At 37.6% G+C, this 60948-nt stretch overlaps 1 protein-coding gene across 12 annotated transcripts; it reads left to right on the forward strand.

Annotated features, from left to right (window-relative positions):
* The first annotated feature begins 13251 nt into the window (after window positions 1-13251).
* On the forward strand, window positions 13252-58448 carry HNRNPC (heterogeneous nuclear ribonucleoprotein C). 12 transcript variants are annotated; one of them, XM_079911921.1, is made up of 11 exons: window positions 13255-13404; window positions 14025-14069; window positions 17900-18063; window positions 18393-18418; window positions 37383-37660; window positions 40851-40965; window positions 41556-41603; window positions 56783-56940; window positions 57460-57576; window positions 57819-57979; window positions 58079-58448. In XM_079911921.1, exons 5-11 carry the CDS (start codon window positions 37420-37422, stop codon window positions 58160-58162), a joined length of 924 nt encoding a protein of 307 aa, XP_079768047.1. In that variant the 5' UTR covers window positions 13255-13404; window positions 14025-14069; window positions 17900-18063; window positions 18393-18418; window positions 37383-37419; the 3' UTR covers window positions 58163-58448. The 12 variants fall into 12 exon arrangements, with proteins under 12 accessions (XP_079768043.1, XP_079768041.1, XP_079768042.1 ...); XM_079911917.1 differs by having other exon boundaries at window positions 13252-13404; window positions 17900-18418; window positions 40851-40926; window positions 57822-57979; XM_079911915.1 differs by having other exon boundaries at window positions 13253-13404; window positions 17900-18418; window positions 57822-57979.
* Window positions 58449-60948: the final 2500 nt, after the last annotated feature.

Below are 60948 nucleotides of genomic sequence, written 5' to 3' on the forward strand. Positions count from 1 at the left end.
CTGAGTACCCATTTTGTGCAGCTGCTACAAGGAGAAGAAAAATAAAGCCCTCAGATTTGTGGTTACCAGAGTTGGGGGTAAGGGGGAATGGGAATTGGATGAAGACAGTCAAAAGGTACAAACTTCCAGTTATAATTTTCAGGGTTGTAATATACTATGTGAGAAATATAATTAACACTGCTGTATGTTAGATATGAAAGTTGCTAAGAGAGTAAATTTTAAGAGTTCTCATCACAAGGAAAAATGTATTTATATTTCTTTAATTCTGTATCTATATGAGATGATGGATGTTTACTAAATGTATTGTGGTCATCATTTCACAATATATGTAAGTCAAATCATTAGGCTGTACACTTTAAACTTATACACTGCTGTATGTCAATCATAACAATAAAAAACATAGTTTCCCACAAAAACAGAAAGAAAAATAAGTGAACAATTAATGAGGAGAGGAGAAATGAGAAAAGCACATACTTAACTGTAAGGTAAAATATAAAAAGTCAATCTGAGGGCTTCCCTGGTGGCGCAGTGGTTGAGAGTCCGCCTGCCGATGCAGGGGACACGGGTTTCTGCCCCGGTCCAGAAAGATCCCACATGCCGTGGAGTGGCTAGGCCGGTGAGCCATGGCCACTGAGCCTGTGCGTCCGGAGCCCGTGCTCCGCAACGGGAGAGGCCACAACAGTGAGAGGCCCGTGTACCGCAAAAAAAAAAAAAAAAAAAAAAAAAGTCAATCTGAGAAGAACAAAGCAAAATGAAAGTGTAAAGGAAGATTGAAATTCACATTTACTTGAAGGATCAGATAAAGCTTTATGGAGGGAGGGTTGTTGGAGTCTGGGAGGGATTTTGGCAGGTGGAGATACAGAGTGTTCTATACAGACAGAGGAGAGTTTCAATAGAATCAGGGACGGGCAAAGAGCAGGGTGGTCTTCGACAGTAGCAGGTAGGCATGACAACTTTGAGAAAGAAGAGTTGTGGGAATTTAAGTGAAAGGAAGCATATTTTGGAAGATCTTGCATATAAATTAGAGGCATCGTATTCATTCTGCCAATGGGTGAGAATTACACATTTTGAGCACAAGAGCAATAGAGTTAGAGCTGTGGAAGGGCTTTAGGAAGATTCATCTGGCATAAGTGAGTTAGAGAGACTGGCAGAGAAGAGCATTAGGATATTGCTGTGGTTCAGGCAAGTGGCCTTGAATTAAGAAGGATGGTGGCAGGGGGATGGAAGAGTGGGATAGATCACGAAGACACTGAGGAAGGAGAATCAAAATACTTGCCAACTAGTTGGACGTGGTATGAAGTTAAGAAGGTGACAGGATTAAAGATGACCTAGTGATACTGTGTCTGGATGCCTGGGAGACAGGCACAATACAAAATGAATAAACATTTCACTCTTTTCAAAAACACCCTAAGGAAAGAAATGAAAGACTATAAATATGTATTAGATATAAACTTACAGTTCTTGCTTCCTCCAGAGAGCTCTCTCTAATTCTTTTCTCTGTTTTGATGTCCTTCAGTCCTATAGAATCCTCTTGTCCTCCTGGCTTGTTAAGAGAGGAGTTAATACAGTTCTGTTTAGCTCTTAAGATGTTAACTCTTTGCACATCAGAGCTTGAAGGCTGTGCTTTTTCCTCTATGTGTGTTGCGGTTGGAGCTAAAACATTCTTTAACATACCAACTTCTCAACTAAAACTAAAGCTGAAAACGTATTTATTTGATTTGAGATTAACAGAAATTTACTGGTGTTGGAGAATGATCTTTAAATCTCTTCCTGAAGGGCAACAACAGTGGGAGATTTTCTGGAGCCCTGAGGATCTCTTTGAAGGGAAAAAACTCTGCTCCATTGGTGGGATCAGTGTGCCTGCTCAATCCATGTGTGCCAGGACCCTCTCAAGTAAAAGAATGTATATAATCCATTTCATTGTGACCATAGTTTCCAAACCAAATATTGGGATGTAATTATGCAACAACAGAACTTGACATTTGAAAATTAGATGTTCTTAAAAATTCTGCATGCTGGTCACTGCATTCATACTATATATTGAGTGAAATATAGTCTAAATCAGTACATGAAATTCTCTTTGTTATGCACACTCAGTGTGTACATTGAAAAGGAATTTCCAGGAGGGTGAGCACATGTTTAATGGGCCCTGTGTGACTTCCCTATGTCCTATAAATAAAATGAAATAAAATGAGAGAGACAATTAGGATGTATACAAATTATCCAGAACACATAAATCTCCCAGTGAAAACAGGAAAATCCAACAAAATATTTTCCCAGGTCTAAATGACAGAATTATAAAAACTGGCCTTTTCTGCACCCAAGATTGCTTCTTGCCCAAGCAATTTCTCAAGGATCTTGGGTCTTCTCTACTTTTTCATATGATCTAACCAGAATTAGTGCTGGACAAAACTTTGAAGTAGGCCAAGTTTGTGTTGGTAATTTTGCTGTCTTTTTTCTGAATCTCTAATTTTTTAAACATTTCCTCCTACCCCTTTCAGGCAACCAGTTACCTCCTGTTTTTTCCCCTGACAGCCTCATTACACTTTAGAGTGAATTTATACCATTTGATATTTTTTCACTAGGCTTAATGTACTTCTAAATGTAGACTATAGGCTTTGTTCCATGTGGAAGGAATTTCAGTCATCAAGGAGTTGGAGGACTTCCCTGGTGGCACAGTGGTTAAGAATCCGCCTGCCAATGCAGGGGACATGGGTTGGATCCCTGGTCTGGGAAGATCACACATGCCGTGGAGCAACTAAGCCCGTGTGCCACAACTACTGAGCCTGCGCTCTAGAGCCTGCGAGCCTCAACTACTGAGCCCGAGTGCCACAACTACTGAAGCCCGCGTGCCTAGAGCTCATGCTCCACAACAAGAGACGCCACTGCAATGAGAAGCCTGCACACCACAACGAAGAGTAGCCCCCCACTCGCTGCAACTAGAGAAAGCCCGCGTGCAGCAACGAAGACTCAATGCAGCCAAAAATAAATAAATAACTTGAAAAAAAAGGAGTCGGAGATATAATAACATTCTTTTGATTACAAAAGTAACACACATTCATGGTAGACATGAACAGAAAAATAAAAAGAAAATCAAATGTATTAGTAATCCTAACACCCAGAGATAACTACGATTATCATTTTGATTTACGTATGCATAAAGGCATACATAATACTTAAAATAAAAAATAGAATCATTTATTTTCTTTTTTAAGTTTATTTTTAAAAATTTAGTAAAATACTCATAAAATTTACTATCTTAACCATTTTTAAGTGTATTTTCAATAGTGTTAAGTATTGTTAAAAAACAAAATTCAGGGCTTCCCTGGTGGCGCAGTGGTTGAGAGTCCGCCTGCCAATGCAGGGGACACGGGTTCGTGCCCCGGTCTGGGAAGATTCCACATGCCGCAGAGTGGCTAGGCCCGTGAGCCATGGCCGCTGAGCCTGTGCTCCGCAACGGGAGAGGCCACAACAGTGAGAGCCCTGTGCACCGCAAAAAAAAAAAATTCAACTTGAGTAAATTTTATACATCTTATTGGTTTTAATTCAACAATTCATGAATCAGGCAGAATTCTATCTAGCTGACAGAAAGGAGCTCTGAGGAGCTGTACAAAAAGAAAGACTTTTATAGGCAGAAGGGAGTGGGAGCAAGGGAGTTGTACTGGACAAAAGAGTGGTTGGTTATTGCATCCTTTAGGGGACGGCAGGGGTCTATCAGGTAGATTACCTAACGAGTGTGGATTAGGCAATTCTGACTGGCTGGTTTAAGATTCCATTTTGGTGACAGCTGAAACTGTAATTAAGTCAAGTCTTGGTTTGGTAACATGGGGCTTAGGATAAACAACTCCATTGTGGGCCTGTTGTCTTATTTTTAACAGTATATTCACATTGTTGTACAATCAATCTCCAGAACCTTTTTGTTTTACAAAACTGAAACTCTATGCCCATTAAACAACTCCCCATTTCCCCCTCCCCCCAGCCCTTGGCAACCACCATTCTACTTTGCTGTTTCTATGGCTTTGAGTACTCTAGGTCATTTAGTTTTAAAAAGTTTTTATTTTTCATTAACCAATATATAATTCACAATGAACATTTTAAAATATTATTAAATATTCTATTATATAATTTTAAATGGCTGCTTAATAGTCTATTCTATAAATGTATCATCAATTTAATCAATGCCCTATTGATGGGCATTTAGACGGTTTTTTATTTTTTGCCATTCTAACCATATCGCATTAAAAACCCTCATAGATAAATCCTTGCTTCCATCCACATTTATTTTTCTAAGATGAATTACTAAAAGTAGAATTGCTGAGTCAAAGAGAATGCCTACTTTTAAGGTCTTTGATACTTATTTCCAAACTGTCCAACCAACTTTCAGAAAAGTTGTACTAGTTTACACTTTTGTCAGCAGTATCCATTTCTTCTCATCTTAACATTAGGAGCATCTTTTTTTTTTAATACCTATTTCATAGACAAAAATACTAATTCACTGTCCTTTTAATATGCGTTTCTTTGCTTGCTAGCTGCCTTGAACTTTTAAAATATTTATTATCATTGTATATTTCTTTTAAGAGTCACTGATGTGTTAAGGATACTCGATTTTTTCATGTTTTCTATTTTGGTTATATGTCTGTTGTAAGTGTAAGTATTTTACACTCACACTTAAGAAATCTTAAAACAGATTTAAGAAAGTATTTTTTAACACCATGGAAAAGTTTTATATACTAGACCTATGCTGTCCAAAATGGTAGCCACTAGCCACATGCGGTTATTAGGTATTTGAAATGTAGTTAGTGTGACTAAGGGATTGAGTTTTTAGTGTTATTTCATTTTTTTTCCTTGTAGCTTTAAAAAAACAACTTTATTGAGGTATATTTTACACATGCCCATTTCAGGTGTAAAACACAATGAATTTTTAGAGTAACTTCACTGACTAATGCAACCATCACCATAAATCACTTTTAGTACATTTTCATTCCCCAATTTTATTTACTTTAAATTTAAAATTGAAAAAGGATACTTGATTTAGTTACTAGAAACCATACTCACACAAGCTTAATAAGGCTTTTGTTTACTTTTCAGGACTCAGATAAAAGGGAAGGGACTTTAATGATCTCTTCTCCATTGCTCAAATCTGCCATTTCAAATGCATGCCACCTTTCTTTGTGATAAATTATCCCTAATTCAGCATTTCTTCACATTCCCCAAATTTACCATTTTTTGACTCCTACTATTCTGTTTTTACCACTCCCCAGAAGGGAATGGTAGTCAGGGTTCTTTGAACAATGAGAAAGTGAGCAAGGGAGTATGTTCTAGGTTTTAGGTATCTGAATATAAATTGAGATGACCAAAAGGCAGTATTCTGAGGGTGGAGTTGTGGCATAGGTAGTAATAAAAGATAAGAATCATTCTATTGTAAGAGTTGCCATATGATCCAGCAATCCCACTCCTGGGCATATATATGGACAAAACTATAATTCAAAAAGAAACATGCACCCCTATGTTCATAGCAGCACTATTTACAATAGTCAAGATATGGAAGCAACCTAAATGTCCACCAAAGAAGATGTGGTACATATATACAATGGAATATTACTCAGCCATAAAAAAGAATGCAATAACGCCATCTGCCGCAACATTGATGGACCTAGAGATTATCATACAAAGTGAAGTAAGTCAGAAAGAGAAACACAAATACCATATGTTATCACTTACATGTGGAATCTACAATATGACACAAATGAACTTACCTACAAAACAGAAACAGACTCACGGACGTAGAGAACAGACTTGTGGTTGCCAAGGGGGAGGGGGTGAGGGAGGGATGGACTAGGAGTTTGGGATTAGCAGATGCAAACTATTATATATAAAATGTATAAACAATAAGGTCCTAGTGCACAGCACAGGGAGCTATATTCAATATCCTGTCATAAACCATAATGGAAAAGAATATGAAAAAGAATATATATGTATGTATAACTGAATCACTTTGCTGTACAGCAGAAATTAACACATTATAAATCAACTATACTTCAATAAAATAAAGTACAGAAAAAAAAAGAATCACTCTATTGCAATGTTCCTCAGACATTAAGAAAGTTCTCCAAAATTATGTTTAAAAGCTCCCTGAGTAAATTTTATAATGGTCGGTCATATGAAAGATAATTACTATGTGAAATAAAATTTCATATTTGAAAGGATTTGGGCCAGTTCACATAGTATTTTTATAACATTTAGATGTTTGCTCAAAAGGTCAATTTCTACCATCATAGTATAATAAAATAAGCACTGATTATGAAATGTAAGACTTGTCAGCTGAAAAGCACTTTGTAAGCTGTACAAAGATTAGCTTAATGAAAAATTACCAGAGGGTAAAATCTTGTGCTTCAGAGCCAGAAGGAGAACAGATGGCAAGAGTGTTAAAGAAGGCTTAACCTGCAAGAAACCAGATTTAGGTCATTGCTGGGATGAAAATTAGAAGAGACGCAAAGAAGACAAAGGAAAAAAAAATGGAGAAAAACATTTAGTAGGAAGGAGAAAAAAGAAACTGAGGAAATAACAAAGAAATAGAAAGTCTTCTTCAGTCATTTATTTTCACAACATTTCCTTGAAGGGGCTGGGGCCTATATTATATAGATTCCATAGTACCCTGTACTTATATTTAGTAGCACTTGATACAATTTATTATAAGCAATTGACTAATTATTCATTTAATACTTGACTCTGTTCTGAAGATCAGGGACAATCTCTATTTTGTTTACTTCTATGTTCTTGTGACCTGGCATAGTACTTGACACAATGCCTATTAAAGAGCATGTACTTTATAAATATTTGTTCTATAAATGAGTAAAATTTTTTCACCTTGGCAAATCTTACATTATTAATAACTATGTAATGGTTATATGCACACATTCTAGAATCAGACTTCCTAGAGTCAGAATCTTAGCTCCATCAAAAACTAGCTGTGCCAAAGACCTAAACGTAAGGCCAGACACTATCAAACTCTTAGAGGAAAACATAAGCAGAACACTCTATGACATAAATCACAGCAAGATCCTTTTTGACCCATCTCCTAGAGAAATGGAAATAAAAACAAAAATAAACAAATGGGACCTAATGAAACCTAAACGCTTTTGCACAGCAAAGGAAACCATAAACAAGACCAAAAGACAACCCTCAGAATGGGAGAAAATATTTGCAAATGAAGCAACTGACAAATGATTAATCTCCAAAATTTACAAGCAGCTCATGCCGCTCAGTAACAAAAAAACAACCCGGGCTTCCCTGGTGGCGCAGTGGTTGAGAGTCCGCCTGCCAATGCAGGGGACACGGGTTCGTGCCCCAGTCCGGGAAGATCCCACATACCGCGGAGCGGCTAGGCCTGTAAGCCATGGCCGCTGAGCCTGCACGTCCGCAGCCTGTGCTCCGCAACGGGAGAGGCCACAGCAGTGAGAGGCCCGCGTACCGCAAAACAAAACAAAACAAACAACCCAATCCAAAAATGCACAGAAGGCCTAAATAGACATTTCTCCAAAGAAGATATACAGATTGCCAACAGACACATGAAAGAATGCTCAACATCGTTAATCATTAGAGAAATGCAAATCAAAACTACGATGAGATCTCATCTCACACTGGTCAGAATGGCCATCATCAAAAAATCTAGAAACAAGAAATGCTGGAGAGGGTGTGGAGAACAGGGAACACTCTTGCACTGTTGGTGGGAATGTAAATTGATACAGCCACTATGGAGAACAGTATGGAGGTTCCTTAAAAAACTAAAAATAGAATTACCATATGACCCAGCAATCCCACTACTGGGCATATACCCTGAGAAAACCATAATTCAAAAAGAGTCATGTACCAAAATGTGCATTGCAGCTCTATTTACAATAGCCAGGACATGGAAGCAACCTAAGTGTCCATCAGCAGATGAATGGATAAAGAAGATGTGGCACATATATACAGTGGAATATCACTAAGCAATAAAAAGAAACGAAATTGAGTTATTTGTAGTGAGGTGGATGGACCTATAGTCTGTCATACAGAGTGAAGTAAGTCAGAAAGAGAAAAACAAATACCGTATGCTAACACAAATGGAATCTAAGAAAAAAAAAAAAGGTCGTGAAGAACCTAGGGGTAAGACGGGAATAAAGACACAGACCTACTAGAGAATGGACTTGAAGATATGGGGAGGGGGAAGGGTAAGCTGGGACAAAGTGAGAGAGTGGCATGGACATATATACACTACCAAACGTAAAATAGATAGCAGTGGGAAGCAGCCTCATAGCACAGGGAGATCAGCTCAGTGCTTTGTGACCACCTGGAGGGGTGGGATAGGGAGGGTGGGAGGGAGGGAGACGCAAGAGGGAGGAGATATGGGAACATATGTATATGTATAGCTGATTCACTTTGTTATAAAGCAGAAACTAACACACCATTGTAAAGCAATTATACTCCAATAAAGATGTTAAAAAACAAAAGGCAAAAAAAACCCCAAAACTAGCTGTGCCACCTTAGGCAAATGACTTAACTTCTCTGTGACTTAGTTTCCTCATCTTTAAAATGGGGATAATAAAATGCCAGATGAAAAGTGCTTCACACAGTTATATAAAAGTTATCTATTACTATTATTAACATAATGATGGCCAATAATACTTAAAATCAAATACTACCCAACCTCAAAACCACTAGATGTCATGATTCTGAATTGCTTTAATCTTTCTAATTTTTCCAAACTTTGTAGATAAAGATTTTTTGCTTACTTATTTTTTAATTTTTTAAGCTCAGCGTTTTGGTTATTAAGAAAAAGAGATGAAAGAAGTCCCTGATTACAGATTAATGATGATAATATTCCGGTAAAAATAAGTCCATGTATACATTTTTTAAAAATCTGTAAAAATCTACATCAAATAGTTAAGAATGCATATTTTTGGAGGACAGATCACATAGAAGCTTTCACTCTTTCTGTATTTCAGTTTTTTACAATAACCACAAATTATCAGAAAAAAGCAAATGCGGGACTTCCCTGGTGGTCCAGTGGGTAAGACTCCAGGCTCCCAATGCAGGGAGCCCGGGGTTCGATCCCTGGTTGGGGAACTAGATCCCACATGTGTGCTGCAACTAAGGAAGTCCACATTCTGCAACTAAGGGGTCCGCATGCTGCAACTAAAAGATCCCGCACGCTGCAATGAAGATCCCACGTGCCACAACTAAGACCCAGTGCAGCCAAAATAAATAAATAAATATTTTTTAAAAAAGAAAGAAAAATAAGTACATAGGATATTTCCATTTGGAAAGCTTTAAAATAAAAAGAGAAAAAAACAAAACACTAGAAGCCTTGAGAAGGTGTATATCCAAAGTGACTGATAATTTTATTATCAGTGTTTAAAACCTTTTTTGCAGAATCTATGCCTGTTGGAGGACAGCAGGGGCTGCCTAGGCATAGGGTCTTGTGGAAGGGATAACACTGACAGGTAATGAGGGGCCAGTCAGGGAAGAGCTGTGAATGAAACAGTGAAAATGGAGGACTGGAATAGAGTGCTATTATAGGATTTTAGTGTGGGAGTCACACAATAAAACTGAACGCTTTCAAATGATTACCATGACAGCAGTTTGCAGGATCAGCTTGGGGGAGAGACTCAATGTGGGAGAAACAGGATGCAGTCAAAGAGTAAGGCTCTTGAAAGTGGTGTGTAATATATTTATCATGTCATTTTTCAGGTAGAATATGGTTGCCTATAGCAGATAGGTTGCCAACAGTCAGAAAGGTCTCCAAATTAGTGTAAAGAAGGATGAAGTAGCGTTGGGTATTAGAAAGCTCTGTGAAGTTTTAATCAAGTGCTTTGTCTGGATCCATCAGAGACCACCCCTCACTCTCCAGTGAAGTTGCTTATGATATCCTTGGACGATAAAGGATGTAGAGGAAGAGAAGCAATGATGATTGTACTAGTAAAGACCATTTGACTTGTTGAATGGAATAGGTAGATAATTAGGTATGCTGAGGGTGTGTAGGATGATAAATATTGAGGAAAATATTCAGCTAATAAGTTAGGTAAAAAGCAAATTAGGCATTTCATAGCTGTTGCTGCTTTTCCTTTTGTCTCCTTCCTCTTGACAGGTGGCTTAGAACTTTGAGGAGGGAAAGTTGCAGGGGATACACTATTCTGGCAATACCTCTAAGCTACATAAAGCCTTGTTCAAAGAGAATTACTTCTTGAATTAAAGACAAAAGTACAGTTTTGTTTTTTCTCTTTAGCCCAAGGTAAGGAGTTACTGTTTCTGTTTCCTTATCTCTTCCCCTACTTCCCCTCCATTACTGGAGTCTGGCTCATGGCTTTCTTTCTACATACACAGCCACCTAATAAAAGCATTCAGTTTTAGAAGTTTAAGGGTGTTTAGAGTAAGCAGAAGAGATAAAGGGACCTTCCTCCACTCCATTTCACCCACCTAAGTTTACAGAGCCTTAAAACCAGAAAGTCCTGAATGTTTATCGTCAACATGGTGCTTTGCATTCTGCCTTGTATTATGCTATTTTTGCACTTGTTTTCTCATCCTTAGTAAATTCAAGCTACCTGATGGAGGGACTGGATGTTAATTCTTCTTGTATCCTCCACTTCCACCCCATCTAGCATAGGGGTGAACTCCCTGAAAACATAAATGCTGTCTCTGAAGTACTTCCCTTGCACCAAATACAGTGTTGGTTAATAAGTAGGTCATGATAAAGATCATGCAGTAAAACTGATTTCTGGTAAAATGAATTTAAGTACTTTTTATTAACATTTTATAGACATTTTTACTCTATGAGAACAGTGAGTAATAAAACATGCTAGTGTTTATTTTTGTTTACTTATGTCAGGAATTACACGAATTACATGTCAATCAAGCCTCACAGCATCTGGGTCCCTCTGAATAAGTGCTATATAAAATATTTAATAAAGAAAGGATAGTCTAACTGTCCTGGGAAAAGAACAATTTCCCCTGATAAATAAAAGCTAATGATTAATTACTTTAACATGAATTTCAGACACTCTGTTTAAGGTCCTAGGACATGTAATAGGAGAGAAAATAAGAATGTACATGTACAGAGAGAAATAAGAATTAAACTCTGCAATCGAAAGACATACTGGGACTTCCCTGTTGGTCCAGCGGTTAAGAATCCGCCTTTCAATGCAGGGGACGTGGGTTCGATCCCTGGTCAGGGAACTAAGATCCCACATGTCGCGGGGCAACTAAGCCCATGTGCCACAGCTACTGAGCCCGTGTGCCACAACTAGAGAGCTCGCACGGCACAATGAAGAGCCCTCATGCCACAAGGAAGCCCTGATGAAGCCAAATAAATAAATAACTTAAAATAAAAAAAGACGTACTATCTAGAAGGGGAGAAGAGACGAGTGTAAAATTAACCACAGTGCTATGAGGTCGTTTTAAATAAACTGCAATGTGGCAATTGAGCTGAGGCTTTAAGTACTTGGAGATGTTTTCCCTCTGATTACTTGTTCTAAGTTGACAATTTGGAAAATATAGAAAAGCACAAGGAAGTGAAAAAAAAAACAGCACACGTAGTTCTCCCACCAAGAGAGAACCACTATTAACATTTTAGTATATTTTTTCTTACATGCTTTTTGGTTTTGCTTTTTAAATCTGCTTAAAGCAATATATGCATATGGCAAATAAAACAGTACAGAAAGGCATACCAACGAAAAAGGCAAAAGGTTCGCTCTCCAAACGTATGTCAAAATAAATTTCTAGGCCCAAGATGGAGTCGCTCCTGCTGGGGGCGTCACATCAGCAAACCGAAACTTCATGTTCCTGTAAAGGCTCAGTTTGACCAGAAACGCAGTACATCCAGTCAGCCAATCCTCAAACGCCATATTTCTGGGCTCTATACTTATTTCCTTATTCCTTAATCTTTCTAAATAAGGTCATATTCCTAACCCCAGCCAATCCCGCCCTGATTGCCTTGCAGCTTCTAATGCTGCATAAAACTCTCTCTTGCTCAAACTCCCTGGGGGAGTGCTCCATGGCTTGTGAGTCACTGTACTCTTCCAACCATGGATTGTTTTCCTTTGAGTAAAGGACATTAAACTCGTTACTAAATTGTCTTAATTTTCTCCTTTGACAGGTAAGTTTCCTCGTGAACCTCTATGAAATTCAGAATTAATTCAAAACTAATGCATACAACTGTATTCACATATGCATATATTCCTTAAAATGTATACAGATGGCATGACATTCTCTAGATAGTGTTCTGCATCTTGCGTTCCCTAACTACACAAAGAAATACCTTTCATTCCTAGCACAGCTGGTCCTATTCCATTGCGTGCACGGCTGCTATAATACAACCAGAGGGACTGCAGTGCAGACGATGCCAGTAGGTGGGGGACGGGCCATTTCAGGGTGAGGGGAATTAAGGGACCAGATTTCGGGGACGGGCAGGGGAGAGCTAGCCGGATAAGCCAATTTGGTTGACATGTAGGGTATTAGTGAGATGATTTGGGGCCAGAGGATGGGGGCTGTAGTATATTCCAGGCCAGCATTTTGGACTTTCTTTACCTTTTGTGGTGGAGAGGTAAGGAAGTCAGTTGTTTTGACCGAGATATGGGTTGTCTGAAGAAGGGCTTGACAGGCTGAGAAGTCTCCAGGAAGGAGCTCTAGGGTTGGAAAAACTGCAGGGCTGGTTAGTTTTCTGGTCTTTAGTGCCCCCTCCCCACTCTAAGAAAAGTGTTTTCTTTATCCACACCGCAGGACAGAGAACTAACTTAGAGAGCTTCTCCTTTTACCTATGCCCAGGGCAAGGGCGGATCCTTCCAACCGCTAGCAAACAAAACCCAGCAAACCTTCCCCGCCCTTCCCCCCATCCGCCGCGGGAATTCCGAGATGTGGGCGGGTCTTCTACTAGGCGCTCTGAGGAGCACAGATAGGATCCCGCGGCCGCCAATCAGACCTTCCGGATACCCGGATGTGAAGCGGTGCGCGGTACAAAGGCAAGTTTCCACCCAGCTCTCCGTCAGGTACAGTGGCCAATAAGCATTTCTCAGGCGATAAATGACAGGAAAAATGACCAGTTACAAACTAGTTTCTGTCACGCATGTGGAAATTCGCTAGGTTAGTCTAACCCACTCCTAATTATGATTGGATAGAATTGTGAGGAGCTGTAAAACTGTCTAATTAGAAGCGGGAGCTAGAAAAGTCGCAGCCAATAGGAGGATTCCCAGGAGTGGGGCGGGGATTAGGCCTTCGCCTCGGCGGCAGAGGAGACGCGGGGGCCATTTTGTGAAGAGGCGAAGGCTGAGCTGTTGCGGCAGCGTTGCGGACCTCGAGCAGCAGTTGGCTTCTCGGCGTAGAACTCGGGAGTGGGAGATTCAGAATCGAATCTCTTCTCCCTTCCCCCTCCTGGTGAGTGGAGGGGGCGGAAGCTGGGGAGGCGCTGGGTTTCTCGGGGAACGCGAGGGGGTGTGGGAGAGAAGACGAGGGAACCCTTCCCTCGGTAGAGTACGTAGGCCCCCGTTTATTTTATTTGCTTTGGGGGATTAGGTCTTACGCGCGCGAGAGTTTTTTAGGCCTCAGCCCTTGCGTAGATTTTTAACCTAGTGTCCTCTAGGCCACAATCGGCAGGGAAAATGTCCGTTTTCTTTTTCGGTCTCCTGCGTTAACGGATGCTGTCCTTTCATTTTCTATGAGAGGACGAAAGGGACGATCGAGATGCTCATTAATGTAGTTCAAGTTAATGTAGTGTCGGTGCCTCCTGTTAAATTTAAATATTGAGCGGGGGGTGGGGAAGCGTTATCAAGCAGATATTTATTGTACCGCAAGCTTCTAAATTCTGGAGGGCACCTCACGGTTTAAGAATAGTAAATATTATAACAATAGATTTAATATTTTACTGATTTATTTTATTTTACTCCTTTCTGAAGAAATGATGGACCTCGAAATAGTTATTTTCAATTTTATTTTTTTAAATTGTAATCTCATTTACGTATTAACATTAATAATTAAAGGTGGCTTTTTATCTGCAGGTTACAAATCACTTGAAATATATAAGTTAGTGGAACTTGCTTGAGGTGGGTATTACTATCTTTCTCAGACAGGAACCGAGGCGTGAGTGTTGATTGCCAGGGTCATATTAAATCAGTAGCAGAACTAGTAAGGAATTTGGCCACCAGCTTAAGTCAAGTGGCTTTACCTATTGGAATAGTAGGTATTAAAATTACTATATTTGAATCTTTACAATAACCTAATTACAACAACACTAGCGGTAACTGGAAATTCCTAAATTATCTTGGGAAAATGTTAAATTACGAGAATTGCGTTTATTATTAATGTAACGTCCTAAGATGATAAAGTTTGACTTTCAGGATATTTTGGCATTAATTTTCCAGACCATCCCAACTTAGGCAAAAATGCATAACTATATGCTTTTTTTAAGCAAGTATTACAGTGCTTACTACTTACTAGGTCCTGAAACTTTACCAAAGTTTTTTGCCAAGTTTGTAGAAATTACGTAGGTTTATAAGTGGTATCACAATCACTTCTCCAAGAAATCGCTTTTTTTAATCCTTGTCTAAGATTTAGTTGGTTTTATTTTTCATAATGTGTTACTGTCACAAAAAGTAATATTATTAAGTACAGTTTAAACCAATACTGTGGGGTAAATTCACGCCGTAGGGAACGTTTTTGATAGAAACTAAAAGTACTCTTATTCTACATAGCTATGCATTTGTTGACCCCTCACCATGTAGATATTGTAATAGGGATCAAAAGCATTGCCTTTAAAAAAAAAAAAAAGCCTAAGTATATTATTACATGGACTTAAAACTAAAGTTAAGTGCAGAACTGTTAGAAGTGAGATAAGGGCAGTGACTGGTTAATTTAGGAAACCATACACCTAATAGATATATTGTTGGCAAATAACGAGAAATGTAAGAAATTAGTATTTAAGAACAACTATTGATGGGAATTGAAATTAACTGAAGGGCACTTCTCTTGCCTTGAGATGTTAGAAATATGGATTCCTTAGGATCAGCATGTACCAAGGTAACACTTCCTTTGATTTAATATTCCTCTGGAATGATTTGGCCGCAAAATTAATACCTGAAACAATTCTAGATTTGATTTCAAATAGATAGGCATTAGTAACATTTACATGTTCGTTGGAGAGAGGAAGGATTTAAGAAGGTTGAGTAAGTTACAGATCTTCTGACCTTTTTGTGTTTCCCATGCTTATGCCTCGGGAGTGCCTGGTGGTGTTTTGCTGTTCCTTTGTAAACACACCTTATTATTTGTGATTAGGTCTCTAGAGTGTTTCACATAGCGTTGGACCTTGTTTTGGATGGAATTGCTGTTAGAAACAAGCAAGGAATAAACTCCAAAACAGCTAGTAATTCTAATCTTAAAGATTGATTATATTAACTGGTGGATGTGTGAGATTTAAGTGGTGAATGTGACGGTTGAAAGAACCTTGGCCTAGGAGTTAAGAGAACTGGATTTTTCCCACCCTGTTCATTATTACCTGACAGGCAAATCAGTTAAACTTTCTGGAATGCAGTTTTATACTTATAAGGGGGCTTATGCATCTTACCTGTTTTAATTTCTACTTTCTGTAACTCAAAAGTCATTTGTTGCCAGAAGGCTAAAAAGTGTACAGAAACAGTTTTATTATTGACAGTAGTTTTTGTATATTAGTTATTACTGGTAACTGCCTTAACAGTATCTGTCTTCAAGTAATTTTATTAGTTATCTTTGAGGAGCATTATGTGGTCATACTTAATATGTACTGATTCGTTCTCATTGGGATTAGGGAAGTTTAAGGTTTTGTACATAATAGATTTACTAGAGAACTGACTTTGGTGTGACAACTGCATGTGTTCTCTTAGATATTGGAAATCTGGGGTTTATAAAGGGGAAAAGGATTACTATAGGGTTTTATAGTATAATATAGCATTTACTAATGATATGTTATAATGTTCTCGTATTTATTTTATATCGATCTTAACTAGAGGATAGAGATTCCTTATTAAACTCTACACAGTAGTTCTTAAACATGAGCAGACATTAGAATCAACCAGGGGGCTGGTTAAAACAGATTGCTGGGCTCTCCACCACCACTTTCTAATTAAGTAAGCCTGGGGTAGGCCCTGCTAATTTGCATTTCTAATAAGTGCCACGTGATGCTGGTTGGCAGCCCTTACTTTGAGAATACCCCTTTAGAAGAAGGATCCAAATCTCCCAGGGATTTGACAAAGTATAAACTAGGTATACTGCTAATTGCAAAGATTACAGTTAGGTGCTAAAGTTAGTTGGTCATTTTTATGAGTGGTAGCTCATCAACTTAACATCTTGGGAGGCAGCTTCTTGATTTTGAAAGATGTAAATGTTTTCACATTAGCTGCTGCTTTTTTTTTTTTTTTTCCTTTCTTTTGCGGTACGCGGGCCTCTCACTGTTGTGGCCTCTCCCGTTGCGGAGCACAGGCTCCGGACGCGCAGGCTCAGCAGCCATGGCTCACGGGCCCAGCCGCTCTGCGTCATGTGGGATCCTCCCGGACCGGGGCTCAAACCCGTGTCCCCTGCATTGGCAGGCGGACTCTCAACCACTGCGCCACCAGGGAAGCCCAGTTGCTGCTTTTTAAGCTTATGTCTTGTAACACTGTTGCAAAGGATTTGTTTGTAGATGAGCCACGGTTACATAACATATCCTGAAATTTTTGAGTACCAGGTTCAGGCTGTGACTCCAAAGACGAAAATTGAATGTTTCACTATAACTGAACATCCCTAACAGTTACTCAGAGGAGGTAACATTCAAATAGTGTACGTTTTCTATGTACATTTAGTTTAACATTTTGTACAATTTAACACATCAGTCTAAGCATAAAAGTAACTTACATGTCGTACCTAAACTGGTCTGCTACTACTTAAAAATTTACAGTTATAATTTTAGAGTTACAGTACCTGTTGCTGTCATCATTCATACGTAATTGACTCAAGCAACACTTTCTAAAAGCGCAGCTTAAAATTTTTTAGTTTACTGACATTTGAAAAGGAGAATAAAATCTCATGATTGGATATTGAAACGCAAGTATGATCATTCTTACCTGCTCAAAGACCTGCAATCTAATTGCAAATCTTGTTGTAGCTGATGAAACACCCAGTCTGTCGTGGTATTACGTATCAGATTCGTAGAATTCCTATCTTGGAATTAGCTGTATGTTCTAGTTTATAAACAGTGGGACCACAGAAATAAATTCTTTAAGGACCATAATTTACTTTTCATCTGTTTTATGACATTAAATATTCAGTAGCCATAATAATCTTCTTTCCTTCATTTGATTTTTTTTTCATTCTGTTATTGAGAGTGTTAATGTGCTCCTTATTTAAATCATCTTTCCCCCGATAGGTTCTGTCAGGTCTTTTGGTTTGACCACTCACTGGTTCTGAAACTAGATGTCATTTCTAGTATGTATCTTCAGGGTAGACCATTCCCCTTCAATTTGTATCATAGTAAAAGCTACATGGACTTAAAACCCACTAATCTGCTTCATAATCTTGATGTTTGACATTTGCTCACTTCTTCATCTCTGCTGACATGGTTTTTCTATATTTTCTTTGCCCAAACTGCTGATTATCAAATTGAATGTTGGAATGTGGACCTTTTTTTGAGACCCTTAAGGGAATACAGGTGCATATTTAGTCAACTTTAGGCACCTGCTGACATTGAAGAATTGTGAGGACAGTCACTGGTAGAGGCGATGATTCTATAGAAGCTGTCCCCATCCCAGTGGGATGTACGCTTTACCAAAATGTGTTAGATGCAATGGACAGATGTTTCTGTCTTGGGGGTTTAGGGCACAACATTTCTGAGGAACTCTGACTCAATCTGTCCCTTCTCCTTTCACAGGGCAGCAAGGCGAACCCCATCCCTACTCACTGGAGCTCAGCTTTGATTTTTAACCTCCCTTCCCCACCCTTCCAGAACACACACATTCCCATTCCAAAACTGATTTTATAAAGACATTTTAAACATAATGATGCAACTTGGTGTGCACTACAGCAGATTTACAGGTGTTTTTTTTTTAATTGTTTCCAAAAACGGGACTTGGATTTAAGATGTAATTTTTAAATTTCTATTTCTATTTTTTCTGCAGCAGTTGGGTAGGAGGAGGAGGAGCCTTTTAGCCTCTCATAAACTGACCTCTCAACTTCCTCGTGTATTTTTAAGTTTGATTGATGATGTGGAAAGGGCTTTGCTTGTCTGCTACTGAGAACTTTACCCTTGCGGTTTTTGTGGAAACTGCTTTTGGAAAGAGAAAAGAAATGAACTTTATTGACTTGACATTTTTGCACCTCCCGTTTTTCTAATCTGGGCTATTTTTATTTTTGTTTTTTTACAGTGAGATTTTTTTGATCTTCAGCTACAGTAAGTTATTCCATTTTTGTTTTTACATTTTTCCTGACTTTCCGCTGATTTCCTTTTTATTGTTGTTACTAGTTACTATTATTATTTATTATTATACTTAATGATGGTGATGATGATGATGATAATGACACTGATGATTTTTAACCGGATTAAAATCGAGTTTTTCTGAATGTTCATAAGAATTTCTCCGGCCTCCTGATTGACTTTGGAGTTTTGCATCTTGGGAGAGAAAGTGAAGGCATTAGCATTTTTAAGTGGATTGATCACATAAACCTTTTCTCTCCCAACCCCCCCCTCCCCCCCTCCCCACCCTCATCCCCTTCCCCACGCTCGAAAGAATTTTACTGGCTGTTAAGTCTGTGACCTTATTTTTCCTGATCTTTAACTTAACTGTTTTAGAGCATCTCTGGACGTCGTCTGTATTTTTAATTTTTTTATTTTTGTTTTTTTTATTTTTAATCTTTCATTTGTTAAATTTTTAAACTGTGCTGCAATAAAATGTGTGTGGTACTACTTAACACCTAAGTTGGTGATGGCATTTTCCCAGAAAGCCATCTCCCTCCTGTTTCCCTTGAAATCCCATCCTGCTTTTCCTGTACACTACCCCTCACAAACCACAAGCTGCAGCAACATGGATGCCCAGCCTGGAGCAGCAGCAGCCAGGATGACCTGGAGCCAGGGGGGCCTTCGGAACAGATGCACACCCTTCCTGGGTGATGGTAAGAGGTGTGAGGTCCACTTGGTTTCCTTGGAAAGACTAGGAAATACACTGGTTTAAGTTTAGTTGATGTGGTGTAGGTGATAACTTCTACCTGGAAATGTTTGGGTTAAGGCTTTTGTGCGTATCTCAAGAGATGTTCCTAAGGGAGACCACTTCAGGGTTTTGTAAACTAATGGAATTATGAGTGTCAAACTGGGGCTTGCTGAGAGTATTTCATATATGGAAAGAGCAGCTGAAGTTCGCATATACTTTAGAATGAAGACGATTTGTTTTAATGATTAGCAACAAGACAGACATATTAGGTGGTACTTTTTCTTAGATGATTGCAAATCAGAAAAATTTTCTGTCATTTAGAGTAATCTTCCTTGGGTCTGTGACAACAATTTTGGATTGTATTCTGTTTAGACTGTTTTTTATCATTAAAAGTTAACATGAATCAGACCACAAGAAGCATGCTGTGATACTGAAATGCTATCTCACTGGAAGGTTTTTTTAAAAATAAAAAGATAGACTTTTTAACCTCAGAAAGCAGGAAAATCTGTATAATCTCTGTGTCCAAATCTGGAAAGATCTGGGAGTGACCTCTTTTTCAGTGATGACTTGTGGCCCAGCTAGGTATTGGGGAATCCACTGTGTTCCCAAGGGTAATAAGAAAGAATGAATCTGGTCTATTCACAAGAAAAATGCAGAGGTTAATAAGGATGTGGATAGCCAAGGAGTTGAGAATATTAGTAACCTGTAGTATTTTACTGACAACAGTGGAGTATTTTGATAACTCACTTTAGAGTTGCTTTAATAGATTTTGAGCTGGGATGGGGCAGGGAGGAAAAGTAGAGTGATTTTTAAAGGTATATTTAGTTCTGTGGGTACTAGGGTAAATCACATTCTTGACTCCTTCCCTTGCTCATTCTGAGAGAGTAAAATCTAAAGTGAACACTGAAGGCAACCTCAAAGGAAAACAATGGGAAAAAGTTAAGTAAAATGTCCTGAGGTTATCTGGAAGAGGAATGGAAAATTTTCTTTTATAGGTCCAAGTTTTACTGATACGCTCTTTGGTATGAAAGCTGTTTCTACCTCTGTGTTTCTGTTATGTCGTTGTGTGGCTGTTGTTCACTATAGGTTCAGCTTAATTTATTTCTTAATTTTACAAATCCATTATTTTATGGGTCATGTTCTTCTGGTTTTGGGGATGCAAAAAGGTATAATAGTTCTTCAGGGACTCATAGCCTTGTGAGGGAGACAGATGGATGAGATAATGTCACCATGTGATAGAGGTGGGCACAGGCTAGAGCCATGCAAAGGTTGGTACCTAATTGACTTTTTTAAGAGGTCAGGAAATGCTTTTAAGAGAAAGGGAGCTGAACTGAATCTTAGAGAGGTAAGGCCAGATTATAAAAGTTTTAATACCATGCTAAGAAGTTTGTATTTTATCCAGAAACCAGTGGTGAACTATTGAAAGATTCTAAACTGGGGAGTGACATCAGATTTTCATTTTTAGAAATGTCATCTGATAGCAGTGTGGAAATGGCATAGAGGAGAATAAGATTGGAGTAGGTGATAAATAAGGAAGATACTAAAATAGGAAGAATAATGACCTGGCCTGGCCAAAAGCAATGGTATTGGGATTAGAAGGGGGTAAATTTAGGAGGATTTGGTGGTGGCTGTGTTAGGAAGAGTGAGGGATTTGGCATGACTCCCAGGTTTCAAGTTAGAGATGTTTGTTCATTAAACATTTGAGTGCTTATTCTGAAAATCACCATTAGACTTGGGCACATACAGATGAGTAAAACATACTGTCTCCTGCCCTCTTGAATATTATTATAGACCATTGAGGGAAGAAATAAAGTGAATAGCACTTTCACAGTTTAGATCCTTGAAGGAAAAGAACAGAGTGAGATGATATTTAAGGGAACCAAATTTAGAATATGGAGGTGGGAGGGTGCTGCTAGCGAAGAGACCTTAAAGGAACTGATGTTGAAATTGAGGTCTGGAAGTAGATTATCTTACCTGAAAGCACAGGTATTGGGGGGGAAATCTTGGCCTCAGAGCAAGAAATACTGAGAATAGTCACCAAGAATGCATAGAGTAGCAGATGAAGTTGGAAAAGTAGGCAAGTATCAAGCATAATGTACAGGTCCTTAAAAGGTCCATGTTTAAGATCTAGATTGTCTTGGGCACAATAGGAATCTGTTGAAGGACTTTGGAGAGATCTGATTACTTTCTTGGAATTTCCTTCAGGCTGTTGTGTGGGGAATGTTAGTAATGAGGACTAAGTGCTAATAGGACTAAATAGGTTAGAAGACCTGTTATAGTAGGCCACTATCTGTTCACCTCTTGAAGAAAGTAGTAATCGCAGGCCTGAGGGCACTTGCCCTGGTTTTTCCCAGATGCGTGTATTAATGAGCAAATGTAATGAGTTTGAAGAGGATAGGTTAGTTAGGCTTTAGGAAGTTACTAGTTATTTCTGCAACACCCCTGTTGGGTCAGACTTGACATAATAGCTTTCCTGTTTGAAAGGAAAAATGAAGTAGAAAAACTTGAATTTCTTCCTTTTGGAAGTAATAATCTGGACACTTTACCATGTGTCCACCACTGTAAAAGTTCTTGTGTTAACTTAATCATCATTGTAACCTTATGTAAATATTATTGTCTTTCACGTTTTGGAGATGAGACTGTTGAAGCACAGAATTTAAATAATTTGCCCAAAGTTAGACACACTTAATAGATGGTTAGGCATGGATTCAACCCAGGCAGTTAAGCCTGCAGATTTCAACTCTTAGTCATACTAGACGGACTGTGCTTTACTTGACATGTGAAGTATTCTAGGAAAACAAATCTTTAATTTGGTTAAAGTGCCAAAAAAGAAAAAATAAACTGCTCTGGATTTCTATTTTTGGCAAGTTTTAAGCTAAATGTCATTGTTAAATATTTTGTTGTTCAATTCACAACAGTTTAAATAGCATGAAATATCCAAGGTAATTGTTTAGGTAGATATAGCTTTGTAGTATAATTTTATGGACTCTTTGGATGTGACAGCATTCTTTAGGGAAGTAAACATGTTTAAAAGTGAGTTTCAGTTGGGAGAAAAAATAAATAATTGTATTATTTATGGTTTTAAAAAATATGTAACCCAGAGGGATGTTACTAAATCCAGTGGTTCTTTTTCAGTCCTTATCAATTACATTTGACCTGTTGGTGTGATTTAACCAGTCGAGCCACTTTCTTCCTTAAAACATTTTTTAACTTAACTTCCAGGTTTTTATTTTCTTTCTGGCTATTCCTTCTCCCACTCAGCTGGAGTGCTCTGTGGTTCAGCTCTTCCACTTTTCTATTCACACTTCCTGGGTCATTTAATCAGTTCCATGATTTTATATACCATCTGTAAACTGATGATTCCCATGCATATATCACCATCCCGGACTTCTCTTTTGAATGACATACTGTCATCTGTCCAGTTACCTACCTGACAACTCCCTTGAATGTTAAGTATATCAATTTAAAAGTATGAAACTGGGCTCCTGCTGTTCTTCCCTCAAACCAGTTTCTTCTGCAGTGTTGCCCATTTCAGTTAATGAAACTCCAGTTTTCATGTCAGTTAGGATGGTTAGCCATCCTTGACTTTTTTTCCCTCTCATACCTCACCTTTGGCATTGTAGAAAATGCTGTCATCTCTGCCTTTAAAATATAACAGGAATTCTCCACCCATTCTGCTATGGCCTGATCCAATTTCAAGCCATCATTTGTCTTGCGCATTATTGCAATAGGTTTATGTTTCTTTTGCCCCTCTACACCAATGTGTAACTAGATTGATCCCATTGAAATGTAATGCTTGAAAAATGTATTGCTTGAGTAGTTTCCTTCTTGAAATTCACTTAATAGCTGGCTATTTCAGTGTTGAAGTCAAAATTTCACTGTGATTTACAAGGTGCCCTACCTGATCTGTTGTGCCCCTCCTCCCTTGTTAATGGTATACTACTCTGCTGCAGCCACACTGGCCTCCTTACTGAGACTTGAACATAATAGATGTTCCTACCTCAAAGCCTTTCCTTGGAATTTTCTTCCCCTAGACATTGAGACGGTTGGGTTCCTCAGTTCGTTTAGGTTCTTACTCAAAAGCAACTGCCTCAGTGCTGTTTTCTCTCACTTAGCCTTCTAAATACTCTTTAGCTCTTTTCATCAACTCTCATGTTGTAGAAGTTTATTTTCTACTACGTAAAGATACAGAGAAATATTTGGAAAGTTAGATGCAAAACAACATTGATCGATTACTTCTGGACAAGGGAGAGGGATTTAGGAGGGTTAGAAAACTTTTGCTTTGTGTGCTCAAAGGCTTAATGAGCAACACAGCATTATTTTGCTTCTAATTAAACTTAAAACTTGTTGTAGGGATACATCAACTCTTCGGATTTTGTGTCTGGGTATAAATAGCATAACTATGGCCTGTGTAGTAGTTTAGTAAGCAGTTTTTATAGTTAAGTTGTAAAAACAGCCTTAAAATAGGTTTGGCTGTGATGGAATGAATGAGTCATGTTAGCATTTGAGGGCATAGGCTGCTGTGTTGTCTGTGATGGAGCTGTAATCAAAATTTGGAAGAACTTTATCACTTTTTAAAAATTTATTCTCCAGTGGGAATGCATCGCTATCTTTAAGAGGTAGCCATAGCAGATTAAAGGACATCTGAGTTTTTCTTCCTACCTAATCTGATTCCAATTTCACCAGTCTGAAATATTCTTCCTGCTTCTTATTTAGATTAACCTACAGCTTTTGAGTTGATTTCAGAACTAATATAACTCCCTGAAGTTCATTGAACCAGTCTTAGGCTTTTCTAACTAGTCTGGAATGACATTTAGGAATAGTTTAGTAGAATACATGTTAAATGAATATCTTCCCTTAGCCTTCTAATTAAGATTCTGTATTCTGAAAATGATGTAACCATTCGTAGTGTGCTATAATTCCTTATGTTAATCCTTTATATAGTCATCTTCACCTAAGTGGTTTTGTGATAACTTTAAAAAACTTTATGGCTAAAATTGAGGTAGCGAAGTGCTTTCTAAAGAAAAATTTTCCCTTGTCCTTGAAATTTTGTTGGCTTCTTATGTTGGAATTACAGTTATTTGTGCTGTTTAAGATATAGTTTTACTGAAATTAAAGAGGAAGACTAATCAAATGACTTAAGATTGATGTGGATTTTTAAGAGAAGATACCCCCATCTTTATTTTAGGTTTAATCCGAATTAAGCAGTACATGTTCACATAACCTTTAGAAAATGTAATGCAGACCCCTCAAAAAAGACATACTTAACCATCCAAAATAAAAGGTTTTGATGTCTCCTTTTAGACTTTTTTTGCATATGTAGGCGTCTGAAAAAGTAATGTCCTACATATGGCACGTACATTTAAGTAATAATTTTTTTCTTCAACACAAACATAACATAAAATGTTATTAGATAACAGCTCTCCTAAAAATTTTCATGACTACGTAGTATTACATTGCATACTTGTACAATATTTTACTTAACCAGTACTCTATTGTTGGGCCCTTAGGTTTTCCCCCAATTTTCCCTTTTACAAACAATTTTTATAAACAGTTGAACAGTCTTACAACTAAGATTTTGTTAATACTCTTAGTTATTTTCTTAGAATTATGCCCAGAAGTACAATTATTCAAGAGCATGAATGTTTTAAAAACTTTCAATCTAGGTTGCTCTCCAGGAAGGTGAAAACAGTTTATCTACTTATTGGCAATGTAAGTGACCACTAATAATTAACTTCTAGTTTTGTGAATTACTTGAATCTTTTGCTTGTGTTTCAGGGTTTGACCCTGAAATTTAAGTGTTCTTGGTGTTTGATAAGTATAAATTGAAGAGTAAGAATATTTATCGAGGTGCTACCAGGTTGATTATATTTCTGTGTATACTTTGAGATTCACGTGTAATTCTTTTTCTCAGATATGTATATATGTGTATATATGCATATATTCAGTGCTATCTTAATTTTATTGTGAAAAAAATTCAAACATGCAAAAAAGAATAGTATAATCAGTCTCCATGAACTTGTCCAGCTTTAGCAATTCTTGGGTGATGTTGTTTCATCTATACCTGCATCCAGTCCCTTCCCCTCCTGTGGTTTTGAAGTAAATAAATATTTGATATATTTCATCTTAGCTATTTCAGTGTCTCTTTAAAGATAAGGGCTTTAAAAATAACCAGTCATTATCACACAAAAACATGTAATAGATATTTTAAGAAGGCATTCTCCAGTTGTGTTTTATTTCTGTGGGAATGGTAATGTGGATGATTGTTTTTTGCTTACATGTTATGTTTTGCTTAGTTCTTCCTAGAATTTGGGAAGTTCTGTTTATTAGAGATAAGTGTAAAAAAATTTTTTGAATGAGAATCTTGGTATGATTATCCTCGTGTGATAAAATTGAGTTTTCAGGATAGCAAAAGATGGGATTCCACTATATTTCATATACATTTTACTATTAAATTCTGAAACTAGGAATAATTCTAAATTTTAGCTGCTTGGATCTGAGTGATGGAGAATGATATAGTAACTTTAAGTCGGGTTTCCTTATTAAAATTTATTTTCTTATAAAAAATTATTTTGCTGTACTCGTGAAGTCTTTTGTTTGCAATTCGGAAATCTATGACAACAAAGATTTTTCATCAGTTTGACAGACTCATTTGATGACAAAACCTGATTTCAATTGACATGAGATTATAATCTGTTACATTGAGTGACTATGCATATGTATTAATGCAGAAATATTAATGTATTTTATTTGATAGCTGAATGCTTGCCCAGATCCCACTGGGTGTTACATAGCAAAACCACGGTATTATCTTTGTAAAACCTGAAAAATCTTGATTTTTTTCCGAACGTGTTTCCTGGGGAGACTTTTAAAAGTGTATTTGTTATAACTCAATGCTCAGTTTGAGTCTACTGATAAAACTGAAGCTTTCTACAAGATAATAAAGAAATGAAGTCTTATGAATAAATATTGTTGACCCTTGCTATTCAGAATATGGTCTGTGCTACAGCAACAGCATATCATCATCATCATCATCATCATCATCATCATCATCGTCTGGAAGCTTCTTAGAAATACAGAATTTCATGCCCTATCCTTTCACTCCTTTTTATTGCTTGCTTGGGAGTTGGAAATTTCGGTAAAGTTTCTGGCAAGAGTGTTTATGATGTTTGGGGAGCAGAGTTGAGGGTCATAGAGTAGCCATGTTTTACATAAATTTGAAATAATGCAGTATTTAAAATGACCATTATATATACAAAATTTGAATAATGACTCTTCCTAAATTACAAATAGAATAAAAAATCAAGTAATTTCCAACAGGCAGGCTGGATAAATGGCAATGCCACTTAAGCAAGTAGAACAGAATAATGAATTTCTATTTTTCACTTAGATTGCCATGTTTGCTTTTTCTTTCAGTGTTTTTTGCTGAAAACAGTCAAGATTTATTGACCTTATTGAAGTAATTTTGAAATGTTAATCTTAATTCTTTTCCTATGAAAAGCATTCTCTTACATATTCCTAATGCTTGTTTGATACTCGTAGATTCAGGAAATTCTTTCTCAAATGGCTTAAAATGTTCCCAGAGTGAATAGATGTTTGTTGATGGGGAGTTTTACTGTATAGAAGCTGCCCTAGTTAAGAGTATGTTGGGTTCTAAAATGCTGTCTTCCCCCCCCCCTCTTAAGTGTGATGTAACACTCAGAATAGAGGTGACTTAACATTTAATGATGGGGAAGTGGTTAAGTTAGGAGTATGAGATTAACAGATAGAAACTACTATACATAAAATAAAACAAGGATTTACTGTATAGCACAGGGAATTATACCCAGTATCTATGTCTGTTAGGACTGCCAATGAATGAGAGACCCCAAATTATGGAATGCAATATCCAGTGAAAGTTTTGTTGTCCTAGAGATGTCCATTTCCTTGATTTTATATAGTTCTGAATTGCTCTTGAGGAAGGGAAGCACACAACTTTCTAACTTCTGTTACGGGGTTTATAGAAAAGCTTTGCTGACTTTCGGCCAAGCCATATATTGTAGTCATTAAATTCTAGGGTGGATGAAGCTGTCTTTACAGAATGAAAGAATTATGAAACTAATACGGTATTAAAGAATGAAAAAAAGAGTATTTTAAAACCTCACAATCTTGCCACATCCTGAGATGTCTAACACTTCAGTGTATAATCTTCTAGATAACTTGTATATTGTGTATGCTCCTTAACATCTTAAACATGTCTTGGTGTCAATAAGTTATTTTCAAATGTTGCTGCTTGTATCCAGTTAGACTGATGTACTGAAATTCATTTAGTCAGTTTCTTAGTATTATGAACCTGTTTTCTCATTTTTCACTGTTAACATGTCCACATCCTTGATTCCTTCAGATGAGTTCTCAGAGTGAGATTACTGAGTCAAAAGAACGTGCACAGGTTTTGTTTTGGGGGTATTTTGTTTTGTTTTTAAAGAACATGCACAATTTTAAGGTTTTTGATAAAATAGTCCATTTGTTTTCTGAAAATATGGTTACCAGTTCATACTGTCAGAAATAATGTATGGAAGTGATCATTTCAATTTAAAATGTTTTTACTTGTTTGGTAGGTAGAATGTTTGGTTCAATTTTTGTCTCCTTTATGGTGATACTGATTTTTTTTGCTAATCTCCATAGACCTTTAGAATTATTTGTTAATCATCTTTTGTGTCCTTCTGTCATTGTCCCATTTTTTGTTGGTATGTACCAATAATAGTAAATGATGTGGTAGTAGGAGCAGCTGCTGCAGCTATGCTTGCTGTGTGCCAGGCACTATGTTCATTGTTTTCTATACCTTACTTCACTTACACCTCATTCATACCTACAGCATTAGTGCTCAAAGATAACCTACAGCATTACTTACAGCATTAGTGCTCAAAGATAACCACTTTCAGTATTTTGATGTTTTGATCCTTTCTCATATCTCATTAGCTACAGATGTACCTGTACCCCTGTATATGTGGCTTTTTCTTTAAGACTTATTTTTTTTTAAAGTGTGGACCATTTTTGAAGTCTTTATTGAATTTGTTACAACATTGCTTCTGTTTTATGTTTTGGTTTTTTGGCCACGAGGCACGTGGGATCTAGCTCCCTGACCTGGGATCGAACCTGCACCCTCTTAACCACTGGGACCGCCAGGGAAGTCCCTCCCTATATATGTTTTATATTTTTATAATATATTTTTACCAACATGGAATCATTATATCGTTTCAGAACCTTTATATTGTAAACATTTTCCACTTAGTTTTCTCCAATTTTTTTGTTAAGTGGCTGGGGGTTTTTTGTTTGTTTTTTTTGTTTTTTGTCACAAGGATTTACAAAACTTAAAGATGGTCAAAGTTTCTTTTTCAGTTCCAGAATAGGATAACCTGAAATTTATTTAACATTGTCAGTTGCTTAATACAAATTTGTTGACCTACCCATTGCTTGGCACTTAGGTTTAATTAAGAATTTTCAAATGAACTTACAGAAACGTGTACTGGTTTTACTTAGTTATAGCAGTGGAAGTGCCAGTTTCTTCCTCCACTCCACCGGATGATCATCCTTATATTAGCAAATCTGACAGAAAAAATATTTTCTGGGAACTTGCTCAAGAGTGTGTGACATGGTATATATCATTTTAACATTTGCTATAATAGGGTCTTTTTAAAAAACTTGAACAGGTAATATGTACTTTTGTAAAATACACCGTCCTTGTGTTTCAGCCCTCCTGTTCTTGTTTCTGGTAGCAACTGTCTAAATTACCATGTTTGCTCTCTGTATGTTTTTTTCCCTCCTGAATGATATTAAAGTTACAAGCGTGATACTTCACATGGGAACTTCAATTTCATGGCTGTATCGCCTAAGAATAAAGATAATCTATACTATCAAAGCAATGAAAATAAACATTAGTTCAATATTATCTCGTATACAGTCCACATTAAAATTCTCGTTTTTACAAAAAAAGTCTCTTCCCCACAACGTTGCTTTCTTAATCTAGAAATGGCCTCCTGCTCTTTTTTTGGAGGAGTCCCAACCAGGTGTGTTGTATAGTGTCCACAATCTCGAAATTGCCTGATTGTTTCCCTGTTGTATAGGTTCAAGTCAAATATTTTACCAAGAATATTGCATAGGGGAATGTATGTTTCTTATTTTGTGGAATCAGGAAGCATATGATGTCAGATTACTTGGTTTAAGTGGTGACCCATGTTTCTACAGTAAAGGTACGTTTATTTCCTCTTTTAATCAGTGAGTAGTCTGTTGGATAGTACTTTGAAACCGTGTAAACCCTGTTTCCCTCCCACCAAGCTTTCACCCAGTGCTTTGGCATACATTGACCGTTGTCTGAATCAATTCTTATATTGATATAATCTACACCAATCTAACAGTTTAAGTGGTCTAAGTCTTTTTCAGTATGCTTTTCTTAAAACAGTTTTTCATGTTTATGGTTTATTATTTTATTCCTGCCCTTATTTTTTTCGGTTACTCATACTTTTTTGGGGACTGTTGAGTTTTTTGTCTTATATAGGTTTTGACAGTTGCATATGTAATTTTTACATTTAGATTTTGATCTGTTAATGTTTTTGTGTATAGAATGAGATTGGTCCCCAATTTTTGTTTTTAGATGGCTGTGAGGCACCATTTATTAATTTATTTATTTTTCACTTATATTTATAATGTTTTTTAATTTATTTTTTTATTGAAGTATAGTTGATTTAGTGTTATATTAGTTTCAGGTATATACACACACACACACACTCAGGTACCATTTATTGAATTCTGCATTTCCCTCTAATTTTTATCTTGAATATTCTTAGTTTCAATTCTTAGACCATAGCAGTTAGCATAGTTTATCTAAAATGGCCAACTTTGGTGTTCTTGTGGCCTGAAAATACCACCATGTACTGTTTTTAGTAGCCTCTGTGTGATAGTCTTTACCTTGAGATCATGTCTATGTTTTGATGCATAATTATAGCTTTGGGGGTGGAGCAAATTATAGTCCCTTGGTATCTGAGGGGGATTGGTTCTAGGACCCTGACAGATACCAAAATCTGGGGATGCTCAAGTCCCTTATATAAAATGGTGTAATGTTGCGTATAACCTATACACAATCTCTCATATACTTTAAATCATTTCTAGATTACTTACAATACTAAATATAATACTATAATTACCTATAATACCATGATGTAATGTAAATAGTTAGAAATACAATGTAAATGGTGTGCAGCAAATTCAAGTTTTGCGTTTTGGAACTTTCTAGAATTTTTTTCCCCTAAATATTTTTGATCCATGATTGGTTGGGATCTACAGATGCAGAATCTGCCGATACGGAGGGCCCACTGTACACTGGCCAACTTTTTTTTGTTGTTGTTGTTGGTACGCGGGCCTCTCACTGCTGCGGCCTCTCCCATTGCGGGGCACAGGCTCCGGACGCGCAGGCTCAGCGGCCATGGCTCACGGGCCCAGCCGCTCCGTGGCACGTGGGATCCTCCGGGACCGGGGCACGAACCCGCGTCCCCTGCATCGGCAGGCGGACTCTCAACCACTGCGCCACCAGGGAAGCCCCTGCACTGGCCAACTTTTTGCAGACATATGGGCAGTTTATTGTTGCGCTCTGAAGAGGCCAGAGGGAAATAGTTGATGAATGCAGTAAAGACACATAGGAAGCAGAGAACAGGGTTGGGGTGGGGAAGGGAGTAACAGGAAAGTAGTGTGGAACAGGGACAAGGGTCCTTAAGGGGTAAAATAGGAGCTTAAGAGTGTTAAAGGAAAATAATTTAGACCAGGAGATGCTGCTCTAAGTAGGCAGAGATATTTATTTATAGTATCCAAAAGGTACTGAGAAATGCTTGATAAGAAATTGTGGAAAACTGTGAAATAGGAAGTCTTTGGACTTGATTGCCATCATCTTAAAAATTTGCCAACTCATTGCTGCCATCTGGTGACACTTTCTCTTTAAAAGGTTTCAAAGAAAGATGGGAAATAGCGTATTAGGCATATGGTAGTTGCATCTAATTTAAATTGAAAGTAGAGGCTATTTTAGGTTTTAAGGGATAGTGATAAAATTCTAAGGTGGGGTTTTGAATTTCCTAGTCCGAGGTAAGTTATTTCCCTTGTTCTCTAGTTAGTATATCTGACATTTGATAAGCTGTATTGATGCCATCTTTAAATTTCTTTTTTTCTGGTCCAACGGATAATGTGATATGAGTAAGTATAATGTGAGTAGCCTGTTGAATAGGGCAAATTGGTAGAGGACTGACTGAAAAGCTCAGTAGAAATATCTTGTGGCTGATTTACTTTCTGTTGTGTGTTTCCCCCCACCTCCATCCTCCCTGGAAATATGCCTACATATGATACTGAACACAGTCTGAATGAGTGGCACTGCTTTGTCAAGTATTTATCGTCCATCCCCTTTCCACTAAAGTTGGAGTTCCAGTGCCCAGTACATAAAGACAAGGGAGTTGAAAGCTTGATTCCAATTATGAATTGATTCTTGCCCAGCTCCCAGCAAATTCCAGGACCTTCATAACCTACATTTCCGGACCATTTGAAACTTAACGTCTCATGATTGTCAGCACAATCTGCCTTTCCCACCTTGTCATATTTCTTCCCAGCAGAATTTACTTGCTCTTTAATGTGAACTTAAGAGAAATGGAGTAATTGTTATAAACATTTCCCAGATTTTAAACTGGATTGACAATCCAAGCTAGGTTTGCCTCTTAAGAGGGCAGAGAGCACAGTAGCTCAGGTTCAGAATGAACAGTTGGAAATAGAATTGACAGGTTTGCTTGCATTCCAATTAGATGTAAGATTTTGTGTTTTCTGTTTTAGGATATGACTGGGATGGTAGAAGTGGGAATAGAAATACATTTCTATAATTCTTGTCCTTCACGCTGCCACTAAAATCTCTTGTTGCTTTTATTGCTTCAACATGAAACATGGTCAAATGGACACACAGATCCTTTGGTGTAATAAAGCAATAAAAGTAACTCAACATTCCTGGTTTTGACTTTTACTCACCAGTCTTAGTGATCCTTTGATGATAAAAATTGTGGAAGTAAGAACCTGGGATGACAACAAAAATATTATGCAAACACACATGTGCATGCATCCATGAGCTAGAGGTTTGAGTACTGCCACCCAATAGCCTCTAGGAAAATACTCAGTCTTTTTCTGTTGTCTGTGCTATGGTGGAATTCTGCTTTTCTGGTAACCAGATCCACTTGATCTCTGCTACTGAATTAAACAGGACGCAGAGTATCCAGGGGACCATAATCATTTCAAAAATCTTTCCCCCTTTGGTTTTACTCTTTGAAACCAATTTTAGGAAAGAAACTGATTCTGTATATTTTTTATTCTATGTACTTTTATTTACTTAGCTCTTCTGTAGTATTCAGTATTGAGTTTTTAAAAGAATGAATTTATCTTAATGATTTTGCTGAGAAAACTTTTGCAGGGTGTGACCAGAATACTCAGAAATTGCTGAGTGTTTATGATGTGCCAGAAACATCTGATTTTCAAAAAGTGGAAGAAGTTGTGATTTATAAACTCTGGATCCGTGAACTAGACATTCTTCACGGAGACAGTAGAATAGGTTGTTAAAGTTAAAACTAATTCATGTGAATTAACGTTACTTCATTATGTAACAGTGTTGTTAAGACTGTTAGTGTACATTAGTACATGGATGTTCTCAAAACATTTGAAAGTTTTTAAAAAATAAGTGTTTAAAGAACCTGAATTGTTACTAATGTGACAGGCCCTTTTTTATTTCTCTCAAATGCATTTCCTGATTAGGAGTTAGGTGCTTGACTTTTAAAATGTTTTCCTAAAAACAAAACAAAAAACTTACATGTTCATTGTAGAAAATTTGGGTAATATAAAAAACTATGCAGGTGGTAACAGTTGATTAACCACAAGAGTACCCATGGAACAGTATTTTTAAATACTTCTGCCCTGTGTTTCCTAAGCACACAATTATTATGTGGGTAGGTATATATGCCTCCTGTTAAGTATTGTACAATTATATATACTGCTTTCTAACGTAAACATTTTATCGTAATTTTTCGTGTCATTTAAAGTAATCTGTGAATTTTCTAAAGACTGCAATTGCTGGTAATTAGAATACTGAGTTTAAAATCTTTTACAAAAATGCATGTAGAATGTTGGCTTGGCCAAAAAGTTCATTCAGTTTTTTCCATACCATCGTATGAAAAAACGGAACGAACTTTTTGGCCAACCCAGTGCAACCTAATGCTACAGCTCTGTATAAAGTAAAAAGCAAAAACTGACCCCTTTCTCTGCAACTTGCTTTTACACTTAAAATCTGATACAGTTCTTTAAGACTATATACCCTCTGGGTCTGAGTTTTAACCCAGTCAGAACAGTTTCTCCCATTTCTTCCTTCACTGATACTATCTTTAAAAAGCTAGGAGGAATTGACCTGTCTTATGAGGGTGACTCCAAAGTGTAAACTTCTGTGACCCATGAGGCAGCTTCAGATACACTATTCCATTTCTGTTAAGTCTTTAAAAAGAAAAAGAAAAAAGCTTAATGAGTTACATAAAGCAAAAACCCTGCAGTTTCTACTTAAGTTGAGAAAAATACAACTTTGCCAGCAAGGTTTACACTTTAGAATGATTCTGTGACAGTCCAGAAGTAAATGGAATAAAATATTTAAGGAAATAAAATGTTATTCAGTGATTTTTATACCCAGTGAAACTGACAAATATAAAGGACACAGGCAAACTGTTACTAAGAACTGATCAACTATTTTCCAAGTTCTTTCTAAGTAATATATTAGAATCTTGAGGGACCATAATGCCTAGAGAGATCTGGTAGAATTTTAGCATTACTAACCACAAAAAGATAATGCCACCTATATATAATCTTACAGAAGTGTTACACATGAGTCTGATCAATCAAGCCTTTGGTCCCAGCCTCCAATTTCTGAAAATACAAAGGACAGAAGTATATGTGGAATTATACTGAGGGTATGAAATTCTGGAAAAAACTGCAGGACAAATGCCCGGGATTCTTCAACAGATAAATTTTAAGTTAAAGGGGGACTTATAAAAAGAGCCTTAAAAGACACATCACGGCTTCCCTGGTGGTGGCGCAGTGGTTGAGAGTCCACCTGCCGATGCAGGGGACACAGGTTCGTGCCCTGGTCCGGGAAGATCCCACATGCTGCGGAGTGGCTAGGCCTGTGAGCCATGGCGGCTGAGCCTGCGCGTCTGGAGCCTGTGCTCTGCAACAGGAGAGGCCACAACAGTGAGAGGCCCGTGTACCACATACACAAAAAAAAACACGCCAAACTTGTTTTAATGGGTAAGACTATACTATGCAGGGATATACATTTAGGTAATAGAACTATTTTAAAAGGAGGAAAGTGATTTTACTGTAAAGTTAGGAGTTTTAGGGAGACGAAAGGGATTGAGAAAGGAATGGTGCATATGGGGTTTCTCAGTTGGTATTGAGATTTTATAGAGACTTCAGCTGCTCTAGCACCTTCAGACCGTTAAGCTGCAGTACCTTGTACTCACCCACTATTGGAGCAGGCAAAATTCTCCCTGTTGGAACTGCTTTTCCTGACACTGATTCCCTTTTCCTTTCCAATAAATACTACCTGGGTGTTTTGGTATTCTTCAATTTCTGGGTCTTTTAGGCTCGCCGTTGCTTCTCTTTGCTCCTCCCACAGTGATAGATACCGTGTGTGTGTTAGCTGTTGGCTTGCCCTCAGCAGCGTGCATTTTGGAGTTTTGGTTGGGATGGATGCTTTGACACAAAGTTCTGTTGTATATGCTGTCCATGCTTTACCCATGGTTGTTACTCTCTTTAAAACCCAGGGAGGGGGCTTCCCTGGTGGCGCAGTGGTTAAGAATCCGCCTGCCAATGCAGGGGACACAGGTTCAAGCCCTGGTCTGGGAAGATCCCACATGCCGCGGAGCAGCTAAGCCCATGCGCCACAACTACTGAGGCTGCGCTCTAGAGCCCACGTGCCGTAACTCCTGAAGCCCGTGTGCCTAGAGCCCGTGCTCCGCAACAAGAGAAGCCACTGCAGTGAGAAGCCCACACACCACAACGAAGAGTAGCCCCTGCTCGCCGCAGCTAGAGGAAGCCGCGCGCAGCAGTGAAGACCCAACGGAGCGAAGTATAAATAAAATTTTTTTTAAAAAGGGAGATTTTACGTGTAATTGCTATTGGTATATTTATTGTTTGTGAAAAACATTTGCTGAAAACTGGCTTAAGTCCCCACTTAGTAGCAAACCTTAAGAGCCAAGCAGAAGTATTTGAAACCAGTTAGGCCTTTTAGTAGGTTTCTGTTTTGAGTCCTCTTGGTGTTCTAAGACTTTGTGGTGCTCCCACTTAAGTTGAAAGGCTGTTGGTGATTCTCACTAGCCACTGTGAGGTAAATTTTTACTGCTTAGTCAAAAAATTAACTGTTTATAAAGGTGTAATTTAGAAGGCAAAGTAAAGACAGGCTGTTTCTTGAATTTCAGAAAGGATAGGCGCTTTACAGCTTTAAAATCAGTATGCTTATGAAATGACTAGGTATTTTAAGGGTCAGAATGGTGGTGGTCATGTATAAATATTATACTGTATTTTTTTTTACATGTATGTATATATAAAACATTTTTACATAATCCATGAAAACTAGTTTGTTACGATTATCTTGAGGATTGGAAAGTTAAGAGATACTAGACACTGGTATCTTTTGTTTAATTTGTTGTCGGAACCTTTCAAAGGGATGAATGGGAAATAATCTTAAGAATGTTACACTAAATCTAAGGCGGATCCATCTTAAACTCTTTAACTTTGGTTTGGGAAGGAGCAGTAGACTAATACAAAAGCTAAAGAATGTCAAAACATCTGCACTTTAAAATGATATCATGAGTCTCCATGTAATTACAGGATTGTGCCTCTATAACATACATAAAGATCATTTTTGTTTTGAAACGGTCTGAGGAAAGTTGTATCCTCTTCCTTGGTTCTCCTGGTTCTTTTTTTTTTTTTAATTTATTTAATTTATTTAATTTTGGCTGCGTTGGGTCTTTGTTGCTGCGCGTGGGCTTTCCCTAGTTGCGGCGAGCGGGGGCCTGCTCTTCGTTGTGGTGCGTGGGCTTCTCATTGCGGTGGTTTCTCTTGCTGTGGAGCATGGACTCTAGGCGCACGGGCTTCAGTAGTCGCAACACGCAGGCTCAGTAGTTGTGGCTCACGGGCTTTAGAGTGCAGGCTCAGTAGTTGTGGCACATGGGCTTAGTTGCTCCATGGCATGTGGGATCTTCCCGGACCAGGGATCGAACCCATGTCCGCTGCATTGGTAGGCGGATTCTCAACCACTGCGCTACCAGGGAAGCCCGTCTCCTGGTTCTTTTTTGATTCATGCAGTGTTCTACCTGGTAGTTTTATCATCATCACCATCCAGCATTATTAAATGTCCCAGCTATATTTTGTATTATATTTTCACATAAAAACTAAAGAATCATTACATTTTGTAAAAAAGATGGTATTGATAATCTATGGCATACTATAAATCAGTTGAAGTACCTGGAAATAGATTATTTCCAGAGTGAATCAATTGGTTCTGTTTATTGCTTTTGTATAATAAAGTGAATTACACTTGAAGGGTAGTGTGTTAGGTCCACATTCATCTAGCTGAAGAAGGGTTTGCGGGCAGAATTTGGAGTTCTGTGTATCCGCGGGAATGAGTGAGACTCATTTTAGTAAAAACAGTGTGCAAGAAGGTGGAGTTATTGATGATAGATGGCAAGAAATAGTTAGGTTAGCATGACTGGGAAGGTGAAAAACAAGAAGTCAGTGGTAGAGAGCTTAGGGGGTTCTAATTTCCTTGAGGACTTTTAAAACAGGGAGGTCACTTGGAATTAATAATGCCCAAGAAGATTGTGTTGCCAATAATCTGTGAAGAGGACTCCCCCCCCCCCCCCCCCCGCCACAAGGGATAATCTAGCAGGAATATACTACAGAAGAGGAGATTGAATTTCTATAAGGATTTATTCAGGGGGCTCTAGTCTCTGAATAGTAATATACTTGCTGCTATGAGATCCTTTTCAGTTGACTGAAAGTGGTTCAAAATAAGGTAGTAGGTAGTCACAGTGGTTCAAAATAAGAGTAGAACAGGTTTTTATCAAGGATTGTTTTGTTTTTAACATCTTTTCACCTGAATGCCGTTTTTTCTCTCAGTTTTTCAGCTTTGTGAAGCACCTTACCATCAAAGACAATGGCCAGCAATGTTACCAACAAGACGGATCCTCGCTCCATGAACTCCCGTGTATTCATTGGGAATCTCAATACTCTTGTGGTCAAGAAATCTGATGTGGAGGCAATCTTCTCGAAATATGGCAAAATCGTGGGTTGCTCTGTTCATAAGGGTTTTGCCTTCGTTCAGTATGTTAATGAGAGAAATGCCCGGGCTGCTGTGGCAGGAGAAGATGGCAGAATGATTGCTGGCCAGGTTTTAGGTAAGGTCTGGGTTGAATTAATTTTTCATTGATTATATTGATTATATCATTGATTATATAATTCAGATCTGAGAGTTTTTCTGTTCATGTCTTCTCTTTGTCTCCCTCTTCATAAACTTAACAGTCTGAGGTGTTCTGGATGTTATGACTGACATTAGCCTAATAAAAATGTTGGGTTTATAGGTTCCATAGGCTAAAGAGGATTATACTTATTAGGCCGTTTTGTGATAGTAGAGACTGGATAACTCTTAGTTGGCAGTCTTGAGTAAGGTAGGGGAGATAGGAGTGATATTTCATAAGGTACTATTGCTGCTTTAAATGGCTGTGTCTTACTGCACAGTCGACTGGGTGAAGACAGTATAGCTTAGTCATGTATTCTAGAGTTAGATTGCTGGGCTGTATGTTGGGGCCTCACAACTATGTGTTGGGCAGTCTGTCTAGTTTGGCTGAGCCTTTAATATTCTCATTTGTTAAAATGAAGGTAATAGGACCTCAGTTTATTATCTGTTCTTACCTGAGTAATAATACTTCGGGGTTGTCAAGAGAAATTAGATAAATTGAGAGGATTAATTGAGATGTTTCACGAGAAGCTTCTAGTTCAGTATGTTACACTCAATAAAAGGTTGTTTTAGATATTGGTTTCTCCCAGTAGGGTTCTCTGTGATCTAGCATGTTCAAATTTTGAGAAATGAGATCTGATCTCTGTTGATAAACAGTTTATATTCTAAACTTTAGATCGCATTACATATGTTCAGTCCATTGCAAATCATTCTTTAGAGCTCAGGATATTTCGTCTTTGGCCAGTGGATCGATAACCTTCAAGTTGGTTCCTGTGTCCTTGAGACCTTACTCTTCTAATATTGCATTGCTTCCTTGCTTTCTGGTACTACAAGATACTCCATGTCATCTGTGTATTTCTTGATCTATCCTGGAGTTTGTCCCTTTTTCATAAGACTGTTGGCTCCTTTTAATGGGAGTTATTTAGAAACCTGTTATACCAGGAGTGTTTATCGTTACTGAATTTCAGTTGCATCTTGCGCAGAATAGGGGACACATTACTTTTTTTTTTTTTTTTTTTTTTTTTTTGCGGTACGCGGGCCTCTCACTGTTGCGGCCTCTCCCGTTGCGGAGCACAGGCTCCGGACGCGCAGGCTCAGCGGCCATGGCTCACGGGCCCAGCCACTCTGCGGCATGTGGGATCTTCCCGGACCGGGGCACAAACCCGTGTCCCCTGCATCGGCAGGCGGACTCTCAACCACTGCGCCACCAGGGAAGCCCCACATTACTTTTTTAAGAAACAAAACGTATGCTTTTACGTGCGCTTTGTACCGCAGTTTCAAACAATCATAGGTGTTTTTACCAAAGTTAAGATTACTAAATGTTATTTTAGATTTGAGGTTCATTTTATTACTGTATATTCTATTTTGGATATTGACTTAGTACAGTTTTCCTTTGATTGAACAACATGTGTTTGCACTGCGCAGATCCACTTATACGTGGAATTTTTTTTTTTTAATAAATATGTATTACAGTATTACAGGAATGTTGGTTGAATCGCCCAGTGAGGAACCATGGATGAGGAGGGCCAACTGTTAAGTTATATGCAGATTTTCAACTGTGCAGAGGGTCAGCGCCCCAACCCCTATGTTGTTCAAGAGTCAACTATACTATAGTTTAGAATCACATGAAATAATTATTCTATAAGGTTGTATAATCAACTGATATATAATTTAGTTCTGTTTCATTTTATTACATTTTTAAATTGATTTAAAAATTCTATATTTAGTTTTGTAAAATCTTAAGATTCCAAAGTCAAAACTGTAAAAAGCAAGGTTGTTAATAAACATTACATATTAAAAATTAGAAATGTTTAGTGAGCCAAGAACTCTGAAGATTATTCATAAATGTAATGGTGTTTAGCAAATAGACAGTGTACTTAAATGTCTGTTTTTCAATTAGTCATTTAAACTGAGTTTTGGAGAGCTGGCTAGCTTTTGGCTAATTGTTTTTTGACAAATGGTCTCTTCTGTTAAAATAGGAGGGAGAACATGAACTCTTTCATAGGTAGTGGGTGGCATGGCAAGCAGCTGGGTACTCTGGCATAGGTATTTTAAAAATTATGCTGTATATGGAAACTACGATTTTTTTTTTTGCGTGTTTCCCTTTTCTTGGACTGTGTGTATGCATGCATGTAAAGGTTGTTTACTTAAGCATCTCGCTGTTTGCACGGTATTTCTCTATTTTTTTTAGTAGTTTCTCCAAATAGAGTTTCGTTTGTTTTTTCTTTATAAATTTATTTATTTATTTATAGTTTTGGCTGCATTGGGTCTTTGTGGCTGTGCACGGGCTTTTCTCTAGTTGCGGCAAGCAGGGGCTACTCCTCATCGTGGAGCGTGGGCTTCTCATTGTGTGGCTTCTCTTGTTGCAGAGCACGGGCTCTAGGCGCGCAGGCTTCAGTAGTTGTGGCGTGCGGGCTTTAGAGCACAGGCTCAGTAGTTGTGGCGCACGGGCTTAGTTGCTCCGCGGCATGTAGGATCTTCCCGGACCAGGGCTTCAACCCGTCCGTGTCGCCTGCATTGGCAGGCGGATTCTTAACCACTGCTCTACCAGGGCAGCCTTGCATAGTATTTCTTAAGTATTTTATATGCAACTTTTCAGGTTATCCTGTTTGTAAGGAGAATTAAAAATTCCTCTTTGGGGATAATTTTGAGGGTGCCGTACTTCAACCATATTAATTCATGAATTGCTATATATTTATATCTCTGAGGTCATTCCTAATATTTGTGCTTATTTTAAATACACAGAATCATTTCTGGAAAGGCAACTGTTGGTCACTGATACTTTTCTTCTTTGATAGTAACTGAGTGAGCACTCTCTGAATGGTGAGAGTTTCTCATTGAAGTGTGCGAGCTGAGGGTAGAAGGTACCAGAGACAAACTTAATGTGTTTTGCATAATGAATGCTTTGTTGGTACAGAACAGAGGACAAAGAAATGGAAGATTAAGTCCAAACCTTGTAAAAAATTATTGAGCCTATTTTATATGACAAGGAATGGTGAGGTATATCTTTTGACCTTTGTTGATATGTATGGCCATGTACACTTTAAAAAGCTGCAGTTTGAGGACCACCCCACCCCACCCTACCCCCTCAACAGAGGTGTCATTAAAGCTTTTGTTTTTGTTTTTTTCAGATATTAATCTGGCTGCAGAGCCAAAAGTGAACCGAGGAAAAGCAGGTGTGAAACGATCTGCAGCGGAGATGTACGGGTCAGTACCAGAACACCCTTCTCCGTCCCCTCTACTCAGGTCCGGAACTTTATTATTTATAACTGCATTGTGTCCATCAGTGGGCATCTTCTCTATCTGTTTTCTGGATGTGGGGAGGGTTAACTGTAGTATGTTTTATATGTGCGAAAGTAATGCTTTATTAATTTTGTGTTAATATACCTCCTTTTACCCCATTTCCCAGAGAATTATTAGAATTCCCTGAGGTTTTTACTATTAAAGAGTAGTTTGGTATTTAAAGCATAAATTACAGTCCTTCAGGAGGAGTTATTTAGCTTCTAAGAAGCTGGGGAGGGAGAGAGGGAAGGAGGATGACATAAAAATGTTTAATTTACTATTGTATTTTTCCATGTTCTTATTTTAGCTGTTAATGTTGTGTGTTGACATTTTAGCAATCTTACACCTAAATTTGCAGTTTGGCCACTAAATGGCCAGTGACCTAAGGTGATTGGAATTTAGAGATCTGTTGTGTTATGATTGGATGTTAGTTCATGCTAATCTATTGATCTATTTGTTGGGTTGGTTTAGCGTGGGTTTTTTTTTTTCCCATCGGCTGTTGTGAATTTACATCAACAGTTCCAAATTAATCCTCTTTGGTATTTATTTTTCAGCTCCTCTTTTGACTTGGACTATGACTTTCAACGGGATTATTATGACAGGTATGTTTAAAATGTTTTGTCTATTCCAGAAAGAAGCTGTCTAGTGAGAACCATTTTATTTTTCTATTGCGTAGTAATGTTCCATTTTGTAGTAATGAATAACAGACATGTTTTCAAATAAAACCCCCTCTTTCTGCCAGAACATAATGAAAAAATACCTTCCCCAAAATTGTCAGAGGTAGACTAGCTAAGGTGACGTTTCTGTTGATTTCAAAGAATCAGTTTATATATATTGTCAGAGAAAATGTTTTAATTTGTTTGCCACATAAAAGTAAGGACTGACTTGCCTAATGATGAAATGGGACTAAATTAGCAGTATCATGTTCTCTTCATTATTTCCCTATTGCATACTGGCCCCTTGGTTTTGCATTGTAAGGGATTGCAGCAAAACTGTAAAAAATGATTCCTAACCTTAAAAATCCAAGTCTCCTTTGAGCAAACCAACCAATATGAAATAGGATGCAATAAGCATATATAATGAATTAACAATACAGATTGCTTTAGAAGTTAATGTTGAAGTGTTTGTATTGTAGATTGGGGGTGATGATACAGTTCTAAAAGGCAGGGAGGTTGGAACAATGATTATGATTTCTTGTGCCTACAGAATAGCATTCGTATTTGAAAAAGTCATGAGAAAATTGGTAGATGTGTGGATAGGGATAAGTTATGTATGACTTTGAGTGTATAGAAAATTTTAACAGTGTACACTTCTACCTTCATGAGAATTGTCCTCTAAAGTTTTACTTTTAGTTGTCTTGGTGAGGCAGTGAAACTTTGACCATTCCTTTATCATCCTACTCTAAATAAGTTTGGGAAAAGCTCTTTTAAGTGAGGAATTTCAAAATTGAGTAAAAGAGTTAGAGACAGCAGAGAAGAGTGAAATCATTTAGATGTTTGCAGAAATATCTTCAAATTTCTTACCACTGCTATTTGGTCTTAAAAATTGGTGACATGGGGGCTTTCCTGGTGGCACAGTGGTTGAGAGTCCGCCTGCCGATGCAGGGGACACGGGTTCGTGCCCCGGTCCGGGAAGATCCCACATGCTGCGGAGCGGCTGGGCCTGTGAGCCATGGCCCCTGAGCCTGCGCGTCCAGAGCCTGTGCTCCGCAACGGGAGAGGCCACAGCAGTGAGAGGCCCGCGTACCGCAGCAAAAAAAAAAAAAAAAAAAAGTGACACTACCACTGTTGGCCTCACTTTTTAGTTTTTCAAGAGGCAAGAGAGACATTTAGTTATTCTCTATTGCTTGATATTATGGAGTGTCAGTGAAAAGGAATGTCTTTGATCTTCCATTCTAATCTCAACCAGTGGAAAAAGAATTCTGATGAGTGATGGAGTAACCAAATAGTACCTGGAAAAGAGCTCATTTAAATATATACTGAGGTCTGTTGGGGAAACGAACATTTTAAGAATGGAAAAACTTCTCAGGAAAATGGTATAGTTTTCTCTCAGAAGTCATCCTGAAGATACTTTATTCACAAGATTAAGACATCCTGAATCAGCTGTTAGATTCTTAAGAAGATAGGAAATTGGCTGTGAGATGTGCTGAAAGCTCTGCTTCCTGTTATGTAAATGGAGGTTAAATCTGTCTACTTAGTCACTTTGGTCCTTAGTCATACCCTGAAGAACATGAAATTCACATGAATATTTCAAGACATAAATTTGACATTTCTGCTACCTATTGTTATGTTAGGGAGGCAGCTGATACAGAGCAGAGAAAAGAATAATTGAGGAATCCAAAGACTTAATCACTTAGTGGAAAAGGTTATGACCAGAGTCATATATGTCATCTCAGTTTTCTTATCCCTAAAATGGAGATAATAATGCCTACTAATAGAGTTGTTATGAAGACTAAAGGCAACGTGGAAGATAGATTGCATTATAAAATAACCCTCAAATATTATCATGCTTTTAATCAGTCAAGAATTCCCAGTCTTTCCTGTAATATCAAAATGAAGGGAATCATGGACACCCCACCATTCCTCTCCACAAAAACTAACATCTCTAGCATAATTAGAGTTCTTTATGTGACAGAAGTCTTCATAGTGAAATGAAGACTGATTGGTGTTTGTTTTCTAGACATGCTGTTTAGTAGTTACTTCAACTTTTTTGTTTACTCTGTGTTATGGAACTTTTTAATTCAAATATACATATATAAGAAAGTAGTATATCAGTAAAATATAAAGACTGCTTTTATAAATATAATGACAATACCATTTATAATTAAAATAGTTAAAATAATCTCATCAGTGTTCCACAGACTGGAAATTTTTTTAGACCACAGATTTTGCAGGTTGTATTTTGTGTTGTTTAGCATGTTCCTCTGCCACCTGTATTCCCTGTGAACTAGTGGGGTAGATTTGGAGGCTAGTTGAGATTCAAGTACTATTTTCTTCTTTTCTTTTCTCTTTTTTGACATGGGAGAGGTGGGAGAGGAGACCAGAATATTTCATGAAGGTATTACGCACTTTAATCATCATTAGCCTGACTTTTGTTAGAAACTTTAAGAATGAAGGCATTGGGTGTTTCTTAAGGAGATATATATATATTTTAGATATCAGGAAGTAAGTGATAAATGATGTTTTGTTAGGAGAATTAGAGTGATTTGTATTTTTGCTTGGGTATTTGTGGGTATTGGTGATCAAATCCCAAAGATTATAAATACTCTATCTTTAAAACTGAAGGATAGGGCTTCCCTGGTGGCGCAGTGGTTGAGAGTCCGCCTGCCGATGCAGGGGACACGGGTTCGTGCCCCTGTCTGGGAAGATCCCACATGCCGCGGAGCGGCTGGGCCCGTGAGCCATGGCCACTGAGCCTGCGCATCCGGAGCCTGTGCACTGCAACGGGAGGGGCCACGGCAGTGAGAGGCTTACGTACCGCAAAAAAAACTGGAGGATAATCAAATATTAAAATTTAACTGAGTCGCTTATATTTTAGTATGCTGTCTTCTGAGGAGACAGCAGATTGGATTCTGTAGTCTTAACGCAAATTATCTTTTTCATAAATTATGTAAATTAGGCCTGTCTTTTTATTTGTTCTTAAGGCCATTCCTGATGTAATAGATGTTGGAAGTTCTTAAATGAGTTTAACATAAATTGTGCCAACATACGTAAAACCACCATTTTAGATAGAGTTGTTAATGTCACTCAGATAGATTGTCAGCTCTTTCAAATATGCTATAAACTGTCATGCATAGTTTATAATTACTCAGAGATCTGTTAACATTTTTTTTCTGGTAGGAGTACAAGGCTCAAAGTTGGGTGAATATTCATGGGGGTCTGTGTATAAAACTAGGAGAGTTGCATCAGTTACCCTTGATTACAAAACATATTGTTCATTGATGTTGAAAGTCTGATAAGTCCTGTAAGCTGACAAAGATCCAGTTCGAGTTGTGTCCTGTTGAATCTTGTTGCTTCTAGGGAAATTGTTGCTGGAATAGTTCCTGTCAGAGGACTTCTTGTGTGAAGCAGTTCCTTTGAGTGTTTTTTCTTTCAAATGCTTAAATTAATTTCTCTTGATTTAAATTCTCTTTCCACATTGATATTTAGTCATTTATTTTTGAAATTACTGATCATTAGAAGGCACATTGTGCTGTTGTACCGAAAGTGTTGTAATAAAAATAATTGGCACATTGTTGGAGATATCTAACAGGCATTAAAGCTGTAGTTTTTGGTATAGCACAGGGAACTCTACTTGATACGCTGTAATGACCTATATGGGAAAAGAGTCTAAAAAAGAATGGAGATATATATATGTATAACTGATACACTTTGCTGTACAGCAGAAAGTAACACAACATTGTAAATCAACTCTTTTCCAATAAAAAAAAATTTTTAAAGCTATAGTTTTTGAGGAATCTTATCTTTCACGCAAGAGGATTGGAATATACTAAAAGTAGATCTGAAAGTTCTTCAGTAGGCTAACATGTATGAAATTGTTTGTCACAGCTAACCTGGCAATATTCTTATCAAGCTTGATTTATAAGTGTTTCTGATTTCTGCCACAAATATTTACAGTGTTTTCTTGAGTGTAAAAACATATCCATTTTTAGGAAAAGCTTTCAGATGTACTTTCTGTAATCAGTTGTAGTCCCGCTTTTCTTTCCCTTATAAGATCACCCAGGGAAAATGTTTTGGAATTAGAGTGGTGATGATAGCAGAAATTTGTGAGAATACTAACAGTCACTGAGTTGTACATATTCAAAGGGTTTATTTTGTGGTTTGGTATGCGAATTGTGTCTCAATTTGAATAAAAGAAATATCAGTTATGGACAGTGGAGTAATTCTTTCTCAGTCATTCTTCTATAAAGAACTTGGGAGCACTTAGTCAGATTTGATAATAGGCTATAGTATGATAGCTGAGACATGTTAAACACCTGGTAAGCAAAAGATCTGGTTCAAAAGGACCATGGTTTTAGTTCAATGGTCTTTGAGGACTTTATAATACATAACTTATCATAAGTTGCATATGGATAATAATGTCAACAATGTATAAGTGACTGAACTGTGAAGTTGTTCCACTAGAGATTTTTCAGAGTGCTGCTATTACTCTACATACAAATATATTAAGTAAATATTGCTAGTACACCATGAATAGAGGAATGAAGTAAATCTACAAGCAGATCAAATGTGGTACATGTATGATATGTACTATATTATACAGTGAAGAAAGTGCTATGAAATTAATAGGGGCTGCTGTGTGTCCTGCTTTGTACAGGATTGTCTCATAGAAAGATGAATTGTGTTGCCCTTTGGGGAGCTATAAGCTCCCCTGTTAAATTTTAAAGAGCTCCAGGTAGTTTCACAAAGGGCAGTATTTGAACCTGCCTTTGGTATTAAGCAGGAGGTTTTTTAGGCGGGTAGGGTGAGGGTACATCTCTAATAAAGATACACAGTTATGAATATCCTTAGCATATTTGGGGAAGCAGCCAGCTGTGATTGGAAAGAATGTTGGTTGTCAAGGGCAGTTGTATGGCATATTTAGTTGTGTCATATTAGCAGTGATGTCTTATAAACAACTCCATGACTAGAAAAGAGAAACTGGAGGGGAAAAGATGTGTAGTAACCATTGTAAATGTTGGAATGGGGAGAAATTTCTGAGGTAGACTGCTCTTGGCATGATTTATTGGGTCAAAGTTATGAGAGCAGGTGCTTTGTAGGGAGAAAATAGTCAAGTAAAGCTGAGATTTTTATCTTTTATGACTAGAATTATGCCATCAAAGGCATAACCTTTTTGCTAAGTGACAAGTGTTTGGAAGCTTTGAGTTAGTTGTTAGAATTTTGGGAAATAAGCAATTTTGTTGATACTTACCCTACAGATCTTTTCCACTAAGGTATGCTGGTGATAGAGAGTGGAGAAAGGAAGTTGAGGTGGGGGAATCTCCATTGAAATGCAAGACAGGTAAAAGAGGCTGACCATCATATTCCTTAAACTAATATTTGAGCCCTTATTTTGTTCTAGGCATAGTGTTTTAGATTTTGAATTAAGAAGTCAAAAAATACAGTACATGGATTGGAGGCACCACCACCCATCTTATTGGTGTTAGAGGAGCTGTCTTCTTGGCTCCCTCCTTTTCTTCCAATTCTCTGATATTCCTGAGCAACACTGGACCCAAGAGATGGGCTTTGTATGTGTGTATGAAGGAAGAGTACATGAAATATTTAGGTTTTGGAGAACTGAGTGCGACCATCTGCTTGGAAAGAGCATGTGATTCAGAGAGCAAGAGGGTTCTTGGCTACTTGGAAAAGCTAAGAGATGCCTCTTTAGGTGACAGTTTAGATGTCATTTTAGGCATAGGGTAAAATTTTTCATTTGCTTAGAGCCCTTTTGTCGGTTCTTTCTTACGGGAACCTGATCATGTTGTAGTTGGCAGAAAGATTTTAGATGCGTGCATATATTAGTATGACTATACTTTGAACATAAATATGATATTATTGGATTTAAATTTGTGTCCTGGACTCTTGTTGAGTAAGTGGGAGATATTTATTTGAAGGGGAAGCATTTGAGTCTAGATCAAAGAATCTGCTTTGGCTCTTAATTAAGTGGTGTTTTGGGTACATTATTACCTAATGGAAAGGTAACCTCTGCTGTTTTAGGAATCTATTTCAGGACATTCTCCATCCGGGTATACTTTGTCAAGCTCCTTGATGTTAATTTTTTTTTTTTTTTAAAACGTAGCTTTGTTGAGATGTAATTCATTTTACAGTATACAGTTCAATTTATATATTCAGAGTTGTGCAGTCATGATCATTATCTAATATTAGAACATTTTATCACCGCAAAAATAAACAACTTACTAGCAGTTGTTCCCTATTCTTCCTCTATCCCAAGGCCTAGCATCCGCTTTCTATCTATAAATTTGCCTATTGCGGACATTTCATGTCAGTGGAATCATATGAGATGTCTTTTGTGACCAGTTTCTTCCGTGAATTTTTCACAGTTCATCCATGTTACACCCTGTATTAGTACTTCATTCCTTTTTATTGTTGAATTATATTCCATTGCTTGGATAATACCACATTCTGTTTATCCCTTCATCAGTTGATAGACTTTTGAGATGTTTCCACATTTTGAATAATGCTGCTCTGAACATTGGTATACACATTTTTGCATGGGCATATGTTTTCATTTCTCTTGGGTGTGTACCTAGGAGTAGAATTGCTGGGTCTTAATGATAATTCTGTTTAACTTTTGGGGGGACTGCCATACTGTCTTCCAAAGCATCTGTGCCATTTTACCTTCCTATCAGCCATGTTATGAGGGTTTTAATTTCTCCACATCCTTGCCAACATTTGTTTTATTATGTATCTTTGTTGTTTATTCTAGTGTGAGGATTATCCTATTGTGATTTTGATTTGTATTTTCTTAAAAGCTGATGTTGGGTTTTCATGTGCTAATTGCCTGTTTGTTCATCTTTGGAGAAATGTGTTCAGATCCTTTGCCCAGTTTTATATTGGGTAAAGCTTTTTCATATATTCTGGATATAAGTCTCTGGATACAGAATCTAATATCATTTTTGAAGTTTATTATTAATCTTTTTAGCTTTTTTTAATAGTTTCACCATTTTGTTTTGTGGTCATAGGAGATGTGTAACTATCAATTTATACTAAGGACATTTAGCTAGTTTGTTATGTTTTTGTTATAGACTTAAAGTTATAGAATTCTAGGCTCTCTTTGGAAATTATATATAGGTATAGGTAGATGTCTGGAAGGAACAAACCAGAACAGCGCTGTCCAATAGAACTTTGTGTGATGATTCTATATGTGCACTATTGTTGTAGACAGCCACATATGGGAAATGTGGCTAACGTGACTGCAGAACTGAATTTTAAATTTGTTTTAAATTAGCCACACATGGCCAGTCACTACTCAGCTGGACAGTACACGTCTGGAGTGCTACAAAGTTAGTCCTGACTAGGTATAACAAATTTTGAGTAGTGTTTGATATGAGAAATATAATGAGTGAAGACTGCTCTTACGGAAGTTAGAGAACCCAGGCTGTAGTTTTGGAACAAAGCTGTTGGGAATAGTGAAAGAATATCCAGGAAACCAGTGTTATTTTTCAAGGAAAGAAAGAGGACATATCCTTTTGATAAACAGGATAAGATTTTACTTTGATACCCTCTTAAACTGTAATCCAAGGAATAAGAAACAGAGTCTACCAAATAGAATTTGACTTGTTTAGGTGGATAAACTTTTTTTCCAAGACCTTTATTACTTTACAGTGATAAGTGTGCTATTACTGTGAGATTAGTGGAGTTTAGCAAGGGGAACAGATTCATAAGGTACAAAAAGTATAATATAATAGCAGGAGAAACTCATCTATGGAAAATTGTCTTTGTGATTTCCTTACAGGAAGCATGGCATAATAGGCTCAAATTACATACATTATAGGCACAAGATCTGATTTTTATTTTGTAATAAATAGCTTGAAAAAGGATTCGGTTTTGTGGTAGATTATTATTCAAGTTTTGTCTGATTTTCTTAGGGAAAAACTCTCCCAGTAGTCTTTAAAGCTAGAAAAAAGGCAGACTAATCCTACTGGCTTTCCTTAAATGGGTAGGTTTGGTTTGTTATCTGTTGTTGATGAATTTTGATAAATACTTTCCTAGAGGCCAGTTTAGGAAAGTCACTTATTTTCTCAACAACTATTTGTTAAGATCTTATTATGAGGCATTGTTGTGTGCACCAGGGGTACTAGTGGAAAATAGATGGTCTCAGAGATGATGAATGGGTTGAACACATATACAGCACTGTTAAGATGTTGTGTATCTTTAGTTTTTACTCTGAATGAGGGAAAGGCCATTGGAGAGTTGTGAGCAGAAAGGATCTTTTTTTTTTTTTTTTTTTTTTGCAGTACACGGGCCTTTCACTGTGTAGCCTCTCCCGTTGGCGGAGCACAGGCTCAGTGGCCATGGCTTACGGGCCCAGCCGCTCCACGGCATGTGGGATCATCCCGGACCAGGGCATGAACCCGTGTCCCCTGCATTGGCAGGCGGACTCTCAACCACTGCGCCACCAGGGAAGCCCAGAAAGGATCTTAATTGTAATGTCTTAACAAGATTATTCTGAAAATAGATAATAAGTGGATGATGGAATTATCTATACAGTCATTTGGGGAAGGATCAGGGAGGTGATGGTGGGAATGGTGAGAAGTAGTTGAATTTTTTGAAGTTAATGCAGACAGATTTGCTTCTAGATCTATGTGAGGGCTAAGAGAGGAATCAAAGATGTCACCAAAGTTTTGGCTTGGAATTTATAGAAACAGTGGATAGGGAGAGAACATAGAAGGAACCAGGGTGAGGGGTGAATATAACAGATGAGTTGTGGACATGTTAACTTAACCTCCTTATTAGATATCCACTTTGAGAGATGTAAAGTAGGCAGTAGCATGTGTGGAAATCATTAGTGATAAGGGTAGGTTTTGATAATGGTGGGGGCACAAAACTTTACAAGGAGATTCAAGAGGGAATGGAAAGACAGATTGTGGAGACAACTTAGAAAACTTTTAAAATATATATATATATACATATATATACGGTAAAATTTACTCTTTCGGTGTACAGTTTTTACATGCGTACCCATGTATCTACCAGTACAGTCAAAATATAGGTAGTTTTATACCTCCAAAAATTCGCCATGAAGCTCCTTTGTAGTCAGCTCTTCCCTCCACCCTATCCCCTGGCAACCACAAATCTGTTTTCTCAGACAACTCCTTAAAAGAAATTTTATTGTAAGTGAAAAGAGAGAATTGTACTCTGACCTGGCTTGATAATATGAGAATATAGGAATGAATGGGCTTATATGTTCTTAACTTACTGTTTATAAACAGTATTTTTCATAAATACTGTTTTTAATTTCAGCTTTTAAAAAAGTAAAAATTGGACCACACTGAGTTTAAGACATTATCTTTTGGATATGTTGAGGACATCATGACAAATGAGTAATAGTATAATTTTTTGGAAATTAAGGAGTCTTGAAAAGATTATCACCTGGATGGAAAGTTTGATAAACAGAAGCAAAGCCAGGGATTAAAAAGGTTTTTTTCCTTAATATTTTCTTGGATCCAGTCCTGTTTCTAAAAAGATTGATTTAGGACTCAAAGCAATCTGCATTTTATCACCCAGATTATTTTTTTTCAAGTGAATTTTCAAATTGCCTTCCTATGAAACATATAGTTTTATGTTAACATAGCTTTCCTATGAATCCATCAAGAAAGTTCAATATAGTTGCTTAATTTTAAGAAGCAACTTCTCATATTTTAAAAGTTGTGAGATTGGATGCATCTTAAAATGAGTATGTACATTCGGTATTTCTTCCCTCTCTTGCAAAACTGTTTGTAAAAATCAGTGGGACAGGGCTTCCCTGGTGGCGCAGTGGTTGAGAGTCTGCCTGCCGATGCAGGGGACACGAGTTCGTGCCCGGGTCCGGGAAGATCCCACATGCCGTGGAGCGGCTGGGCCCGTGAGCCATGGCCGCTGAGCCTGCACGTCCGGAGCCTGTGCTCTGCAACGGGAGAGGCCTGCGTACCACCAAAAAAAAAAAAAAAAAAAAAAATCAGTGGGACAATTTTTAATCAAATGTATCTTTGAATTTGCAAAAATATCTCTAAATACTAATATCAACAGTTCTTTTCAAAAGAAGATTGCAGAACCAATTATTGATTGCTACCATTGGTTCTACATATATAGAGGCTGTTGATTCCTGCTCTTTGTAAGCAGCAGTGCATGTGGTGTTCCCCAAACTTTGGGCAAGCTTCTTAAACCTTACAGAGGTACTAATAACCTCTTTATGTGTTTTTTTCCCTTTAGTTAAAGAATGGTTATTTAGTTAAATTTTGATAGTTTGGGTGACCCTATATATTGAATGAATCCTGTACAGCAGACTGGTTTATCATTTAGTCCCTTTATCATTTAGATCAGAAGTACTTGCTGTTACTAATTTTAACTGTCATACAGATAATCTGTATCCTTAAATGGACCATAAAGGGCAATTTGAAGAAAGTCAAGGACCATAAAGTGCAACTATGCAAATTTACCTTGGTATTTGGAACTCTATCTACAAATTGTATTAGCAAAACAAGTGTTAACCCTTGTATCTAGTTTGGCTTCTCCCAGACTCCTCAAGGCAACGTTTGGGGAGGGGTGCCTACAAATAACAATTTTCGAAATTGTATCTTAGAAATAAAACACAAATTCTAAGAATTTCGCTAGTTTATTTTAAAGCTCAACAGGATGAATTCCAACTACATCATGAAAATGGGTTTTGAGGGTCAGTATTTGACATAACACAGTTTTATATTTTCATTTTAATATAAACCTGAATTAAACATGTCACATTGTCATTTTTTGCACTTTTCCCTTATGTAGTTAAAGTCAGTAGTCTACTCATTTGTAAAATAAAGCTTTGACATTTAAAGAAATATATACTATTAAAATTAGATTAGGGTGAACTTAAAAAATTAGTTTTTAATAAGTATTTATATGTTAGAATTGTATACCATAGTCTTCAATAATAAACTTAAGATAATTTCATTGTGTTAATTACTAAAAAAAGAATGGTAAGATATAAAGTCTACTTGATGGGGTTGTACTGTCAATATAATCTGGTGGAAGTTTTGGTAGTTTTAAAAAAGGTTGCAAAATAGTTACCTAAATCATTCAAATACGGTTTCTCAGAAGGTTTTATAAAGAGTGAGGAAGAAATATCCAGGAATACATTTATAATGTTCAAAGATGCCAGTTATTGAAGGCCTTGATTCTTGGAACAGTTTTTTAAATTCTGGTATTCATGAGTATCGGTAGTTGATATTCTGCTCAGGCAGTATAATGCTTCAGTCCACACAAGGCCAAAGATAAATAAATTTTATAAAGTCCTTTTCTACAAAACTGTACAGCATAATGTTACATAAGGGGTGTGTTCTGAAGGTTTACTCTGGATGATATACTGGGAAACTTGCAATTGAAATTGTAGAAGTTGTAGATTGTTCTAAGTCAGAGCATTCACAGAATTTTAGCAGACAATTTCAGGGAGTCTCAGACATTGTAAAGCCCCAAAACATAGTACCCTATAAAATCAATCCCTTTTCTAGGAAAATCAAAGGTAATGAGGAAGAAACTTCTCTTGAAATTTTTCTGTTGTAGATGAAAAATAATGAAGTGGAAGAAAAAATATCTCCTAACCCTTGAATGAAATTATAATGAGATTGCATGTTTAAAGTGAATTTGATAAATCAGTATTGTCAGTGGGGGGGGTGATCTTACTAGATTGCTGTCACCTATAAATTATTTCACATTATGGCTTTTTTTTTTTTGCTGTACGCGGGCCTCTCACTGTTGTGGTCTCTCCTGTTGCGGAGCACAGGCTCTGGACGCTCAGGCTCAGCGGCCATGGCTCACGTGCCTAGCCGCTCCGCAGCTTATGGGATCTTCCCGGACCGGGGCACGAACCGTGTCCCCTACATCGGCAGGCGGACTCTCAACCACTGTGCCACCAGGGAAGCCCAATGGCATTTATTTTTTATTTAAATTTTTTTGTGGGCAACGATACCTGAAAATTAGTTGGTTTTCAGAATTTGATAATGAATATGCCTAAAATTATTTTTTATCTATCCAATTTTTAAGAGTGGAAACAGTTACAGTGCATTAAATAAACATTCAGGAGAACGTAGGTTTTTACTAATACCTTTTTTTTTTTTGCTGCATTGGTTCTTTGTTGCTGTGTGCAGGCTTTCTCTAGTTGCAGCGAGCGGGGGCTACTCTTCGTTGTGGCTTCTTATTGCGGTGGCTTCTCTTGTTGCAGAGCACGGGCTCTAGGCTCGTGGGTTTCAGTAGTTGTGGCACTCGGGCTCAGTAGTTGTGGCACACAGGCTCTAGAGCGCACGCTCAGTAGTTGTGGCACATGGGCTTAGTTGGTCCGTGGCATGTGGGATCTTCGCGGACCAGGGCTTGAACCTGTGTCCCCTGCATTGGCAGGTGGATTCTTAACCACTGCACCACCAGGGAAGCCCACTAATACTTTATTCTAGTTGTTTCTATCAATACTTTCATAGTGGTTGAAATGTATTATTATTAATCAGGGTTTTTGAGGCCAAAGATCACTATGTGTTACATCTAGTCATTTAAGAAGCTTGCCTTTGAAAACGTGTACATTTAATAAATGCCTTGTAATGCTTATGTTTTAGCCTGGAGATTAGGATAGAGGGTTTTTTTGGTCTCATCTGTTTATGTTATTAGCTAATGTGTGTCCAGAAATGTTTTAATTTCTTTAAAATGGTATTTTAATTGCCTTTTATTTCTAACTAGTTTTTATACCAACACTTAGTGTCCAGATTTCTGATTCAAGGTGCAGCCATAATTCTCTTAGTGTTGAGTGCTTGTTCCTCTGGTAATAGTGAAACTTTCATGAAGATTGGGCTTTATCATTAGAGGATCAGCAGCTGTTTTGATGCCTCCTGTGATTTATTTGTATAGCTTTCCTGTGGGGAAAGTGGTTACTTAATTTGTAGCTGGTTCTTGAAGCTTTTATACTGAGCTTCCGCTTATCTATTCCTTTGACTTTAAGGGTTATCACAGTAGGTATGGTTTTTCTCTTTGTGTTTTTGCCTCATGTTTTCACATTGATGCACTTTGGCATTTTATAAGGCAAAGTCTACTTAAACTTCGTTAGAGGAATCTTTGTGAGTTTTTTGAGAGCCCATTTTTGCTTAACCAGCAGTTAAGTTCTGTGGCACTAAAAAGCATCACTAGTTGATCTTTTGAAATACATTTTTCTTTAGAGAACTAGAGCGTTTGACTTCCGTTTGTGTTCAGGAGGCCATTACATAGATTGAAAGTAGACTGCATTTCTTCATTTTTGGCGATTTACCCCGGTTAGATGAACTAGTATGGTTCAAAAGGTTCAAAAGGAAATTCCAATGCCTTGGAGTGTAGGGAATGTGGAATGGCTAGCTGATTGGTTTGTAGACTGATGCCAGTGAGAGTGAGTAGATTGGAAGGTAGGTGAGATCTCTGAATTCAACAGGGCTGAGGCATGAGATGTTTCATACCTAAAGATGTGGATAACTCACTTTTTTACCCCCAGAAATTGTACAAAGTAGCATCACCTTACACAAAGGAAAGTAGTTTCTGAACACTGATATTTTATAGTTTCTGGATCATTATACTTTGGAAAATTTTGGGCCAGAAGATGAAAAGCTATACATAAAAATAGAAGGAGGTAGTGATAATAAAAAGTTACTGTTGGGGACCTGCCTCGCAGCCAAAAAACCAAAACATAAAACAGAAGCAATATTGTAACAAATTCAATAAAGACTTTAAAAGTTGTCCACATCAAAAAAATCCTGGGCTTCCCTGGTGGCGCAGTGGTTGAGAATCTGCCTGCCAATGCAGGGGACACGGGTTCGAGCCCTGGTCTGGGAAGATCCCACATGCCGCGGAGCAACTAGGCCCGTGTGCCACACTACTGAGCCTGCGCATCTAGAGCTTGTGCTCCGCAACAAGAGGCCGCAACAGTGAGAGGCCCGTGCGCCGCGATGAAGAGTGGCCCCCGCTCGCCGCAACTAGAGAAAGCCCACGCACAGAAACGAAGACCCAACACAGCCATAAATAATAAATAAATAAATAAATAAATAATCCTTAAAAAAAAGTTAACTGATGCATTATAAAATTTCAAAGCTTTGCGGTTAGGCAGAGCAACAGTTGGTGGGTTGTTAAGTTAATAGCCAAAAAGGTTCAGAACTAGAATTACAAGTTTTTTTCCTACAGGTATGTCTTAGCTTCATATGCTGCCACAGGCTTTTGTAAAAGTAACAGCATGGGATAAAGAGACTGTCTAGATCTGATGTCCATGTGGGAAGTTTTTTTGTTGTATTTTGATTTTTCTCTTTACAAATGGAAGCATCAATACCAGGCCATCACTTCGGTATATCTTTAGCAATCACTGGGATACTTATCCAGTGGAAGCAGCAATTGAGCAATCAGTGATTTTTGAAAGCTAAATGTGTGCTAGGCAGTGGATTTAGGCAGTAGTGAATAGTGAACAACATAGACAGTATTCTCTGTCCTGTTGGAGATTTGAGTGGAGAGTGCTAAATGTTGTTAGAATTGATAATGCTATGTACACCCAGTTAACAACACATGAAATACCGTTTCTATAGGCCAAAAATGGTTAATATTGGCAATTTTATATGGTTTAATGTAATACTACAAACTAGTGATAATTACTTGTATGCTTCTGTGGGTGAAAAGATCAGGGATTTAGCGACCAATAGCTCTGTTTGCAGACTTGGTTAATTGCAGTCTTTTGTAAGTACTTTATTTGGCTTATATGGATTGCTTATTGTAGTGTATATGTGAAAAGAATAAGATCAAGGTAAAGGCCATTCATTGTAAAAAGTACAAAGTAGAAATGTTAATACTGCCATTGTACACAGAAACCTTTTATGTCCAGTGCTTAAGGCAACCAACCATTGGATATGTGTGTATATATGTAGTATTTTCTTGAAGAAAAGTAGCTGCAGTATTAAATATATCAAAGAGTAAACTGGCCTTTTGAAAGAAATTAGCTTAGCAAAAAAATAATTGCAGAACAATGGACAATGATTTATCATTTTACAAGGACACCATTGTTGGAATCTTCCTGACTTGTTGTGAAGGAATTCTGTTCTCCTTTTATCCAATAGGATGTACAGTTACCCAGCACGTGTTCCTCCTCCTCCTCCTATTGCTCGGGCTGTAGTGCCCTCAAAACGCCAGCGTGTATCAGGAAACACCTCACGAAGGGGCAAAAGTGGCTTCAATTCTAAGAGTGGACAGCGGGGATCTTCTAAGTCTGGAAAGTGTATGTATTATTATTGCAGCTTTGTGATTCTGATATTTCTTGTATGTTGAAATATGGAAATTAGTGCAGTTAATGTTCAGGTTTTGTACAAATAACTTTGCATAATCAAAATAATAGAAGATGAGAAAATAGTGATTAAGGGGCCAACTCTAGGAAGCCTTCTATCCTTAAGACCTTGGTAATTTGAAAAAAGTCATTAGATTTTAGGGAGTTGAGGGGCGCCCATTCATTGTGTAAAATATGTTGGTAAAGTGCTTTTAAAATAGAATTGAGGTCTTTAGCAGACCTACAAAAGTAAGAATGCTGTTGCTAAGGAACTAGGCACATTAGATTCAGTTTTCAGCTACCAACTAAAAGATCGGTGGACCCCATAACTAGGACAGTCTGGTACAGGCTCCATTTCTCTCCAAGGATCTCATGTTGACTACTGTTGTATAGTCTAGTGGGGGAGTGTGTGTATAGCTAACTGGTAGCTTCTGGTACATTTGATTCTAATCTAGGGTTTTGTTTGTATTAAAGTGAAAGGAGATGACCTTCAGGCCATTAAGAAGGAGTTGACTCAGATAAAACAAAAAGTGGATTCTCTACTGGAAAACCTGGAAAAAATCGAAAAGGAACAGAGCAGCAAACAAGGAGGTAAATGGTCCTTTTGCTTGTTGGGTGTAAAGTAGAGGTAGCTATCTAAGATAGTTGAAAGTGTATGTTGGAATAGTGGGATAGAAAGCAGTTTAATTGGAAACTTGTGGAATTTGAATTGGGAAGGACATTTGTGTGGGAGGATATAGACTTGTGCTGCAGTTCTATGATCATCAGTGGGGATTGTCTACATCCTGTGGACATTACTTGCCCCTAGACAGACTTGTCCTTCTCATCCGCAGTAGAGATGAAGAATGATAAGTCAGAAGAGGAGCAGAGCAGCAGCTCCCTGAAGAAAGATGAGACTAATGTGAAGATGGAGTCTGAGGGGGTGGCAGATGACTCTGCTGAGGAGGGGGACCTACTGGATGATGATGATAATGAAGATCGGGGGGATGACCAGGTGAAAACCACGGGAAAGGAAAGAAAGAGGTGGTGGAGGGGGGATCAGGGACACATGGAGTGCCTCTAACTCCATCCTATTTGTGTCTGTTTCTCACAGCTGGAGTTGATCAAGGATGATGAAAAAGAGGCTGAGGAAGGAGAGGATGACAGAGACAGCGCCAATGGCGAGGATGACTCTTAAGCACATAGTGGGGTTTAGAAATCTTGTCCCATTATTTCTTTACCTAGGCGCTTGTCTAAGATCAAAATTTTCACCAGATCCTCTCCCCTAGTATCTTCAGCACATGCTCACTGTTGTCCCCATCCTTGTCCTTCCCATGTTCATTAATTCACATTGCCCTGCGCCTAGTCCCGTTTTCACTTCCTTTGATGCTCCTAGTAGTTATGTTAAGTCTTACCCTGTAATTTTTGCTTTTAATTTTGATACCTCTTTATGACTTAACAATAAAAAGTATGTATGATTTTTATCAACTGTCTCCAAAATAATCTCTTGTTATGCAGGGAGTACAGTTCTTTCCATTCATACATAAGTTCAGTAGTTGCTTCCCTAACTACAAAGGCAGTCTCATTAGTTGAGTAGCACCTGAGAACAGCTTTGAATTAGAGGTGTGCGTGTTATACCCCACGTAAGAGTGCTGTGTGGGGCTGTTCAACACAAATGTAACAATGTATTTTTGTGAATGAGAGTTGGCATGTCAAATGGATCCTCTAGAAAAATAATTAGTGTAATAGTCTTAAGATTTGTTTTCTAAAGTTGATACTGTGGGTTATTTTTGTGAATAGCCTGATGTTTGGGACCTTTTTTTCTCAAAATAAACAAGTCCTTATTAAACCAGGAATTTGGAGAAAAAATAAACACCCTGGTTTTTTATTTTTGTATTTTATAATTGTTTACTTCAAATTCTTTGTTTCACAGCGGCCTCCACAAAACCCCTAGAATATACTAGATATATTTTTCTTTGAGTCATAATTATTATGCATACCAACATACACTACTCAAATTGTGTTTCATTGGGGTGGGTGTTGAATTAAGGAGACAAGTAACTTTGTAAAGTGGAGATTCTTTTGCAAAAATGGCTTTTAGATCCTAATGAAAAAGTTCGGGAACTGCATTAAGCCTTTTCTTCAATGTTTTGTGGTCCAGTTGGCACCTTTTTTAGAGTTTTTTTTTTGTCGTGTGCTTAACTGTTTCAACCTTAAATAGAAAGAGGCTCAAACATGTCAAGATTTTAGGAAAAGTGAAACAACTGAAGAATAAAACCTGTATTTTCTTCCATTTTGTTCTTTTAATTGCTGTTTATAGCCCCAGTTACCAAATGGATTCTGAGTCTGTGCCTCAGTGTTACTGAAAATAGGAGAGCTTTTTATTTCCTGGCTTTTTGTAGCCTGTGCCTTCCTAGGTAACTGAGGACACAGAGTTACACATTTATTTCACTTTCAATTAGTTCAATCCATATAAACTAATTTTAGGCATGGTACTAGTTAGCACCCAAACTTCTAAGGCTGGATTTATTAAACAGCTTTGTTTTGTGATGCTTGCCTTGTCCTGAAAGGTCCAGTTTATTTGTTTTATACTTCAGTTTTTCCTGCAGAGCAGGACAAAAACAGTTAGTTTTGGGCTGTTATCACTGACACAAACCTTGGGTTCCCCAGAAAGTTGCTGCTGTTTCAAAGGTGTTTATATACAACCTAGTAATGGGCAGAAGTCATATCCTATTTATAAAGGTTTCATAAATCATTTTATATAATAGATGACAAAGTAGAATAGAAGGGAAAGGCTGATCTGTGGACTGCCCTTGGATCTCAGATTCACAGTATATACGTAGCTTTTGTGTGATGATTTGGTCAAAAATACTTTTAACCACCTTGTTTTCTAATCTTATATGTTCTCATGTTATACAAACTCACTTTTAGCACGTAACTGATGACAAGAAAATAAACTAGATGCTTAGAAGAAGAGTCAAAGTTCTAAGACTAAGATGCTAATAAAACCTGTTTGAGATTATGTTAGCCATCAGTATTTAGAAGTACTGGACCAATTACCCAGGCATACAATTGTCTATTTTTAATTGCATATGAAACCAGGTATTGAAAAAATTGTGGAAAGCTCAAAACAAAGTAAAATACAGTGATGCGTTTGTTTGGATATAAAATTTAGAATAATGGGTTTTCTCAGTATGCCATGAAATCTAAGAAAATAGCCTGGAAGATTTTAAGAGTGCAGTTTCCAACAAAGGTTGGAATGCAAGAGAGGAGGTTGGATGATTGAAAAGAAATCCCTTTGAAACATTTCTAATGGTATGTAATTTTTAATTGGTAAACTGTTCTTTGGAGCTCACTGGCTTAGGGTACTTTATAATTTGCCGTTATCTAACCAGTGAAAGGAGCAAACTTGATGTCCAGTTGGGGTGGATGACAAATTTGGAATGCTTGGAAGGGGGTTCCCATTAGATTTCACTTCAGATGTTACTCCAGCATCTGAAACCTGCAAGGATTATAAATAGACTAGTACCAGTCAATGTATGTTTTAAAGCCCCTGTTTTATAGAGGGAACTGGATGTGAAAGAAAAGGGAAATAATGCAAACAGGAACAACAAGATTATGGTAAATTGGAAGGGAATAAACTGAAGTCAGATGAGGATTGAGAATGTAATGGAAAGAGTAGAAGAAAAATAACCATCATTTGAGTCATACAGTAAACATAAAATATCCATAAAGAATCTTCTGGACACCTTAGCAGTATGTTCAAAAGAATAAGGGATAGCAAAGACCCAGGGGTATGATACAGAAAGTAAAGAAACAGGACACAATCTATACTTCACAAGTACTAGTATTTTTTAGTTAACCCAGATGAAATGATGGGATGTGTTATGGAAATAGTTGGGGAATAGGAAATAGCTGTATATTTAAAGAGAACAGTTTAAAAATGTACTTTGTTCTGAGAACACGTGGCTGGCCTGTGACCGC

Source organism: Stenella coeruleoalba, assembly GCF_951394435.1.
Source record: "Stenella coeruleoalba genome assembly, chromosome: 2".
Taxonomy (NCBI): domain Eukaryota; kingdom Metazoa; phylum Chordata; class Mammalia; order Artiodactyla; family Delphinidae; genus Stenella; species Stenella coeruleoalba.

Bases quoted from the DNA above. Each gene is read 5' to 3' on its own strand.
- HNRNPC (XM_079911914.1), top strand. From the start codon at position 37,420: ATGGCCAGCAATGTTACCAACAAGACGGATCCTCGCTCCATGAACTCC. The intron at 37,661-40,850 runs GTAAGGTCTGGG...TGTTTTTTTCAG, and splicing joins GATTGCTGGCCAGGTTTTAG to ATATTAATCTGGCTGCAGAG. The intron at 40,966-41,555 runs GTCCGGAACTTT...TTTATTTTTCAG, and splicing joins TCTCCGTCCCCTCTACTCAG to CTCCTCTTTTGACTTGGACT.